Below are 72,089 nucleotides of genomic sequence, written 5' to 3'. Positions count from 1 at the left end.
ATCGTGGATCGTCATAATTCAAGTCATCAATTAAATGAAGTTCTATCATCTCTAGATCAATGGTGCTCTGAAGAAAGCAACCTAATACACTGATTTCCCCATCATGAAATTCAGTTATGTCTACATAAACCTGTATATACGGAGATAAGAGAGTGGGGATCTGAGACATCGAGGTATGGGATATTTTGAAAGTTCCTGCATTGCATTTCAAAACCAGAATAAGCCAACTCTGCACTCATTTACGAGGTAAAAGACATAAATATTCATTATGAACATCATGGAAAAAAACCATGGAAGAATTTTATGGTCTTTTCACATCTTATAACAGGTTAACTTTTTTAATTTAGGTAGTGTATATTTTCATTAAGGAATAGATATGAAACAAAGTCGTTACTTAGTTTTGTTTCATATCTATTGGATATACTGAATCTGCAAACATGACATAATAATGAACCAAAACATAATAGTCAACCTAAGCTACATCAATATATGCTTTGTATTATTATCTTTTTATGCTATAATTAACAACTAAGTAGCAAATGCAAACATTCTTAAACTAATTGAAACATGTTGTTCATTGAACATGTAAAAGAAAAGCAGAAATCCTATTTTTACCAAGATAAAGTTGTCATCCATTAACAAACATTGGAGATTAGGAAGCCTCTCGAACAACAAATTCAGAAGACACATATTTCTTTAAGAAAATGCACAACACATATGACCAACTCCTTTAATGATTTAAAGCTCCCCGTCATCTCAATCAATATGTCCACAAAGAAATTGTATGCATTATTTGGATATGAGTCCATTTCTAGTATGGTCAAATTACTTCTGTGTTGCATATTGAGTCTCAAGATAGAGCATGAAATCTCTTGAAATAGTATCCCATTCACTCTCAAATATTTTATCATGTATGCCCCTACATACACATACAAGACAACCTGTGTTTACAGTGGTTTATATTTTATCCACATACAACCTGCATTTACATTGGTTTCATTGTAAAGCGTTGAAAGTAATAGTAAAATCTAGACTTACATGGTTGTAGTTTGAAGCAATGTGATTGAAGAGGTTTTGTCCATATCTAGTGGTTGTTTGATGCAAATTCAGTGATTCCTCTACTGAGGACCACAAATGCAGGGAGTGCATAGAAGGTTGAATACTGCCGATCAAATATTCTTTATGGTTTGGCTAGTTGAGTGGGGCACCCAATCAAATTGGATGAGCATACAATGAAGCTTCAAAATGGTTCCTATGCAAGTTCTTTTAAATGATATCCCTTGGAAGCTTCAACATAGTACTCAGTATCATCATACAAAGGACCACCCAAAAATAGACCATCTGATCTTGTCAAAGTTTGAAGAACCAAGTCACCCTTTTTCAGAAGACCATTGTTGTTGTCATTTTGAGAAATTATTTTAATGTCAACACTTGGTATTGCTGGAAACACTGACCCTGAATGTACTTTCCTAGGCACCCCACAAAAGAAGGAATATTAGGTTGTCACCCATCAGTTTTAACAGCAACGTGTCAACTTCTTCGATAAAACAAGACCTTTTCAAAGCTATTTTTCTCACTAGCATTCCTTTTATCTCTCAAAACAAAGACCATTTCATCTTCAAGATTGGCCCAGTGAGTGTACTTATATACAACAATGTTGCTTGATTAATTAGCACTTTAAACAAGTTTGACATTATTGATCATATCTATAAATGCACCCTCCTTTGGCCATATGTCTACAATAATGCTTCGAGACAACTCATTTTCTTTGGGATAAGAACTTTAATCAACATGTATTTCACCACTCAATAGATATTTTTCACCATTCAAATATATAGGCTTATGTTTCAATACATTGAATTCTAATGAAGACATTCCAAAGAAAATGCACGAGTTCAAGAAATGAAGCATGTGCACACAAGAAGCTTCTAAGCAGATTTGGTACCATCCTTTCTCAATCAACAAATTCATTGGTTCTTTGTTTGGTTGTATGATGTAAGAAGCCACAGGATGAGTAGACATAATACGGAACCAATACCCTTTTTGGATAAACACTATCTCTGAATGATCAGAAATACCAATATTGACATCGATAACCTTTCTCTCCCAACACCATTCATCATCCCAATCTAACAAATTAGATGAAGGTCCATGTTTTACCTCAAGACGCAATGCACCAGGTAGGACTTTCTCAAATATGAAGTCACTGCTCTCATTGTTAAACTTAAAGAGTTAATATTCTCTGAATCTAAAGTTCAACAGCTAAAGAAGTAAGTGATATAGAAACCGAGGAGTCACATCCTTCCTTGCATATCACCGATCCATAGATATCAGCCTTTATAAATTCAATGCAAAACATTGCTCTAGTTACTATTACATCAATATGTGATGGTGAAAATTGAAGACTAGAATCACGTTCTGTTGTTGTGGTCAGTGGGGATATTCGATATTAACATGGTTCAACCTCAAAGCAGAAGTTTCCCATATCATCAATCCTCTTTAATTGAGGCTTAACATTGTCTGGCCCATGTGTCAAGCCAACTTGACACTTGCCATAATAGCCATTTGTCACTAATTTTAGGGAACCACAAATATTATAATGTGTTGCTTCTATCTTTGGGATTGAAGCCATGTTTGACACAACCATGAAATTCTCCAAATTGCTAAACTCGAAGTGATCCTTCTTAGCCTTGATTGTGTAGCATGTTGATGTTGCATGATCAAGTTTGTAATATCCCTGGACATCTATTGTAGCTATTTCTCGTCCATTAACTAATATATTAATACCTTCCAAACGGACTCCTTCATAAGTCACCACAAGTCCTCCAACTAAGAAACCTGTGACCTGAAATGGCTAAGATATACTAACATGACTGTGCTCAACAAGAACCTCTATAGATGGAAGTGAAACATCAAATATTGTATTCTCACCCTTGTAAAATGGCAACAACCTTTATTTTCGACATGGAATAAAATTAAAAGCAAATTTCCCATATATTTTAGATACTGAATGACAAAGCGCTTGATTTGGCCAAGGAGCTTCTTTGAGGGCACTTTACCTCATGGACATCATCTGAATAAAGGTATACATGAACACCTAAAATAGGGTTACCTTGAGAAACAAATAAGACATCCATATCATAACTTGGGACATAAAAGATGTCATCTACTACTAGATTTCCAAAGCCCAACTCCATCTCTTGAGAGCCTCTTTGGAAAATTGTTAAGATAACATGAGAATCACATATTTGAAAGAGAATAGTATAGAAAATATACTCTACAAACCTCAATCATTGTACCTCATGCGTAGCGCCATCCTAGCTAGGATCAACATTAGGTATGACCTTGTATCTTCCTCCTCTATTTAACAATTGGCTCACAAAGCCTGCTCTTTCCACTTCTTCACATTTGATTTTATGGAGGGATACTATGTCCTATGGACACTCATTCTTAAGGAATATATAAACTTATTCTGCGTATCAAACGAAGGTAAAGAGAGAAAAATATCATGACCTTTCCTTTTAGAAAAAAAATGTAGTGGGATTTGATATTGTTAGTGTCAGTATCTGCATACTTCCATCAGGGATCAAAATTCACTAATTGCATTTTCATTTTAGCAGTCCCATACTGAAAATTTTTGAGTCATTCTATTAGGTCATGATATACTGATCCACTAGTGGTTGTTTTCTCTTCAGCTCTTTCCTCATATACTATACTTTCCGATCTTTCTTCATATTGTCTTCAGTCATGTTTCATAATTAATCTGCAGTTCATTTCATTAGGTCTAGGGTTTCATGACCAAGGTCAAGAAATTGATTTCAAAGTGTAAATAAAGGTCAGCAAGGGTATGAGGATGATCAGTAAATCAAGCATGATGGCTCAAAAATCATATCTACTGAAATTATTATCTTTTAACCTAATGTAATTTTCACCTCAAAAGCATGTTTTTGAGGTGAAAACGGAGTATTTTAGTTCATTTGTATTTTATATGTAATTTTAATATTCCTATATGTAATAAGTGATCCCAGCTGCATCAAAGCATTTCTCCTTACTGCAAGACAAAAAACATTGTAAAATTCAAGTCAAGATTGAGCATTCATCCACCTGTCAAAAAAGCAAAGAGTCAGAAAATCAAGAACAGTGACAAAAAAGGGTGAAAAGGTGAAAGTGACAAAACATTAGCAAAGGGGGTCTTGAGGAGAAAAAATTAAATGCAAGCATTTATAAAGGTCTTCTTGCCTTCATATTTCCTTTATTTCCATTTGACCTCCCATTGAGCAAACCCCAACAGAAGTTTTTCCAATTTAAGGGTCGAAATCGGCAGATACAGCTTGGCGTTGCGCATTCCCTCTTGGTGCTGCGCGTTCCCTCTTGGCGTTATGCGTTCTCTCTTGGCACTGCGTGTTTCCTCTTGGTGCTACACACTCCCTCTGTGCGCTGCGTGTTTGACCAGTTTCATTCATATTTGCTCTTCGACATTCCTAACACATTCTCAGCTTTAAGCAAGTAAGTAAAACACCATTTTCCCTCTCCTCAAAGTTATTTCCTTGATGTTTGAAGAATAAAATCAAGATTGGTGTTAGTTTCATATACAAAACCCTAGTTTTTCTCCTAGCCCTGATTTTTGCAAGCAAGCTCCATAAGTTACCTGATCAATACCCTATATTCCTTTTCAGAGACCTCTATCCCTACATCCACCAGGATTCCACTCACCTTTCCCTTTCCTTTTTCCTTCCAAACACTTCCATTCCCCCTACCATTTACCTAGGGTTTCAATAACAAAGACACCATGGTTGATGAAGAATATAGGCCACATAGTGAAGAAGAGAGATCAGATAAAGAAAGAAACATAGAGCAAATAAGGCCTCATAAAGGAGGGAGAATTCTCAAGTTTGAGCCCACAGATCTCAAAGAGCTCCTAACATCTCCTATGATAATGACAGCCTTCAAATGGTTAGGTTGTTTTGAGTTTTGTGAGCAGGTTCAAGCAGTCCAGTATCACCCTAAGTTGACTATGATTTTCATATCTAAAATTCAAGATAACCAAGTCACTCTTGCAAGCATAACCTTTACATTGTCTGCTGCCATCATATCAGCTGCCACTGGGATTCTAGAAGTTGGGGGAAAATGGTTCAAGCAGGGTGAGATAGATGCATTTTTTTATGAACCATACCTCAAACCTAGGTACAAAAGTCAAAGAAAAGACTACTTCCCTTTCTCATATCTCCTAGACAGATATGCACCCATGATGAACATTATAATGAAATATTTTTCATGTGAGGGTAGGTTCTCCAGGGTCTATTCTTACCACATCCGTTTACTTATGCATTTCACGAGGGTTAAAATGCTCAATATACCCTACTATCTTTTTAGGAGTGTGGAGAATATGGCTTACATTACCCAGAGAAGAGAACACAAAGATCAAATGAAGAGTTTATTTCACCATTCCCTCATAAAGATCATAGTTCTTTATCACCTTAAAGATCTTAACATTGCATGGAGTAAATTTATAGCTAATCCTATTTTCACTCAAGACATTCCATCAATCATCTCATCCACCATCATGCATCCCTTCATCTCAGCCCATGCATTATTCATCCTCCTCAGACGAGTCAGTCATACCATCAGCTCCATTATCACCACTCCATGAACTTGTTCTTTCATCTGAGAGAAAAGCGAAAGGACAAAGTGATCAGGGTCAAAGCAGCAAGCCAGGAAGGGATAATTTAGGTATTTTGGTGCACACTTATCAGAGAGGAAACAAGCAAGTTTTTTCCCCATAGATTTTTGGAGGGGACTTGCTCTCTTCATCAGCAAAATAGGTACACAAAGGAAAGGAAAAAATGGTTGAAACAGAAATTCAAAAATAGGAAAAATACCCCCATGAAACTGAGCAGGATTTTGATTTAGTGGACTTAGATGAGGAAGATGAGAAGGCAAACACCAAAATTATTTTCAAGGAGCAAGAAACATTGATAGGTGGGTTACAGGTGAACATACAAAGAGAAAAATACATCATATCTTATTATGAACAAGAAAACAAGCAAATGGAGACCAAGCAGGAGCTCATGGAAGTTCAGCTCATCAAAGCTAAAAGGGAAGCTGAAAAGTTTAAATTCCAACTCGAGGAAGCCTATGGTGACTATGGTGAGCCCATAGAGGAAAACTTGCCTAGGAGGAGGCCTAGGACTAGAGGCCTAAAGCAAGCTTTGAAGCTTGAAAGAGAAAAGGAAGCTCAACTTGCCAACCAAATCACCTTAAATGAACAATTTGGCATAACGATGAATGAGAACAGGGAATATTGGCTTGAGAGGGCTAACAATCATCTTCAGGACCTGTTAGCTAAAGCCAATAGAAACACATAAATTCAAAGAAAAATGGCCAAATACTATGCCATGAGAAACAAAATTGCTAGAGCCAAGCTCAAAAGCGCTCATGAAAAAATTGAGGCCTTAACTCATCAAAAGGAGAAGGATAAGATTGACCTTTTGGTGGAGGCTTCTCTCCATGCTTAGCCAGCTTCAGCACCACCTATGTAAACCACTTTTGAAGACCCTAAACTCAGTTTTGGCTTTTGACATTTCCTATTTTTTCCAGGCAATTTTTATATCAGTTTTTTGGCCAAATGCGCAGTGCATTTTGGAGGAAATATTTGGAGGAATGGCCACCACCATTGGATTCAGAAGGCCCAAGACGGTTAGGAAAACCATGTTTCCAGCCTTGGAAGGCAAAACTGGTTGGTGAAAATGGCAAAAAACTAGCAAAACATCACATTTCTGCATCATTTTCGGACCATGCACTACGCGTTTGACCAGTCTTGGGAGAAATAATTTTGGAGGGTCAAATCAAGCTCATTTTGAAATCTGAAGGTAGATCCAGAAACTAGATAGGATAAGATTTCCAACGAGCTATCTTGGGCTCAGTTTGGACACCGGGAAGGTAGCCAAAACTCACCTTGAAGATGGTGTTGCACATTTCCTTCAGGCACTGCGCATTTGACACTGGCGCTGCGCACTTGATAGGCAGCCCAATTTTTCACTGTTTCTTTGGTTTTTTACTTTCGCCTTAGGGATTTTGGTTTCTCACTGTTGTAATTCATGTTCATGATGTAATTAAAGTATATCTTTTTTTACCTAGGTATATACATCAGATGAATGGCCTAAGTGGCATGTAATGAATCAGTTTGCTTCATATTAGAAATGAGTCAGTTTGACCACCCTAGTCTTTAGCTATCAGTTCAGTATTGTGTGCAACTGCTCCTCGTCTAATGGAATTCGACCCCTGAGGCTAGGATTAGTTGTTTGTAGGTCTATATCATGTATTTTCTCAGTCATTGTGTGGGTTGGACTCACTTGGATGCTCAAAGTTTGATTGTACATCATTGTAAGCAGTTTGGCAATGAGATTAATAAGATTTGCAGCTATATTTATGGGATCCTTGTGGTATGGAGTTTTAGTATAGTTTCTTCTTTTGTAATCATTTTTTTACATGTTTTATGTATGCCATCATTCACTTCATGCTTCTAGTTGAATGTTATCAAGTTTGATAGGTATAATCCATTGTATCAGTGCTCTGCCTTGGGAAATCATTCAATATTTCATGTTTTCTACTATTTGAGAATGATCCATCATTGTCACATGCCCTTCCTAGCTCCTCATCAGTCTTAAACACCTCACACCATTAATCCTAAAGTGCTAAAGCCTATGCCTACCTTGCCCCATAAAACACCCAGCATTTCTAACCTAAACTGCCCAGCTCCAACTGATCCAGTGAAACACCAACAAAATTCAATCAAAACCTTTGAGCTACTATACCTAGCCTAAAATCCTTTACCTGATCCAATCATCTTAACTGATATCCTTAAGGAGAGAGCCCTCTCTCGGCCTATTAGGGCTAGCTACTAAGCTAAGCTTGGTTTGTGGTTACCCTGGAATTGCCTCCCTTCAACCTGAGGTCAATCTAGGTGATAACATAGTGGCGACCATACTAGGAAACGAGAGACAAATCACCCTAGTAGTATCTTTCATTTAAATTCTTGAACTTTGGATGATGAGTTTTAGAATTTCTAGGCTAAAATTGGAAAGTTGTAAAGCAATATAGAAAAACTTCAAAATTTGAGCATACTGGCTTCGAGAAGGTACACCAGATCCAATCTAGATCCGAATCCACCAGTCATTGTCGATGATCCTCATAAAATTGGGAAGAAACATAGGAAAGCTACAGAGAAATTCAATGTTGTTGAAGAACAATTGACTGAACAATCAATTGAAGTTTCCATTCCTCGTGTCCACTCACTCCCGGAAAGGTTAGATACTCTGCAGGATATTGAATTTGATATCAATTTTGAGCAAAGTTTGTTTCATAGTAAGTCTTTGAGTTGGCTTGATCAAATAGTTTTTGACTCTTCAATATCTCTTGATAACCCTGCCAAAGATTTGTTTACCCAAAGTAAATCAGGATCACAGCTTATCCATGCTCTTGATCAGTTACAGAATCTTACCTCAAACGTAGACACTTGGGTGAAACACAGGCCATCTTTTGATTTTCGAAGTACCTATTTTACATCTACTACAACTCAAACAATTCCCTACCCACTGCTTTCATCTTTGCAGATTGTTAATCCACCTATTGTTGTTGTTCCATTGAATATATCAAGTACCACAAATCTTGCTTTAAACCCACCTTCCCCACCTCAAGTCATGGCTGCCCGGTATGCACCCCTTAATTTACCTTAGAATCTCGGTGCTATGCCTGCTCATTACCAAAGTAAGATACCTCTTTTTGATGCCACTCAAAACATCATCACAGCTCATCAACATGTTGATAGGATGAATGACTTTTTTGACCTTCACAAGTGATCTGAAAATCACTCATGAGTGATCACAGTTAATTAATTAATGAATGAAGGTATTACAGACTCATGTGCTGGTGTGTGTCTATGTTATCTTAGGCAACGGATCGATAAGATTGCAAAATACACAGACACTGGAAAACAGTAAGAGAAACACAACAAGCAAAACAGAACACAACAAAATTTAATAAGGAGTTCACCTAATCCTCCTGGGCTACGTCTCCGTTGCAGCTTTCAATGGTGGCCTTCTTTTATTGTGTCTTTGAGCATAGTTTTTACAATGAGGAGCTCGAATTGAGTCTCCTGGAACAGATGATGCTTAGTAGGGTGGTTCTTGGATTCCCCAAGCCACTAGAGTGCACAGACTCCCCCTTACCAAGTCTCGACCTCAACTGGTCTTAATGGGACGAGTCCAACTTGGTACTCCATTCTCGACAGATATCCTCACAGGGATTGCTTGAACCTCTCAAGCCTGGTTCTGTCTGCTCGATGCTGCCTTAACTCTGCAGGTCAGCTCGACTCTCTATTCTCTGCTTATGTTTCTCTCTCGACTGTCTTCTCTTTTTCGACCATCTTCACTTTTCGATTCCTCTTCTGTCTCTTCGGATCACCTACTACTCTTCGCTTAGAGTTCCCTGCCTCTGTGTCATTGCCACTATGTAACATCTTACAAGGAAGTGGCCACTTGTCCTCTTACGAACTGTGCCTGCTCTTTCCTCAAATGGTTCGGTATTTTGGTTACTCTGTGTAATGATTCATCCACTAACTCAGCGGTCAAATCGAGCTTCAATCTTTTATATGCTGCAGCTTAATTCTCCCTCCAAATCCGATCATACATTGGGTTCAATCTCCGCCGTTAGATCTGGAGCCCCCATATCCTACGGTGTTCGCTCCTATCATGCGGTTGACTTGCTCGGACGTTAGCCCGCGATGAGAGGCGGTTTTCTCTCTCATCCACTGGACACACGTCGTTCACTATATGGCATCGCTGTGTCTCCTGACAATTCTACTGACCACTCAAAACGCCTCCGATATTCCGCTGGTTTTGGAGCACGGGACCCACCTGTCATTTCAGCGATTTTCCCATGGTTTTCGGCTTTCCTTGTGACCGAGCGCTCGGGGCTATTTCCTTCTCAAGGGGTTTTTCCTCCGTTTTTTGATCTGGACTTCCTAACTACTAGTTTGCGTCCTGCGCAGTATCCATGGGCCTCGGTCAGTGCGCTTTGACCAAGGTCCTCGTCATTCCTTGCTGGCTACAAACTGCCACCATCCAGAGGTCTTCCTGATGGCTCATTATTCACAAGTTTCTTGAATTCTGTCATGATTTGAGACAGTCATAGAACTCTGATAATGTTTCTTAGATCCAATTTGGATCACGGCCTTCTCACTAAAAAATCTTTTGGACCAGCAAAAGTTGGTTTTCAAGCATCGACTAAGTGAGGGTACAATTGTCTCACTTGTCCAATCTCTATCCATTTTTCACTGCTTGGATTTGAACCCTTGAGCCCCACTCTGAGGTACTCAACATCTCCCCTGCACGTCATTCTCACCTTCCTGTCCAGAACTATGTCTTCCTGTAATTCATTAAGATATTCAGGTAACATGTCATCAATAGAAGGCAATTGACTCTGCTCTTTGGGATCCTCAATTAATGAAGGTTCAAATGGTCTCAAGCTGTCTGCATTTATGACTGAGTAGATGTGCATGTAAGCTAGTAAATCAAGGCGAAAATAATTCTCACCAATTTTCTCAAGTATCTTGAAAGGTCCATACTTGATAGGTTTTAGCTTTTTACATTCACCTTGCATTCTGTCCTTGCCGATATACAGCCAGAATTCATCACCAACTTGGAAACTATGCTCCATCCGATGCTTGTCATTCCTTGCCTTGTATTTGGCTTGGCTCTTTTCCAGTTGTTCTTGTACTGCCTAGTGGATCTCCTGGATTTGTTCAATGAACCTAGTTGCCTTGTCCACATCACTGTGTCCATGAACTGTTGTGTCCTTACCAAAGACAAAATCCAAAGGAGACCTTGGTGTGAAACCAAAACAGGTCTCAAAAGGAGATCTATGTGTAGAAGAATGTTTTTCTCGGTTGTAAGCATGTTGCACATAACACAAATGTTCATCCCAAAATTTAGGGTGCTTGCTGCAATATCCTCTGAGTAACTAGATTACTGTCTTGTTTACCACTTCTGTCTAGCCATCGGTTTGTGGATGGAAAGTTGTGCTTTTCTTCAGTTTGGTGTCCATCAGTTCCCACAGACTTGACCAAAAATTCCACACAAATCAGGTGTCTTGATCAGATACAATGGAAGTGGGTAATCCAAAATGAACCCATACATGTTGAAGGAACAGATTTGTAGTTTGTTCAGCTGTAATCTATTTACTACAAGGTATCAAAATACACATTTTTCTGAACCTATCCACAACAACATACAGATAATCATGACCTTTCCTAGATTTAGGCAGTCCTCCAACAAAATCCATGGAAACACTTTCCCAAGGATGAGAAGGTACTAGTAATGGAGTGTACAAGCCTAGTTTTCTGTTGCTAGGCTTGCTTTTAGCACACATAGTACACCCTCTTACATATCTAGAAAATGTCTCGTTCATTTTTGGCCAATAACAAAATCTTTGCAGCTGTGCAACTGTTTTACTTACCCCAAAGTGACCTGATATTAGAGAAGTGTGTGCTTATCTTTACTCTTTCAATTTGTGGAATGCATAGCTCCCCACAATGATATAGGAGTCAGTCCTTTACATGATAGTCCAATTCTTCTATTCGAATCGTTTGCCTTGACTTAAAGTTGCATATACATCTTTGAAATCTATATCTTGAGCATAGTGTTCAATGTAGCTCTCATGTAACACAGAATTATGCTTAAGTATAGTAGATGCATTTATAATGGGTCTAGATAACATATCTACAACTTTATTGTGTATGCCCTTTTTATATCTAATGACTAAATGAAACTGTTGTAGAAAGCCCATCCATCTATAGTGTCTTGATTGCTGCAACTTAGTTTGGGAGTATAAATATCGAAGTGTTTTATGTTCAGTATGTATCACCATTTCTTTGCCCATTAAGTGATGTTTCCACTGTTTCACACTCTATACTATTGCATACAGTTCTTTATCATATGTAGGATAGTTAACTACTGCAGAATCAAATGTCTCAGAATGATAACATATGGGTTTACCGTGCTATGTCAACACTGCTCCCATGGCATAGTCACTGGCATCCATTTGGATCTCAAATGGTCTTTGAAGATCAAGCAGTGCTAGTACTGGTGCTGTACTAATATTTTTTTTCAAGGTGTCGAAGGCTTTCTGTTGTTTGCCTTCCCACTGAAACACCTTGTTCAATCCTGTTAAAGCATGTAAGGGAGCTGCAATTAAGGACAAGTTAGAAATGAACTTTCTCCAATATTGTGATGCTCCTAAGAAGCTCCTAACTTCTATAGCATATTTGGGTTTAGGCCAGTTTACAATGACTGCCACCTTAGAGGGATCTATCTTCAATTCAGCACCCCCTACTATATGTCCCAAATAATTCAAAGATTTTTTGCCAAATTCACATTTTGAGAGTTTAACATAAAGTTTTTCTCTTTTCAAAACATCTAGTTTCTGCTTAACATGCTTTAAATGTTCTTCCCATGTTTTGCTAAATTTCATAATGTCATCCAGATACATAATAACAAAATCATCAAGAAAAGGTCTGAGTAAATCATTCATTATTCTCATGAAAGTAGCAGGAGCATTAGTTAAGCCAAAAGGCATAACCAGCCACTCATACAATCTTGCTTTGTTTTGAAAGTAGTATTCCATGCATCTTGTTCTACAACTCTAACTTGCTAATATCCACTATGCGTCTAACTTGGAAAAATAAACAACCTCTTTCAATTGATCCAATAGATCATCTATGCGAGGAAGGGGATAATGATTTTTTATTGTTATCTTATTCAGTTCTCGGCAATCAATGCACATTCTCCATGAGCCATCTTTCTTTCTCACCAAAACGATTGGAGATCCACATGGTGATGTGCTAGGTCTAATGAACCCCTTCTCGAGCAACTCCTGCACCTGCTTCTTGATTTCAGCATTCTCTAAAGTGGACAACCTGTACATTCCAATGTTAGGAAATGGAGCATCTTGCTGCAAAATAATATCATGCACTATTTCCTTTTTGGGTGGCAGACCTTTAGGTTCTTGAAACAAGATATCATACTCTGAAACAACTTTTTCTAAATCAGCTTGTTGTTTAGCATCACAACCCTCAAATACATTGGTTTTATCAGGTTTCTTTTCCTTTACAACCATCAGTAAGAATTGTTTGCATGAATTTATCATTCATTTCATCTGCCCTGAGTTTATGAGAGTATAATTATTCTTGAGCTTATGAGCTCTTACAAAGTATTCGATTCCATCTTTAACAAGTAGATACTTGTTCTCATCTCTATAGAAAATAGCTTTACTATCATACAAGTAAGGACTTCCTAAAACAATTCCACATATATCCAAAAGAATTATGTCTAACTCAACCTCATCTACAAATGCTAACCCAAAAGAAAACTTGAGTTTGCATTGTCTAGTCACTTGTAGTGCTTTATCTTTTAACCATCCTAATGGGTATGGTTTCTTGTGAGGTGTGGTCAGTAATCCTAACTTCTTTACAATTGCTTTAGAAATTAAATTTAATTGTGAGCCACTATCAAACAAAGTATCAATCATTTGATATTTGGACATAACTCGAATATGGAAAAGCTCATGTATTTTTCTCTCATTTTCTTCATCAATAGTAGATTGTGCAGAATTACTAGTAGATGCTTCAGAATTCTTACCTTTTATACCTGTGGCTACAATAGTTGTTTCATCTCCTGAGTCTAACCCCAAATCTTTCTAAATAGTTGCAATAGTCTTCTTCTTCTTGCCCTCGAACTTCTTAGGCCTCAGCTCCTGATGCAGAATCCAACAGTGCTCATCATCATGCCGATCCTTCTTACAGTGAGCGCATGAAGACTTGCTCTTCTATGCAGTGTTAGCCTTCCTTGCTTTCCATTTCTATTTTCTTTTCTCCTTATTTTTGCTTGCAATGGGTTGGGATGATCCCCCAACTTCTGGATTTCCATTATTTCCTCTAGCTTCTAGATGAGTAACTTGTACAGATACCTCATCTATACTAGTGGTATTAAACATGAGGATAGTATGCCTCATGTAGCTGTGTAGACCACGGATGTACTTCAACAGATTCTCAGGTGAGTCTAATGAGATTCCTAGAATCAATGCTCTCTTCCTAAATTATTGGGTGTATCCTTGTACACTTTTCCCGTTGAACTGTCGAAGAGTTTGCCAGCTCATCATGGCTTGCTGCATGTAGGCCAATGGATAGAACTGCTTTTTGATTGCAAAAACAAATTCACTCCAAACAGAAATAGTCTTACCATGTCTCTTCATGTCAGCTTGGGTCCTACCTTCCCACCAAACCAAGGCAGTGCCTCCAAGGCATAGGCTTTCCAGCTGAATCTTGCTCTTGTCTGAATCAATACTCTGCACTCTGCAATAAACATCAATCTGTCTGATCCAATTTTCCAGCTTTTCTGCATTCAACTCTCCATCATATATAGGTAAATCAAATTTAACATCTAGCTTAATCAAAGATGCCTTATTTTTATGTTCAGGGCTATTAGGAGGTGTGAGAAAGCTTTCTTCTTTCCCTTTGCCTTTTGAGTGGTCATGGAGGAAAGACTCGTCTTCTCCTTTGTCTTGTTTAGAGCCTGATGCATCTTCATCCTTGTGTTTTCTAAAATCCTTATACATTTCCTCTATCATGGACCTTATGGCTAGGAAACTATCTATGAATTAAGGGTCTGGCCCCACATAACCTTCTTTTGACATTGTCTTCTGAGGATAGACTCTCCCAATTTCAGGATTAGTTTCGACCAACTCTCCTTCTCCTAATTTGAGCTTTGACCTAGTTAGCATTCAACAGCTAAATCCATCACAAGCTTGTCTAACCTTAACAGCCAAGAGCTCTAATACCACTTGATCTGAAAATCAAACGTGAGTAATCACAGTTAATTAATTAATGAATGAAGGTATTACAGACTCATGTGCTGGTGTGTGTCTATGTTATCTTAGGCAGCGGATCGATAAGATTGAAAAATACACAAACACTAGAAAACAATAAGAGAAACACAGCAAGCAAAACAGAACAAAACAAAATTTAATAAGGAGTTCACCCAATCCTCCTAGGCTACGTCTCTGGTCCAGCTTTCAGTGGTGGCCTTCTTTTATTATGTCTTTGAGCAGAGTTTTCACAATGAGGAGCTCAAATTGAGTCTCCTAGAACAGCTGATGCTTAGTAGGGTAGTTCTTGGATTCCCCAAGCCACTAGAGTGCACAGACTCCCCCTTAGCAAGTCTCAACCTCAACTGGTATTAATGTAATGAGTCCAACTTGGTACTCTGTTCCCGACAAATATCTTCACAGGGATTGCTTGAACCTCTCAAGCATGGTTCTGTCTGCTCGATGCTACCTTAACTCTGCAGGTCAGCTCGGCTCTCTGTTCTCTGCTTCTGTTTCTCTCTCAACTGTCTTCTCTTTTTCCATCATATTTGCTTTTCACTTCCTCTTTTGTCTCTTCGGATCGCCTGCTGCTGTTCACTTGGAGTTCCATGCCTTTGCGTCATCGCCACTGTGTAATGTCTTACAAGGAAGTGGCTACTTGTCCTCTTACGAACTGCACTAGCTCTTTCCTCAAATGGTTCGGTATTTCAGTTAGTCTGTGTAATGATTCATCAGCCAACTCAGTGGTCAAATCTAACTTCAATATTTTATATGCCGCAGCTTAATTCTCCCTCCAGATCCGGTCATACATCGGGTGAAATCTCCGCTGTTAGATCTGGAGCCACCAAATCCTACAGTGTTCGCTCTTATTGCATGGTTGACTTGCTCGGACGTTAGCTCGCGATGAGAGGCGGTTTTCTCTCTCATCCGTCGGACACGCGTCATTCGTTGTATGGCATCGCTGTGTCTCCTAACAATTCTGCTTACCACTCAAAACGCCTCTGATATTCCACCCGTTTTGGAGCGCGGGACCCGCCTATCATTTCAACGCTTTTCCCACGGTTTTCGGCTTTCCTTTTGACCGAGTGCTCGGGGATATTTCCTTCTTGAGGTGTTTTTCCTAGGAATGCGCGATTAGCGCTAATTGCGCATCAGAAACGGCCTCCATTTTTTGATCCGGACTTCCTAACTGCTAGTTTGTGTCCTGCGCGATATCCATGGGCCTCGGTCAGCACGCTTTGACCGAGGTCCTCGTCGTTCCTTATTGGCTACAAACTGCCACCATCCAGAGGTCTTCCTGATGGCTCATTGTTCACAAGTTTCTTGAAGTCTGTCATGATTTGATACAGTCATAGAACTCTGATAATCTTTCTTGGATCCAATTCGGATCAATGAGGTAGAGCTAGAAGATGTGACTATTAGATTGTTTGTCCAAAGCTTTGGAGGTGAAGTTCGAAAGTGGTTCAGAGCTTTACCTGCAGCCTCTATCACCACTTTTCCAGTCCTTCATAGGAAATTCCTGGATTGGTGGGAGGTAAAGAATAATCCACTCCAAATTTTATCTGAATATGAAAATATCAAAAGGAATGCTGGTGAAAGTGTGCAAGATTATTGTGTGAGGTTTAATGCAATCTATAATGCTATTCCGGCCAACATTAAACCACCAGAGAGGTTAGCCTTACTCAAGTTTCCAGACGTTTTTGATGCTGAAATGGCATATCAGTTACGAGAGCGAGATCCCACCACACTTGAATATATGCAAAAGAACCCGGTAAGTGTAGAAGCAAATATGCTAGCCAAAAGAGCAAGAATGAGATCCGAAAAGAGAGTGACTATCAAAGAGGAAGCATCCGCCTCAGATGTCAAGATGGATACTTTGATCCAAACAGTGGAGAGGATGGTTGACCGCTTGACCATTGCAGATAGACCTGAACCACCAATCAGGAATCCAAACTTTAGAGGATAGCAGAAGCCCCAATTCCGGATCAAGCAAAGGGAACAAAAGGCACCAGACCAACTAGCACAACAACAACATATCAGAACTCCTTTGCAGTAGAATTATGTTCAGGGAATGGAAGAGGAAGATAATGATGATTCGGTAGTTGAAGCAAACCATTTCTTCACTGTTGATGGTATGCCCATTTCTCTGATGGAAGATGAAGAATATGCAGAGGTCCCAGACACCCAAAAGGATGAATATTACATACTGGCAAATGATGCAGTTTTCGAGGATGAGTATGATGATTATCAGCGAGGTTATATGAACGCTTTGACAGCACAACAGAAGCAGTATTCTTTGAGGAGAAGAGATGTGCCAATCAATCCCATTCAGAAAAGAAAAGAGTTGCAATCGAAGAATGACTCCTCAAACATTCAGAAGAAAGGGAAAGAGCCTACTGATCCGAGTTCCAGCAAAGTACCATCAACAAATAACATTGCAAACAAGAAGAATAATCAGCAAAATGCAGTGAAAGAGTAAGTATAGAAGAAGGACCTTACTGTCAAAGAGATAGAAAAAGTTTCATCCTTTAACCTAGAAAATGAAATTGCTAAATTAAAAGTGTCCATTCCCTTGACTGAGCTGGTTAAGAATAGCAATTATAAACATCAAGTGTCCATAATTTTGCAAATAGACCCTTTGTCAGATATGGTAAATGTAGAAGATGATCGTCCTGAGCTCATTTTGGTCCAGCCATAGAAGGTCAGTTTGAAGATAGTGAAGTTCCTCCCTTTTATCTAAGTCTCAAATTGCATGAGTACATTATCCATAATGCCATGTTTGATTCCGGAGCTTCTCATAACTTGATGCCTAAAGCCATTATGGAGAAGTTGGGCCTAGATATTACCCAGAAATACCATGATTTGTACTCCTTCAACCTCAATAGAGTTCGTTGCATTGGTCTTATCAAATATTTGGTAGTGTCTTTAGATCAAATCCCAGCCAAAAAAGTTTTGATGGATGTGGTTGTTGTTGATATTCCACCGTGATTTAGTATGCTCTTGTCTAGATCATGGAGTGCTAAACTTAAGGGTGCTTTACAACTTGACTTCTCATATGCTACCATTCCCATTTTCGGTCAATTGAGAAACTTATACAGGGAGAAGAAAAGGAAATACATGATCACTAGTAAAGAGAAGCCACTCAACCATCCAATAAATTTTGTACATATTGATTTAAAATCATTTGTTTTGTACTCTGATAGTGGATTAAATGATGTAAATATTCAGATTGTAGAAGTAGATAATGTGCCAGAAATTTCAGAGAATTTTAAGGAAGTCCTTAACAAGGAAAAAGAAAAAATAGCAAGTTCTTCTGAGCAGTCCACATACCAGCAGCAAAAGGTCAGTGAAGAGCAGAAAAATGAAGTGATCAGTCAAGGTAAGGTAGAGAAGGAAACAAAATTTCAGCATTTAGAAGACGAAGCGGGCCTTTGGAGCATGGATTTTGATGGTGCCGTGGGTAAGGATGGTGTTGGTATAGGCATTTGGATTTGTAGCTCTGCTTTTCAGCCCACCAAAGTCCCAAGTAATGTTAGAGTATGTTCTTACAAGTTGGCTTTTGATTTCTCTAACAATGAAGTGGAGTATGAGGCTTTGATCACAGGTCGTAACATTTTGAAGAAATTGAATGCAAAAAGGATTTCAGTCTATGGTGATTCAGAGCTGTTGATAAAACAGGTAAAGGGAGAGTATCAAGCAAAGCATCTGCGAATGAGAGCCTACAGAAATGCAGTCCTAGATATTTTGAGAACGTTTCCTAAATATACCTTGACATTAGTACCCCGAACTTAAAACATTATTGCAGATTCACTCGCCACTGCTGCAAGCAATTTGAAGATCCCAATGAACTCCAGTAACAAGTTTGAAATTCATGTCAAACACCGGCCTGCTGTTTCAGATAATTTAAGGTATTGGCAAGTGTTTTGGGATGATAATGAAATCAATACCTTTTTGCAGAATGAAGGAAAATTCAAGGATGCTTCCATTGATGATGATTGTGACACCGATGAACAAGAGATTGAGGTGAATCAGATGGAGGTATTGCAGCTGAAAGATAACATTATTCCTAGAGGTCTCATACCTTTAGAGGAGCTTTTCAATCAGGATGATGTGGCTAGAAAACCAAGCTTGGTTCCTACCAAAAAAGGAGTTGAAGATGTCAATCTCGGAACAGCTGACAAGCCCAAGCTTGTAAAGCTATCAAAAACATTGTCTCCCAAGGTAAAGGCCCAGTATGTTAGATTACTTTCTAAATTTTCTGATGTGTTTGCATGGGATTATTCAGATTTGAAGGTGTATGATAAGGATATAATTCAGCATACTATTCCTATCAAGCCGAATCAAAAGCCTTTCAGACAGAAGTTGAGAAGGATCAATCCAAAGCTGTTGCCATCTATCGAGAAGGAGGTGAACAGATTGTTCAAAGCTGGCATCATTATTCCAATCAGATTTTTTGATTGGATTTCGAATTTAGTCCCGGTACGAAAGAAGACTGGAGAAATAAGATTGTGCATAGATTTCTGGAACCTCAACAAAGTATCCTTAAAGGATAACTATCCACTTCCAAAGATGGACCATATTCTGCAAAGAGTAGTTGGAGCATCGCAGATGTCACTACTCGATGGTTACTTGGGCTATAATCAGATCTTGGTGCATGAAAAAGACCAAGACAAAACTGCTTTCACAACACCTTGGGGAACTTTTCAGTATGCTAAAATGTCATTCAGATTGAAGAATGTTGGAGCCACTTTTCAGCGAGAAATGGACATTTCTTTTGCTAATGAGAAGGATGTTTTCTTAGTTGTTTATTTAGATGATATGACAGTATTTTATGGTTCTGATGATGAACCTTGCACCACTTGAGGATTGTCTTTCATAGATGTAGAAGTTCGGGATTTCTCTCAACCCGAAGAAAAGTCTTTTTTCCATGGACGAGGGTAAGCTCCTTGGTCATATCATTTCTAAACATGATATTAGCATTGATCCTTCAAGAGTGGAGGCAATTCAGCGTATATATTTTCCGTGCAACAAAAAGGAGATTCAGGCATTCAATGGTAAGATGAACTTCTTACGCAAATTTATACCCAATTTGGCAGAACATTTACGAGAAATGACTAATATGTTGAAAAAGGACAACACTATGAAATGGACCAAGGATGCCATGAAGTCATTCAATTTGGTAAAGTGGCTTTCACCACAACCCCAGTCTTGATTAGTCCTAATTACACTCAATATTTCATTATATTTTCATTTGCATCCGAGCACACCATGGCTACAGTATTGATGCAAAAGAGGGATCAGATTGAGCAACCCATTACTTTTTTCAGTAGGACTATTCGAGATGCTGCCTTACGGTATAATATCATTGAAAAACAAGCGTTGGCTCTCATAAAAGCATTAAAGGATTTCAGAGTGTACATTCTGCATTCACATACCATAGCATATGTTCCTAATGCAGCAATAAAGGATGTTCTGATGCAAACTGATTCGGAGGGAAGAAGAGGTAAGTGGATAGAAGCAATGTTGGAATATGATCTAGAGATTAAACCCACAAAACTGATCAAGGGACAAGGCTTAGCAAAACTGATGGTAGAATCAAATCTGCATGCTCTAGACATAAATCTCATAGCAGCAATGTCAGAGGATGAGGATGATGGCTTGCTCATTCAAGTTTCAGAAATGTTTCTTCAATCACCGTGGTATTCTGATATAGTTTATGTTCTTCAACATCTTTCTCCACCTCCTGGAATTTCAAGGAGCAAAGGTAGATCACTAAAACTCAAATCAGCTAAATTCTACATTTTAAATAGTGCTCTTTATTGGAAAGATCCAAGAGGAGTTCTTCTTAATTGTTTGGTTGAAGACAAAGCTCAGCAGGTGATGCATGATTTTCATAAAGGTGATTATGGCAGTCACTTGTTTTGGAAAACAACAGCTAACAAAGTGTTGAGAGCATGATACTATTGGCCGACTTTATTTTCATATTTGTATAAAACAGTGATGAGCTGCCATGAATGCCAAGTGTTTCAAGGAAAAAGGAAGTTTCTTCCTTTTCCTTTGAAACCAGTTGAAGTAAATGCACCCTTCTAGCAGTGGGGACTTGATTTCATAGGGGAAATCCATCCTATATCATTAGCATAGCATCGATGGATCTTGACAGTGATCAATTGCTTCACCAAGTGGATTGAGGCCATTCCGACAAGGTAGGCCATGGATACGGTAATTATTCAATTTTTAGAATCTAATATCTTGTCTTGTTTTGGTTGCCCTCACAAGATCATAACAGATAATGCAGCGGCATTTAAGTCCAAGAAGATGGTGGAGTTCTGCAATAAGTACAATATTACATTGGGTCATTCCACAGCATACTACCCGCAGGGCAATGGATTGGTTGAGTCATCAAATAAGTCCTTGGTGAATATAATCAAGAAAATGTTGGAGGCAAATAAGAAGAATTGGCATCGGAAGCTTGTTAATTCCTTGTGGGCCGACAGAGTGAGCAGTAAGAAATCCATAGGTATGTCACCTTTTGAGTTGGTTTATGGTACTGATACAGTATTTCCTACGTCACTTGTGGTCCCGGTCATGAGATTACTACAAGAAGCTAGCAGTGAAGGGGATGATATTCAGTGAAGAATTAATCAAATGATCCACCTTCAACAAATAAGGGAAGAAGTTTCTCAAAACACTTTCCGGTTGCAAGAAAAGATAAAGAAGATCTATGACCACAAAACCAAAGAAGAAAAGTTTCAGCTAGAGGATGTAGTGTTGTGGTGGGATGCACGAAATGAGGACAAAGGAAAGCATGGTAAGTTCGACAATCTATGGAAAGGACCATATAATATTTCATCATATAGAGGACAAAATGCCTTTTTATTAAAAGAAATGGATGGTTAGGATTGTTTAGGAGGGCCAGTGAATGGTAGGCTCCTGAAGCACTACTACTTTTGAGGTGGTTCCCTGAAATTATGTCACTTTCATTGTATATACCATTTTGATTTTCCTTACAAGTTTTCAAGTACACTGTCATTTGAGCTTGGAGCCCGAAGTGAAAGCTATAAATTTTAAATGATTAGTGTCAAGTCTAAGTTGGTTTATAGTCAAGTTTTGAGTCAGTTAGGTTGAGAGTCAGTGTTCAGTTGTATTGAGTCATTCTCCACTTTTTTTGGTTTTGACCGTATTACCCAATGGATAAGGCACTTGGTCTACGATGTTCTTGACACCTCCAAGGAGCTACCATCCCCAATAAGGCCAATGTTAGTGTCAGTATCTGCATACTTCCATCAAGGATCAAAATTCACTCTTTGCATTTTCATTTTAGCAGTCCCATACTGAAAATTTTTGCATCATTCCATTAGGTCATGATATACTAATCCACTGGTGGTTGTTTTCTCTTCAGCTCTTCCCTCATAGACTATACTTGCTGATCTTTCTTTAGATTGTCTTCAGTCATGTTTCATAATTAATTTGCAGTTCATTTCATTAGGTCTAGGGTTTCATCACCAACATTAAGAAATTGATTTCAAAGTGTAAATAAAGGTCAGCAAGGGTATGAGGATGATCAATAAATCAAGCATGATGGCTTGAAAATCATAGCTACTGAAATTATTATCTTTTAACATAATGTAATTTTCACCTCAAAAACATGTTTTTGAGATGAAAACAAAGTATTTTAGTTCATTTGTATTTTATACGTAATTTTAAGATTCCTATATGTAATAAGTGATCCCAACTGCATCAGAGCATTTCTCCTTACTGCAAGACAAACAAGCATTGTAAAATTCAAGTCAAGATTCAGCATTCATCCACCTGTCAAAAAAGCAAAGAGTCAGAAAATCAAGAGCAGTGACAAAAAAGGGTGAAAAGGTGAAAGTGACAAAACATTAGCAAAGGGGGTTTTGAGGAGCAAAAATTAAATTCAAGCATGTATAAAGGTCTTCTTGCCTTCATATCTCCTTTATTTCCATTTGACCTCCCATTGAGCAAACCCCAACAGAAGTTTTTCCAATTTAAGGGTTGAAATCGGCAGAAACATCTTGGTGCTGCATGTTTCCTCTTAGCGTTGCACGTTACCTTTTGGTGTTGCGCGTTCTCTCTTGGCGCTGCACATTTCCTCTTGGTGTTGTGCACTCCCTCTGTGCACTGTGCGTTTGACCAGTTTCATTCATATTTTCTCTTTGACATTCCTAACACCTTCTCAGCTTTAAGCAAGTAAGTAAAACATCATTTTCCCTCTCCTCAAAGTTATTTCCTTGATGTTTGAAGAATAAAATCAAGATTGGTGTTAGTTCCATATACAAAACCCTAGTTTTTCTCCTATCCCTGATTTTTGCAAGCAAGTTCCATAAGTTACCTGATCAGTACCCTATATTCCTTTTCAGAGACCTCTATCCCTACATCCACCAGGCTTCCACTCACCTTTCCCTTTTCTTTTTCCTTCCAAACACTTCCAGTCCCCCTACCATTTACCTAGGGTTTCAATAACAAATACACCATGGCTGATGAAGAATATCGGCCACATAGTGAAGAAGAGAGATTAGACAGAGAAAGAAACATAGAGCAAAGAAGGCCTCATAAAGGAGGGAGAATTCTCAGGTTTGAGCCCACAGATCTCAAAGAGCTCCTAGCATCTCCTATGACAGTGACAGCCTTCAAATGGTTAGGGAGTTTTGAGTTTTGTGAGCAGGTTCAAGCAGTCCAGTATCACCCTGAGTTGACTACACTTTTCATAACTAAAATTCAAGATACCCAAGACCATATCAGCTGCCACTGGGATTCCAGAAGTTGGGGAAAAGTGGTTCAAGCAGGGTGAGATAGATGCATGTTCTTATGAAACATACCTCAAACCTAGGTACATAAGTCAAAGAAAAGGCTACTTCCCTTTCTCATATCTCCTTGACAGATATGAACCCATGATGAACATTATAATGAAATATTTTTCATGTGAGGGTAGGTTCTCTAGGGTCTATTCTTACCACATCCGGTTACTTATGCATTTCACTAGGGTTAAAATGCTCAATATACCCTACTATCTTTTCAAGAGTGTGGAGAAGATGGCTTACATTGCCCAGAGAAGAGCACGCAAAGATCAAATGAAGATTTTATTTCACCATTCCCTCATAAAGATCATAGTTCTTTATCGCCTTAAAGATCTTAACATTGCATGGAGTACATTTATAGCTAATCCTATTTTCACTCAAGCTTTCACTCAAGACATTCCATCAATCATCTCATCCACCATCCTCCATCCCTTCATCTCAGCCCATGCATTATTCATCCTCCTCAGATGAGTCAATCATACCATCACCTCCATTATCACCACTCCATGAAGCTGTTCTTTCATCTGATAGAAAAGGGGATAGTGGCAAAGGACAAAGTGATTAGGGTCAAAGCAGCAAGCCAGGAAGGGCTAATTTAGGTATTTTGGTGCACACTTATCAAAGTGGAAACAAGCAAGTGTTTGCCCCACAGATTGTGGGAGGGGCCTTGCTCTCTTCATCAGCAAAACAGGTACATAAAGGAAAGGAAAAAATGGTTGAAACAAAAATGCAAAAACAGGAAAAATACCCCCATGAAACTGAGTAGGATTTTGATTTAGTGGACTTAGATGAGGAAGATGAGAAGGAAAACACGAGAATCATTTTCAAGGAGCAATAAACATTGATAGGTGGGTTACAGGTGAATATACAAAGAGCAAAATACATCATATCTTATTATGAATAGGAAAACAAGCAAATGGAGACCAAGCAGGAGCTCATGGAATTTCAACTCATCAAAGCTAAAAGGGAAGCTGAAAAGTTTAAAGTCCAACTCGAGGAAGCCTATGGTGACTATGGTGAGCCCATAGAGGAAAACTTTCCCAGGAGGAGGCCTAGGACTAGAGGCCTAAAGTGAGCTTTGAAGCTTGAAAGAGAAAAGGAAGCTCAACTTGCCAACCAACTCACCTTAAATGAACAATTTGGCATAATGATGAATGAGAACAGGGAATATTGGCTTGAGAGGGCTAACAATCATCTTGAGGACCTGTTAGCTAAATCCAATAGAAACACAGAAATCCAAAGAAAAATGGCCAAATACTATGCCATGAGAAACAAAATTGCTAGAGCCAAGCTCAAAAGCGCTCATGAAAAAATCAAGGCCTTAACTCATCAATAGGAGAAGAATAAGCTTGACTTGTTAGTGGAGGCTTCTCTCCATGCTTAGTCAACTTCAACACCACCTATGTCAACCATTTTTGAAGACCCTGAACTCAGTTTTGGCTTTTGGCATTTCCTGTTTTTTCCAAGCAATTTTTATATCAGTTTTTTGGCCAAATGCGCAGTGCCTTTTGGAGGCATTATTTGGAGGAATGGCCACCACCATTGGATTCAAAAGGCCTAATATAGTTAGGAAAACCATGTTTCCAGCCTTGGAAGGCAAAATTGGTTGGTGAAAATGGCAAAAAACTAGCAAAAAATCACATTTCTGCCTCATTTTTGGTCCAGGTGCTGCGTGTTTGACCAGTCTTGGGAGAAATCATTTTTGGAGGGTCAAATCAAGCACATTTTGAAATCTGAAGGTAGATCCAGAAACTAGACAGGATAATATTTCCAATGAGATATCTTAGGCTCAGTTTGGGCACCGGGAAGGCAACCAAAACTCACCTTGAAGATGTCGCTGCGCGTTTCCTTTAGGCGCTACGCGTTTGACACTGGCGTTGCACACTTGTCAGGCAACCCAATTTTTCACTGTTTCTTTGGTTTTTCACTTTTCACTTCAGGGATTTTGGTTTTTCACTGATGTAATTCATGATCATGATGTAATTAAAGTATATATTTTGTTACCTAAGGTAGATACATCAAATGAATGGCCTAAGCAGCATGTAATGAATCAGTTTGCTTCATATTAGGAATGAGTCAGTTTGACCACCCTATTCTTTAGCTATCAGTTCAGTATTATGTGCAACTACTCCTCCTCTCATGGAATTCGACCCCTGAGGCTAGGATTAATTGTTTCGAGGTCTATATCATGTATTTTCTCAGTCAATGTGTGGGTTGGACTCACTTGGATGCTCAGAGTTTGATTGTACATCATTGTAAGCAGTTTGGCAAGGAGATTAATAAGATTTGCAGCTATTTTTATGGGATCCCTGTGGTATGGAGTTTTAGTACAGTTTCTTCTTTTGTAATCATTTGTTTACATGTTTTATGTATGCCATCATTCATTTCATGCTTCTAGTTGAATGTTATCAAGTTTGATAGGTAGAATCCATTGTATCAGTGCTCTGCCTTGGGAAATCATTCAATATTTCATGTTTTCTACTGTTTGAGAAGGATCCATGATTGTCACATGCCCTTCTTAGATCCTCATCAGTCTCAAACACCTAACACCATTAAGCCTAAAGTGCTAAATCCTATGCCTACGTTGCCCCATAGAACACCCTGCATTTCTGACCTAATTTTCCAGACCTCAACTGCCCAGCTCCATCTGATCCAGTGAAACACCAACAAAATTCAATCAAAACCTTCGACCTACTATACCTAGCCTAAAATCCTTTGCCTGATCCAGTCATCTTAACTGAGATCCTTAAGGAGAGAGCCCTCTCCTGGCCTAGTAGGGCTAGCTACTAGGCTAAGCTTGGTTTGTGGTTACCCTGGAATTGCTTCCCTTCAGCCTAAGGTCAATCTAGGTGATAACATATATGACCTGATATTTGTATACCGCTCGAGGATTGATGAAATTTATTGTATTCATGATGGGAAGAAACCAGCCTATATTTCCTTGGAGTAATATTTGTAAACGTGTAACTGCCTCCCTATGACGTAAACACATCATTAATGAGATCATTACTGGTGGAAAGGAGTTCAACGTTCACATTGGCACGACCTCCATTTATATCTGGACAACTTTCTGCTCCAAGAGCCCCCATCACTCTCCCAAAAATAGTGAACCCAATGAAGTGAAATTGATGTCTTCATGGCCATTGCAACTATTGCAATCCACTGATACATATTCACCCATTTACGATATATTCACCAAGTCAAGGAATATGAATATTTCCAATGTAATTTTTCCACTCGATAATCTTAACATCAAATCCAAAATTGTCTCATTCATATTCACATCAAATCCAAAGTTGTCTCGTTCATCTTCAGAGAGCTCTTAAAACAATTTTTCAAAATTGTATCAAATCTACACAAATATATTAAAAAAATTATTAATGTATGCTGCTTGATTACCAATCAAAATGTTTAAAACAATATGGCACCAATAACTTTGTATTTCATCTCCATTGCACATAATTCACCTTCCTTCGTAGAATGCATAGATCTTTTCCAGGTGCTCCAATTGTTATAACATATATTTTGTAGATGATCTTGATAACCTGCTATCTGCAATATAACGATCATTTTGCAATGATTCATTTTATGTATTTTTTTTTTTATAATTATGGTGAATCAATAAAGTTTTATATTAAATAACGAATCTACTCCTTGAACAAAGATTATATGCATAAATTATATGCAAAGTAAAAGTAAAATTTACATTAGTAAATTTTTAACTTTTCAAATTCCAGTTATATTCATCTAAATTTTGAGTAAGAAACACAGAGTATCGTTACAACTTACGTTGTTTGGTGAATTAACCGTTGTGTCTAGAGCCTACCCATAATTCTCCATAGTATTAACATAGGTCAATTGATTTTCTCCATAGTATTAACATAGGTCAATTGCTTCAACAATTTTACTAGGTTTCCTTTGCGACCAATGTAGGGATTACATTTAAAATGTTCAAATATTATTTTTTAAAATTATTGAATTGTTATAGGATTTACCACCGAAGAAGCAACCTGATAAACCTTTAATCCATGCTTTCTGTGTGTTTAGCCCAATGTAGGGATTACATTTAAAATGTTCAAATATTATTTTTTTAAATTCTTGAATTGTTATGGAATTTATCACCGAAGAAGCAACCTGATAAACCTTTAATCCATGCTTTCTGCGTGTTTGGCCATGGCGGCTAAAGTTGAATTCACAACCATGTCTACTGATATCTCCAATTTGAATTCAACCAAAAAAAATAGCACATTTAAGAGAAAAAAGATAATGATTTTTTTGGTAGAAGTTTTGAAGACATATATGGAAGATCTGATCTCCTAAGAGAAATAAATAATGTAGAGAAGCTCTAAAAAAAATCAAATAAATATGATTTAAATAATTAAAAAAAATGTCAAATCTAAGTTTGGAACCATCCACTGTCATCTTCCAGATATAGAGGAAAAACATAATCTAATTGAAATAAATAATGTAGAGAAGCTTTAAAAAAAATCAAATAAATATGATTTAAATAATTAAAAAAAATGTCAAATCTAAGTTTGGAACCATCCACAGTCATCTTCGAGATATAGATGAAAAACGTAATCTAATAATTAAAAAATTAATATGGAAATACTCCACAAAATCTAAAATTAATTACGAAATGATTTTTCACACTTTATTAAGAGTTACTCACCAGATCTAGCACAGTATCTGGATCGGCCAAGAAGCAAGATAGTTGACCTTTGCCATAGCGTGTACCAGTTGGATCAATCATTCTACAAGTTGAATATTTGATTTAGCTCAACAACAATGTGAGAGTAATCGAGCATTGGATCCGAAGGTTTCCTCAACTTTGTCAAAACCCGTCTTTCGAAGAAACCTCGACATCCTTTGATCCATCAGCAATGGTTTGCAGTGCCAGACATGTAACCAACATGTGAAGCACCCGCCATGTTTCCATTACAAGGAACTTTGAATCTAAAAACCTATTAGTTTTTTTCGAGGTTTCAACAGTGCATTGCATCTCTCACTGCATCTCTCTTTCTCTAGTTCCAAACTAGTTGTCACTAGTTCAATGCCCACAAAATCTGAAATCACTCTGATGGTTGAGATGTCCGTTTTCAGGGGTTACAATTACATGGATCCATTGAAGGCACCAAACACATGGATCCACTGAAAGTCCAGCCACAGGATTTTATCTTCCGAGAGATTTGGATAGGTGTTACCTTGGTAGAAACAATGCCAGATGTAAAACATTGCCTTTACATTGCCAACTATCAAGGCAAGATGATCTATAACCCCTACAGTTTAGGGAAAAATCACCCAAAACCCCAAATTTAAGGAAGTTTAAATTATTAAATTATTTGTAATTCAAAGTTTAAATAAAATAATTACAAATTTCTTTACTCTCTTTGAAAATACAAAGCAACTTTTCATTCAAATAATATTATTTTAACTTTCAATTAATTGAATTTTATTTAATTTTAATTAATATAAAATTGCTTTTGGTTATTTATATGTATTTTTCAAAGTTATTTGTAATTTCAGATTAAAAATAAAATAATTATTGTGCCCATGGGGTAGATCTCGCGTAAAAACGTAAACATGTAAACTTAAATGTAAATGTAATATTTAACATTTAACATTGTTAATCTATGGCCCTATTTAAAAATCAATCTAATTATTATTATGTATAAATACAACATAAATTTAAAATATAAAGAGGTTTACGAATAGTAAAAAAAAGAGCTATGTAAATAAATAAAAATGTAAATAAACCAGAAGTATGGTAAATAAATAAGACTTTTTTTTAATATTTACTCCAAAGGTATTGTAAATATATTCTTTTTTAATAAATTAGAGGTAGGGTAAATAAATAAAACCCTTTTATCTTTACTCCATTAACCTCTTTATATTTATGAAAACTCAAAAAATAGGTTTTATTTAGGTGGATCCTCGGGGACACATAATTATTGATACCATGGGCCAATTACCATATTTATAAAAGAGGTACGATAAATAAATAAATATAAAAGAGGTATAAAGATGTATGGTAAATAAATAAAAACATATCAAATAAGATTACAAATCAACATCTAATTATATACCAAGACTATGTGCCAAATATCATTGTAAATAAAAGAAATATGATATATAAATAAAAATATAAATAAACAAGAGGTATGGTAAAGAAATAAAACCTATTTTTATATTTGCTCCATAAACATGTTTACACTTATTAACACTCAAAAAATAGGTTTTATTTAGGTGAAGCCTATGGGCAAAATACCATGGGCCAAATTATTATTAATACCATGCAAAACATTCTATTAACCATAATATTAATATTAAAAATTTATTATTATTATTATTATTAAATCTAATATTCATATTAATATATCATAATATTGATATTATTAAATATAATAACTTTGTTTTAATCCAGTATTAAATTTTTTATATTATAATATATATTAATATATCATAATATATATTAACTCTATATATATGGGAGATAAGAACAAAGACATAAAGTTATAGAGGTGGAGAGATGGGGGGAGTGACAAGGGAGAGATGGAGATCAACTGAAGGAGAGGGGAGAGGAGGAATAAAAAGAGAGAGAGGTAGATAAGGGTAAAAGAGGGAGAGGGAGATACAAAGATAGAGGGGGGAGAGAGAGGAGAGTGGGAGGGAGATAGTGAGAGGATTGGAGGGCAGAGAGAGAGAGAGAGAGAGAGAGAGAGAGAGAGAGAGGAGAAGAGAGATAAATGTAAGAGATAAAGGGTGAGAGAGGAAGGATGAGAGAGAGGAGGAGAGGGAGGGATAGAGATATGGAGTTGGAGGGGGAGAGAGGGAGGGAAGAAGAAATACATAGAGAGTGAGAAGTGGAGAGAGAGAGGGACTGACAAGGGAGAGAAGGAGAAAAAGAGTGTATGTTTAGGGGTGAGATAAAGAGATAAATAAGGAGATATAGAGAGAAGGAGAGAGGGAGGGATATAGTAACGTAGGTAGAGAGATAGACTGAGAGAGATATGGGGGAAGAGATAGGATTGGAGGGAAAAGGGGGAGAGAGAGTGAGAGAAATGGTAGAGAGAGATAGAGAGAGGGAGAGTGAGGAAGAATGAGAGATAATGCTTGAGAGAGAGAAGGAGAGTGATGGGGTAAGAGAGAGGATTAGAGGGAAAAAAGAGAGAGAGGGAGAGAGAGAGTGATGGGGGAAGAGAGAGGGAGGTAGGAGAGAAAGGGAGAAAGAGGAAGTACGAGAGAGAAGATCTGAGAGAGAGGAGGAGAGAGGGAAGGAGAGAGGAGGAGAGAGGGAAGGAGAGAGGAGGAGAGCGGGATGGATAGGGGGATGAAGTTGGATAGGGAGAGAGGGAGGGAAGAAGAATTTCATATAGAGTGAGAAGTGGAGAGAGAGAGGGAGTAACAATGGAGAGATGGAGAGAGAATGTGTATGTTTGGGGTTGAGATAAAGACAAAGAAGTAGAGATGGAGAGAATGGGGGAGAGAAGGAGGGAGGGAGGGATATAGTAACAGAGTTGGAGGTTGGAGAGAGAGTGAGAGAGAGAGAGAGAGGATGTGAGAGAGTGGAGTGAGGGAGGGAAAGAGAGATAAGGTTGGAGGGGGGGAGAGAGAGATGTAAGAAGAAAGAAATATAGAGAGAAAGGTGGAGAGAGAGAGAGAGGGAGTGATAAAGAGGATGGAGAGAGAGGGAGAGAGGAAATAAGTAGGGAAGAGAGATAGAAGCGGGGGAGAGGAAAAGAGAGAGAGAGAGAGAGAGATAGGGAGAGGAGGAGGGAGGGATAGGTAGATAGATTAAGAAATAGAGTGTATGTTTTGGAGGTGATATAGAGAGGCAAATGGAGATCGAGATATAGATGGAAAGTGAAGAGAGGAAAGAAGAGAGAGACAGAGAGAGGGAGGCAGGGACAAAGAGATTGATAGATATGAAGTGAAATAGCATGTGTGTTTGGGGGGTTGAGATAGAGTGGAAAATAAGGAGAGATGGAGGGAGCTATAGATATATATGGGGGGGGGGGAGAGAGAAGAATAATTCTTAGACTAGATACATTGATTTCAGTGTAGATGGTGATTTCTAATCCAATTTGATTTCTTGCACTAGATGCATTGATTTTAGTGTAGATGTTGATTTCTAATGATATTTGATTGTTTTCATTAGATGCATTAATTTCAATGTAGATGATTTCTAATCCTATTTGATTGCTTGCACTAAATGCATTCATTTCAATGTAAATGGTGATTTCTATTACTATTTGATTGCTTGCACTAAATGCATTGATTTCAATGTAGATGGTGATTTCTAATATAATTTGATTGCTTGCACTAAAAGCGTTGATTTCAATGTAGATGGTGATTTCTAATCCTATTTGATTGCTTGCACTAGATGCATTGATTTCGGTGTAGGTGTTGCTTTATAATCCTATTTGCTTACTTGCACTAGGTGCATTAATTTCAGTGTAGATGTTGGTTTATAATCCAATTTTATTACGTGCACTAGACGAATTGATTTGAGTGTAAATGTTGATTTCTAATCTTATTTGATTTATTTCATTAGATGCAGTGATTTTAGTGTAAATTTTGTTTTCTAGTATTATTTAATTGCTTGCATTATATTCATTAATTTCAGTGTAAATGTTGATTTATGTTTTGATGTAATTGGATGTATGATGGTACATTAATTTTAAAGTGATTGGATTAACATTGTGCATTGATTTCAGTGTAAACACAAAAAATTATTGACAATGTACATTGATTTTTGTGTTATAGTAATTCAACCTATTAATATTGGAGAGAAGGAGAGACAAGGAATGATGTTTACTACAATAGATTTAGCTAAACATTTAAATGGTTTATGGTTTAACCTGTCCTTTTCATATAATCGATATGGAAATATGACAATCAATATGAAAAGATGACAAAAGTAAAAAGGGTGGCAATAAGAATAATAGAAGAAAATAGTTTTAGATTAACCACAATGAAGACTATTTATAATTGAGTATATTCTTATTATTCACATTTTCTATCATTCAACATTGTTACATTGTCCCTTTACATTCAAAATTTATATTTCATCATTTTTCATCACTAAAGTTATTATCATCGCAACAATCTCGGGAAACTAAGCAAATTTAAAATTAAAATATACAGATTAATCTGAGACATATTAATATATTTAAAATGATTATATTAATATTAGATGAATTTACGTATTATTGATAAAACTAATCATATGTTCGTTAGATTTTCTTTGGCCACACATGACTGAAACCAACCTAGATACATCTTAACTCTGGACCTATCAAGCACCTAGAGGGATCAAATCTCTTGAGGTACAAACCTTTCCTCAAGTTTTGCACTCAAAAAAGAGGTTCGCACCTCAAGAGATGTGATCCCTCTCATTGCTTGATAGATCCGGAGTTAAGATGGAACTAGGCTGGCTTTATTTTAAAATTGAAGAAATTACAAATATTTTTTAATGTAACTTTTCATTAAAATAATATTCTTTACTTTCAATTACATAAATTGATATAAAACTATCTTGGATCTATCTTAATTTTGGATTTACCAAGGGCAGAGGGGATCAAATCTCTTTTCACTTTAAAAAAGGTTTGTATATGAAGAGATTTTATGCCTCTGACACTTGGTAAATTAGGAGTAATATGATTGAATTATTAATTATAATTATAATTATTAATTTTATATTTCACTTTACTTATTTTTATTTTTATAATTTACCCCAACTTTATTTTGCTTAACATTTTTCACATTAAATTTTATTTTACGGAGTTTCCTCAAATTAGACGTTAAAATTGATTTTCAAATCAAATAAATTGTCTATATTTTTTTAATATTAAAAGTTATTTTTAATTTGCCCCATGGTGTAGATTAGTTGATGATAGAATGGGTTGTTAAGGCATTTCTTATGATGTTATTGGTTTAAACTTCGATTAGCTCAGTGTGCCACGTGTGAGGCAATGTGGGTACACTTGGAGGTGATTGTGGTAGTTGATATAATCAATCCTCAAGTACAAGCATGCTATAGTTGTCTATTCTCTCATATACAAAAAAATAACAATAATAATAATAATCTTATTTTTTAAATTTTATTGAATTAATTATTTATCAAAATTAGATTTTATTAAAAGCACATGATTTTATTGGAAGTAGTTTAGGTGATGGAAATAAAGGAAACTAATTTTCTTGTAAGCATTTTCTAAATTGTATCTCCACTCAAACAATCTCATAGAAAAAAAAGTCTTGACCCCACCCATCAAGCAAGCCACCCAATGTCACCTTGGTGGCCTTCTCTCACTCTTTAGACTACAAGAAGGATATCCTTATCTAGGGGGGAATCCTTAAATATCGAGCTAAGCTAGGTCATTGAGTAATGAAAGGAAGTTCCTTAACGAAGACTAGTGATTTGACACTACTCACTCTCAAAGTAAAAGGTCAGGGATAAGTGTGCGAATAGTCAAACAAACCATGAATTATTAACAAATTTTGAATGATTTTAATTACACAACTATGCTTATTCATGCAACCAAATTATACTTGAAAAATGAAAGATAAATCTTGCTCAATTAACCATATAACATGAGATGCTAGTGAAGCATATATACAATGGCACAATAAAAATAGAAAATGAATCATAAATTGTCTATACAAGTAAGGCATTAGATCATTCATTCATTGTATTCATGAGCATTGGAGATTGAGAGTTCGTTATGATCATCAAGAGATGATTCCATAATTAAGAAATCATACACCAACAATATTAACTATGTTTGGGACAACAAAGAGTTATGTGTTTGCGATGATAAATAAAGGAAATATTCAAACTTGTCATTGTTACTAAGGACAATGAAGACAACAAAGTTGAATGTGGACTACTTACACGTTTGTAACATTCAAATGTCATCCATTTATCATCATGCAAGTTGCATGAAGGAAATTTGGTAGTGGTACTAAGTGAACATTCTTTGATCAAAGTTCATACACTCTCCTTAGCAGTACCACGAAGAAATGTGAAATATATGTGCAACCAACTAAATAAGTTGGAAAGGTTGTTGCAACATATATAGGTGGTCATGTCGTGTTGCAAAAGGAGGTGTTGGCCCACTCCCCTTTTCGATAATTTGTCAACCTTTGAATTTGATTCCCTGTGAATGTGATCAAATGATATGACCCTAAAGATTCTAATAAGCTCCATAATTTTAATCATCCTTTGATCCAATAAATAAGTGTACAAGGAAGTATAACCTTTCACCCAATCTAAAACAACCTTTGAATCCCTTATGACTTGTAATTTTAGATTGTTGAAGTGACGCAATTAAAATGACTAACATAAATGACTAATTCATATTATTGTAGTTTTTGTTAGGTAGTCATATTTTTTTTCCTAGACTAAATTAGTCATTTATGTTAGTCATTTTTAGTAGTATTACTTATTAGTGAGTCGTATATTTTAATCGGTGACTAAAATAGTCATTTATGTTAGTCGTCTTTAGTTGAGTCTCTTAATATTGTTAATTTTTGGTAGTATTTCACTTTGAAAAGTTGTTGTGACTAACATTTTTAGTCACCTAGTCACTAATTTCACCATTTTCTACTAGTGTAGGACCAATAAGGAAAGCCTACTCCTGGGCCCTCCATCGATAGATTAGATGCACCAATAAGACAGGGTGCACCTTCAAGGATGTAGACTACTCATAGTACTTGAGGAGGCCTACATTCCTCAAGAGTGCTTGGTTGCTACAATAGTAGGGTGAGGTTATTAAATCCCTCTCCCTCTCTCTAGCTTGCCATGTTCAGACCATACTGTATGGGTCTGCCTGCTGCTCCTGCTCGTGTTGTTGCTCCCTCTATTGATGTCTCTACTACATTATTGACATATAAAATACATAAGCCTCATAAATAAAATACATTTTTTTTATTAAATGAAACATTTGTTTATAAATATGGAAACACAACTTTTAATTAAAAAAAAAAAATCACGAGTGTGCTCAAAACACAGTCATGCATCGGAGCTAGTGCACTTTCAACTATAATTACATCGATATCAATATGCACATAAGTATGATGCACCATTGTTGGTTCACAAATTTAACTTTTGATAGTTGTGTGACACACTTGTGCACCGGTGTGAACGAATAACCTTTTCCACTGGCACCGAATGTTCAGGTTATCGAATGCACCGAGCTATAGCTATATTTTTAAATATTATTTTTTATGGTGTGTTTGGTAAATATAAATGCAATGAGTGTGACAAACTGACGTACAATATGTCACATCTTTCCCAGTGCATTTTCATTTACAAAATGCACCACAACAATGGTGGTGTGTTTTGTTCACGCACTGAAATGCGGTGCACCCTGTAAATTTACAGGGCACACCGCTATCAGTGCAAGTTGAACATATCAAGCGCATCGCGCAGTGAATTTTTTTTTCAAAAACAATGGAAAATTTAACCTAATTTAAAATTATAATCCGCAAAAAAATAAATTGGAAATAAATATATACATTACTTGGACATTTTGCCTTCGGGGAGGCATTGTGGACATGTAATGGAGAAAAACAAATTTTAAAAACGGTTTGAAAAATTTGGAAACTTAGAAAGTGAGCATGGTACAGAAAGGATGGTGAACAGAGAAGCACCGATCTCAGGGTGGTTGCATGTGGCAAGAGTGGCACCAGTGCTTGAGAGCTCTCCCACACTATAGATGGTAAAGATGAAAATTACGGTTGGGAGGGTTTTTTTATTTAACCCTCCTCCATTGTGTTTCTCTAACCACACTTGTGCATGATATATTGAAAAGAACTGTGTTTTTTTTAATTAATAAATATCGTAGTGTTTTTCTCAAGACGCCTAGGGGCATTTCTATACAGGTACTACACCGATGTGTTTTTAATATACCACCACTATTTTTTTAGAAATTAAAATCCGCCTAGCGATGTGCTTTAGAAGATGCCTCGGGGTGTTTTGATGATCTTACCGCACCAGAGCATTGTTGGAAAATAGCACCACATTTTTTCTGAAATGTAAAACTACAGTGGTGCTCCTTACTGGTATGCATCGATATGTTTTACTATATGAAGGACACCGGTTCTATCAACTATTCAAACACCAGTGCATTGTGTTATTTAGTGCACCATGTTTTTTTATTTTTATTTTATAAAAATAAATTTTCGACAGTGAACCATGTTATATGTAGCATCGATGCCTGTATGGATAGTAAAGCATCAGTGCGCTTGTATATTATAGACGCATCATCTAAATAACATCAGACAAAACATATGCCTGCCACCTTCACTACAAACATATTTTTGGGCTATTTTTATAGGGGCCTCCACAAAAACCTTTGTTAGAAGGTATTTTCCTTGTAGTGAAAGAAATTAAAAGATGTTTGTTCCTCATAGGGAAGTTTGTTGAGGACTATACTTCCCAAGATATTTTTGAACACATATATGAATTAGGTTTTCATGAAGTTGTTGCTTGCAGAAAGGTGAATCATGACCTTGATGATGATGATTTAGAAGATTTGAGGCACTTAACTTTCAAAGAGTCTGAAGGGGAGTGAAATATAAAGGATGATCCTATTAAAGATGCTCCACACCTAAAGCCATTGAAGTTGAAAAGCATAATATTGGCACTAAAGAGAAACCTAAGCTGGCTTCCATTAGTGATTACTGGGATGAGCATACTACAAAAGAAATTTTTGACCTGCTAAAAGAATATAAATATATTTTTCCTACCTCAGTTTCATAACCCAAAGAAATTAATGGAGACTTAGGAGAAATGAAAATTCTTCTAAATCTGGATGCAAGACCTATTAAACACCGACCTTATAAATTGAATCCCAAAGTAAAGGAGAAATTAAAGAAGGAAATAGAAAAGATGTTAGAAATTGGTCTCATTTTTCTTGTTAATGAAGTTGAGTGGATCTATCCCATTGTAATTCAGGATAAGAAAGATTCAAATGACATTCAGGTTTGTGTGGATTATTGAAGCCTTAATATTTCCTATGTTCTTGATCCATTTCGTACTCCCTTTAGTGATGAATTATTGGACAATGTTTCTAGAAATGAAGCATATTCCTTTACAGATGTTTTTTCAGGATATCACCAAGTGGACATTGTAGAAGATGATAAACATAAGGATACATTCACGACTGAGTGGGGTTCTGATACCTATCATGTCATGTCGTTCGGTCTCAAGAATGCCCAAGTTGTTTTTTCAATGATTGTTATTGCAGCCTTCCAAGAGTATAATCATAAATTTTTGGAACTTTATATGGATTAATGGACTGTATATAGTCTTTTGAGAAATCATTCCAGTATCATGTGAGTGATGTTTGATCATTGTGGGTAATTGAAAATCTATTTAAATTTGAAAAAAGTGTATTTTTGTTTAACAGAAGATCTTCAGCGAAAATCACAAGATAAATCATTTGTCGACGAGTTTCGAACCAACCAGTGTGGTTCATCGTCAGGACCAGTATTTTTGTTGTTCCCTTTGGTACCCTTCTTGGCCACATTGTTTGCAGGGATGGAGTTTACGTAGATCCAACGAAAGTTGCAGTCATTTTGAATATATCACCTCTCACCAGTATCAAGCAGTTACGATCCACTTTAGGGCATACAAGATATTTTCGTCGATTTATTCACAACTATGCTTTGATCATTGCTCCTTTGGAAAATTTGTTGAAGAAAATAGAACATTTTGTGTGGACTAATGAATGTGATTTTGCATTTGATACTTTGAAGGAAAGAAATTCTAGTGCTTCGATCTTGGTCTATCCAAATTGGAACAAGGAATTCCATGTACACATAGATGCTTCTAGAATTTCTCTGGGTGCCATTCTAGCTTAGCCAAGTGAAGGTAATCTAGATCATCCTATCTATTTTATCAGCCGAAAGCTCTCTATAGCTGAAAAGAATTATACAACTACAAAAAAAGAGGCCCTTTCTATGGTGTATTGGCTTCAAAAGTTTAGACACTATCTACTTGGAGGCCATTTAAAATTCTTTACTGATCATTCTGCATTAAAACATTTGGTGAGTAAACATTTCTTCGAAGGAAGAATATGTAGGTGGGTTTTGTTATTTCAAGAATTCACATTTGAATTTATTGTAAAACCGGGGAATACTAATGTGGGACCTGACCATCTTTCTCGGTTAGAGTCTATTGAAGGAGGAGGATTAGTGGATGACCAACTAGCTGATGCAGACTTATTTCAAGTTGATGTTGTTTCTGACTTTCTGGAAGGTATCGCCATATTCCTTGCCACTGGAAAATTCCATGATGATTACATAACAAATCAGAAAAGACATATGTTGGTTTGGGCTGTCGATTATCATCTTATTACAGAGAAACTATATAAAATGGGGCTAGATCATATCCTTCAATGATGTGTTTTAGATTATGAGAAAGAAAATGTTCTATGGGACTGCCATTTTGGTGTTGCAGGAGGTCATATAGGAGGATAAGAAATCATCAAGAAAGTACAACAATTTGGGCTTTGGTGGCCCACTCTGTCCAAGGATGCAAAAGAGTGTGTTAGGAAATGTGATGTTTTCCAATAGGTTGGCCGACCATCGCAGCAAGATGATCTTCCATTACATCATGTCTGAGCACTTGAAGCTTTTGAAAAGTGGGTTGTCAATTTTTTGGGTCCCATCAATCCTCCTGTGCAACATTCTCATGCCCGATATATTATTACTGGTATAGACTGCTTAATGCATTGGGATGAAGTTGCGGCTATCAAAGATTCTATTTCTAATATTGTTGCACAATTTATCTTTGAGAATATTATTACTCGCTTTACATACCTCAGAAGTCTTACAAGTGACCAAGGATCACATTTAATTAAGGATATTGTTGACACATTACTATGAAACTTTATGATTCAGCACCATACAAGTAGTTCATATCATCTGTAAGAAAACGACACGGTTGAAGATTTTAATAAAATATTGGAGAGAGATTTACTAAGATTTTTTCTGCAAATAGGGATGATTGGGATGAACGTGTTCCAACTACATTATGGGCCTATCTTTCTACTATGAAGTGGTTGCATAAGTATACTCTATTCCAGCTTGTTTATGCTCAGGAAGTCGTAGTACTAGTTAATTTTATTGTCCCTAATCTATTTATTGCACATGATACTAAATGATAGATGATGAATCTATTAGAGAGAAGTTACAAGAGTTATAAGAACTAGATGAGGATATATTTTTGGTAGATTTTCACCAAATTGTCGAAAAGGAATGACAAAAGTCTTGGCATCACTCACACATAAAGAAGAATTCCTTCTTTGTTGGCGACCAGGTCTTGCTTTATGACAACAAATATTTGAAGCATTCGGGAAAGATACAAATTCACTGGTTAGGGCCTTTCCTGGTTACAGAGGTACGAGATTCAGAAGTTGTCAAGCTTGTGTAGTTGGATCAAATTCTTTTTCTGGGATGGGTGAATGGTGCATGCCTGAAGCCCTACTATGGATAATAAAATTTTTAGGTACTTGTGGATCTTTGAAAGGAGGACATAGTTAGGTGTAGGATTGAGTTAGTCATGCTAGTTGCGATAATAAGTGTAGTTTCATTAGTTTTTCCAGTTTCGTTTAGTTGCGACCCACCACAATTGATTGTGGTTAGCGGGGGAGTATGTGTTAGGTGTCCTGTCTGTAAAATTCCATCATAATTAGTTGATTTTTTTTTAGCATTATTAATCATTCCCATAATACCTTCTGGTATATTCTGATTTTCCATTTTCTGGATATGTCATCATTCCTCGTTAATTGGACATAAATATAATCTAATTTTTTAGTTGTTTATGTCATTTACCTCAGATCCACATCCTAGTCATCATTATTATGCTGATTTTGATTTGGGAAGTTACCATAGTTATTATTTAACACTTTAATCATTTCAAGTCTTGTCAATGTTTTCTATATAGTGTGCATATTGTTGCTAGGATTCTTCATTGTGAGTGTATGTTTGGTCGAAGTATTCACCCTAGCTCCTGTGTCAAGTCCTTCTATACCTCAACCTCATTCCTAGCCTCCTATTTACATTTTCTACATTCATCAAACTTCAGCCATGACTCATCTCTTTAAAACTGTTGCCCCTATAGGTCTCTAAGATTCCTGCATTATGGCTATGGAGGACACTCTCAGGAAGTGTGAGAAAGTCACATTGGTTGATAATGATTTTGTTGATTCCTTCCTCTTTCCAGCATTGAAGCCTGAAGTTTTAATGGAACCTTTAGGAAAGCAGGGTGGTAGTGGTTCTTCTCATGTTAAGTTATATTTCCAACTTTTTCAGTTGTCTATGTTGATCACTCTGCGAAACCTACCCATGTTTGGTAACAATGGGGCAATTATGAAGTGTACAAAATCCATTATCAATCAATTGCATGGTGGGTCCTTATGGCTTGACCAGGAATAACCTATACATGTTAATGATATTTATAGGTTGAAAGGATTGTTAGCTGGTGGTACAAATGTTTATTTCGCTTTCCATACTACCTCGAAGTAGGCTAAGCAAAAGGGTGATGATAAATTTTACACCAAGTATGGAATGAAATGAGGTGGGAAAGGTGTTGTTATATACATGATTAATAATTCTCAAATAAAATTTTCATGTCACATTATAGGAGGAAAGCTAATGCGGAACTACACTAAAGGCGAGTGTACACTAGATTTCATTTTTGTCATCAAAGATTGTGATCATGGTAAGCAGCCCAATTGGTGTAGTTATTTGTTGAATGAGCTATTTGAGGCCTATGAGGATGTTTACAAGTAGCCTACATATCAGGGAAAATTTTAGGGGCTAATATTCGCAGATGGGCTAATTTTCCATGCTTTTTCCAAAAAAAAGATTCGCCAATTCCCATTTTTTCCTAAAAATGATTTGCCCAAATTTTATAAGAAAAAAATATTTCACCTTAAAAATTGCCAAAATTTTATAGAGACTATATAAAATCATTAGAAGTTTGAATATTTTTACTAAAATATCACCAAGCATTTTATAATTTGCATATTATGCATTAGTAAGATTTGCCAAAGTTTCTAATCTTTAAGATAAATTTCCATCCTTAAATTTTTCCCTGCTACATACTTTATTCACATTTATTTGGTTGTTACTATCACCATGATGAAATGGTGTACATAGGAGGGTTGACGTACAATTGTTAGGTGTCATGTTTGTCAAAGTTCGTCAGAATTAGTAGTCTTTTCTAGTCATTATTACAATATTTCTTGTAATACCTTATGACATATTTTTATTGTCGGTTTTCCAACTATGTCATCATTCCCTATTAATTGGCCATAATTATAATCTATTTTTTGAGTCATTACATCATCTACTTGAAGTCAACGTCTTAGTCATCATTATTATCCTCATTTAAATTGATTTTGGGAAGTTACTTTATTTATTAGTTAACGGTCTAATCATTTTGCGCCTTGTCAAGGTTTTCTATATAGCATGGATGTTGTTGCCATGATTCTTCATTGTGAGTGTTTGTTTGGTTGAATTATTCACCTTGACTCCTATGTCAAGTCCTTCTGCCTCTCAACCTCATTTCCGGCCTCTCATTTATATTGTCTATTGTCATCAAACTTCATCCATGACTCGTCTCTCTAAACGTGTTGTCTCTCTAGGACTCTCAAATTCTCACATTATGGCTATGGAGGACACTCTCTGGAAGTGTAAGAAAACCACATTGGTTGATAATCATTTGGCTGATTCCTTCCTCTTTCCAGTGTTGAAGCCCAATTTTTTTATGGAACCTTTAGCAAATCAAGGTGGTAGTGGTTCTTCCCATGTTGAGTTAGATTTACGGCTTTTGCAGCGGTTTGTGTTGATCACTCTGCAAAACCTTCGCGTCTTTGGTACCACTGGAGCAGTTATGAAGTGTACAAAATTTCTTATCAGTTGATTAAATAGCGGGGCCTTATGGCTTGACTGCGAATACCCTATACATGTTAATGATATTTACAGGTTGATAGGGTTGTCAGCTAGTGGCGCAAATGTTTCTTCCACTTTCCAAACTATCTCAAAGTGGGGTAAGAAAAAAGGTGATGATAAATTTTACAAAAAATATGGAACACAGTGAGGTGGTCGAGGTGCTATTATTGACATGATCAACAATTATTGAATAAAATTTGCATGTCACATTATACCAGGAAAGTTGATGCACCATTACACTAAAGGCGAGTGTACACTAGATGCCATTTCTATCACTGAAGCCCGCAATCATGAGGAGCAGCTCAATTGGTGTAGTTATTTGTTGAATGAGCTATTTGAAGCCTATGAGGATGTTTACAAGTGGGATACATACTTTATTTATGGTTATTTGGTCATTGTTATCGCCACGATGACACTAGTACAAAATGAGACATTAGTGACTACATGACTAAAAAAGTTAGTCACCACAATTATTTCAAGTGAATTACTACTAAATTTGAGCAATTTTAACTAACCTGACTAAAAAAGACCAACTTAAATGACTAGTTTAGTCTAGGGATTAAATATACGACTAGATAATAACTCACCCAACTAAAAGTGACTAACTTAAATGACTAATTTAGTCCACGACTAAAATATATGGCTAGATAATAAGTAACAAAATTAAAAATGATTAACGTAAAAAACCACTCTAGTTCAAGAATAAAAATATGACCAACTAACAAGTATATGAGTTAGTTGTTTATGCTAGTCATTGTTAATTATGTCACTTGAGAAATGGAAAATTGCAATTTTGATACTGAAGTGTTACATTTCACTAAATTTTAACACTGCAAGTGGATTCAGAGATCCCTTTAAGGGGGTCTCTAAATCCATCTACATTATTAAAATTTAGATACAAAGTGGTCTTTGAATGCATTTATAGTGTAAAATTTAGAGAGGGGGTCTCTAAATTTGTCTGCAATGTTAAAATTTAGGTAGATAGATTAAAGGGGTCTATGAATCCATCTATAATGCTAAAATTACAAAACTTTTATACACTAGAGTATAAATTTACAATATATAATAGTCTTATACTCCCTTTGGAGGGAGGTACAAGAAAGAGAGTTTGAAATTGATATAGAAGGGTTTTAAGGGTTAATAGGAATTTTTTCCTCACGTCTTAGAGAGATGACACACTATTTGTTGTGGGTTTTTTGTGGTGTTGTTACATACCATGGTTGATTATTGCAATAGATTCATAGAGACAATGATTTTATTAATTTGAATTCAAAGTATGTTGATTTAAAGTTGGTCAATTAATATAAATCTAGATTAATCTAAAGCCATATTATTCTACAAATAATTTTATAGATACGTGCATTATAAAAATGTGCACAAATTATAATAGCGCATTCACATTCTTAGAATGTGCATGCACTATTATTATAAAACCATACGTACTAACAATTCTTGTTGCTCTTTATGTAGAATAACATGCCATGGCTTCCACATCTAGGTTGAAATCCGAATATCCCTCAGAGAGTATCTATGTGGTTGTTTGAGGGTTACTCCATGTTCCTTGAACTCTAGAGGTAATATTTAGGTCATGAGGCCCTCTTTTCTCCTCCCCTCGAGATAGTACATTCACCAAGACCCATTCTTATCATGTAAACCATACCAATGGCCAAATATCCCCCAGAGGCCAAATATCCCCTAGATATGTCATGTGTGGTAATTCAAATACTTGTTCAATAAGATTGAACATGGGAAGATTCAAATATGACCCAAGCACCTATGATCCTTTCTTGACCATGGTCAAGGACCCAAGTGCCATACATGGTGCAAAATACCTCCTAATAATATTAAGGCCAAACTTCGAGGCCCCAAGACCCAACTATTTAGTCAATTTAGTGTCCTAAATTGCTCTACATAAATTATCAATCTGAGTATCGTAAACTGATGAAGTGTAGTGCACTGTTTGTGCTAGATAACCCTTCTTACTTCATTGTTTTTGTGTTTTATGTTGTTTTGGGGGTTCTTGGTCTTTAGTTCCTAATGATTTACAATGTAATTATCAAAAACTTAAATCTAACTTTCGTAAAGACTGCTCAAAATCTAAAAATGAAAACAGAGCTTAAGAAAGACTTGGAAGTAGAGCTTAAGCAAGAAATGAAAACAAAGTTTCTATTCCTGTTTCACTATTATTTCCAAATCATGAATTAAAACTGAAAGTGAAATTTGCAATTGATGTCTAACTAATTACAGAAATAAAACTAAATGAAATACTTAGTTACTCTGCCTCTCAATTTTGGGAGAAAGTCTCCTTGGGATGACATTTGAGGAATTATGTACTTCATTATTCTAAGAGAAAACAAATATAGAGATGCAACAAAGACTCATTGCATAAATGAAATGTTCAACCACTTAGTTTAGGATGAATTATCAACTTGAAGAGTTTTTTAGAAACATTCATTAACACCATGAGTCAGTGAACTAAAAATAAAATGGAAAAGACAGTAAATGGCACTGATTAGTCTAATTGAGAATTTAAAGACTAGTAAAACAGTGAATGAAGTAAACTAGATTACATTACTGAGTTTCAACTTCTAACTACTGATAAAAACTAGAAAGAGATCAAGCAAAAAGAAGCTACTCTAAATTATGAATACTATTAATAAGAAAATGATGAAAATTGCATTATAAACATTGTTAGTAAGAAAATGATTATAAACACTGTGAAAGAAAATGATGAATTTACAGTTAACAAGAAGAAGAAAAATAAAATGAAATGAAACCTTCTTCAGTGCAGGGGCCCTCTGCAACTGATTAGGCTATGCTTGCTCAATCAACTCCAAGAAAACTCCTTCAGATTTCCATAAAACATGTGGTCTTCATATTAAAAACAGGGACACAAAATGCCTAGGAATTACAGAGTTTAAAACTTCGATTTCACAATAAAACTATCACTATTACTACTAACTTATTTGATCCTTTACACAAGTATTTATAAGAAAAACCATACAACTGTTTGTGGAGAAAAACATGCTATAGCCAAACACGTAGAAGACAGATATGCAGAATTTCTTCCTCAGCTATTGGAGACATAAATCCAAGACATGGTGGTTGTTGGATTCAGTTGTACAGGTGGCTGTTGGAGTTCGTAGGTATAAGTAGTTGTTCCGGATAACGCTTCCCATCACTGTGAAACGTGTTAATTAACCACGAAACAGAGTCATGTTATCTTCGGTCTCTCTGCGTTTGACTTATCCATTGACCATAGTTTTATGCCATCTTCTTTGTCAACCTGGGCTAAATGAATAGGAAAGGGTCCATGTCACAATGATTTCCAGGCTACCCATGTGGCTAGTTTCTCCTTCTGACACCTGGAACCTGTTAGAGCATGGAGGTAGCTGCGGAACAGCTGATCAGCTGCAGAATAGGCTGCCTTCCGTAGCTAATATACAAAAATTTATTCAAAAAGTAGAACATAAAATCATAACATGTAAATCACTAAATGTCCTCCTCAAGACAGTATATACCAGTCATTGGTGATGAGAATGCATCTTTCTCATGGAAAATCAAAGAAAAGGAATGAGAAGAGTTGCTAGGGAAAGAGTAATTTTGAGGCTCAACACCAACCATGGCACACAAAACCTTCAAATAGCACCCATAATGCACCTAAAGGCTAGATATATCTTAGATATGATATGTGTTGCGGTTTGGGGCCTTATTCACGTCCATTGAACTAGAGAAGTTTTGTTTAGGGATTAAGGATCTTGTTTTCCTTCCCTATCGATCATAGAGGCCATAAAGCCCATTCTTATTATGAAAAACATACTAATTGTGCCCATATTCCCATTCTAATATCTTGTTCATGAACATTAAACATAAGAAAGACTTGTTTAGGTCTAAGGCCATTTTTCATTCCTTGGCTAATATATAAGCCCTAGATCCCATATGATGTGGATAACCTCATAATGGAACCCTTATCCTAAATGGAGTCCTAAAATCCCTCAAAGAGGATTTATATTGTTCTTTATGGTCTTTTTCATGCAATGTAAGCCAAAGAAGTTTCATTTTGGGCTTGAGGCCATTGTTTACATCCCTTTACCATCGTACAAGCATAAGACCCATTTCTATGACATAAAACATACTAATGACACTAAAGATCCCCCATATAGGTCCAAGATCCATTACCAGAGGTCATGATGTGTGGTTCTTTCAAAAATACTTCATGTAGATGCCACCACACTAACTCTCTACAACAGGCCACCCTTAAGGTAAGGCTATTAGTCGACAAGGATGAATATGCTCCTATGGTTGGCTACAATCCACACATATAACCCAATACCTAGTAAATTCACGTTGCCTCAAATGCTACAACAATTCTAGTTCACCAAACCTCTTTTCTATCAGTGTGCACAACTCAAGCGATGGGATTTCCTTCTCTACACTACAATTTCTCATATAATGTCCATCCCTTGAAAAGCTCCAATGCAAACTAGTCAAAAATATCTTAGGTAGGGGCTCTAGGAAATCTAGCTACAAATGGAGTCCTTCTCATGACCCTTACATGGGCTCTTAAGCAAGTTCTCAATGGAAATATCATTTCAAATATAACAACCTAATTCTCAGCATAAAACCTAGCTCTAGAAATTGGTTTTCACTTACAATATGGCTCCCACTCTCTTTTCCAACATCCAACTCTATTTGTTTTCTTTGCTTCCCTTCCCGCAAAATCAACTCTCTTCTTCCACTTGGGTTTCCCTTTCCCTATTCTTCCATGGATATTGGACTCACACAATTCCCCCAAGTGATTATACTCAACTTATGTTGTCATAATTAAGAGAGATGACTCTCTCACCCACCTCTTACATGCATTCATTGATATAATGCTTAATTGGTTACATTTAGATAAACTTTGCAATCATATTAACTTATTAGTTAACTTAATATTTATTTCATTATTATTTGATCCTATAATATTCCCTATAGTAATATAAGTTTATATGAAGTTTAATCAAGAGAATAATAGATTATTTTTATCTTTAATGTTCTTAATTCGTATAATTTTAATTAACTAAAAATAGATTTATTTAGTTAAGTATAGATTTAAATAATAAATCTAACAAATTAACTATTTTATTAATTAAATATCTAATTCTTCCCTAAATCTTGATCTCGTCAAATATAGTTGTTGCCAAGTCAATTATTGTCGTTTCCTATGGTCAAATTAGTTGTTTCTCTCTAGCCTCTGGAATTCTCGATCTCTCTATTTAATTCGTTGCCAAGGTCTCGTTCTTCATCTTGTCCTAATGATGAACCACACTTGCTTGTTCGAAACAGGTCGATGAATGAATTTCGATGTGATTATCGCCGAAAACATGTCTCAAACACTTGATAATGATCACAGAAGCCTTATTTCTATGATATAATTTCTATCACAAGAGACCTATCCCATCTCCTTAGTGACTATGTGAGATGACTTTTCTATCAACCTCTTACATACATTCAATCATTAGCTTTAGTAAATGTAATGTGGACAATAGTTAATAATAATATAATTTATGAAAGTAACATGGGATTCTAAACATGTATAATTTCCCTTGGACCCCCCTAGCCCCCTCACGTATGGAATCATAACCTCCCATGAGTCTCTCCTTATTTTCCTATAATTAATTATTTTTATTTCTTTCCATGTATAATGGTTATATATTAAATTGTTTAGCCCTTCCATTCATTGTATATACACATAAACATTTCTAATTCATGTACCAAATTCGGGTGTTACACTGTCCATACTATGAAACGAGATAGACCTAATATTAATCAACGAGATAAACCTAACCAACTTTAATAGGACAAGATTGATAACAAGTGATGGCACATAAATTTATTATATTTTTAAACCTTTGTGATCAACCATCTCTAGTCTCTTTTTTAATGATTAATTGGCTTTAATGTAAACTATACTTGAGGGGAATTTATCATGAATTTGAGTTTCATCTCTACCCATGTGATTTGGAGTTGCTACAATTTGTAATTCCTCGCGGAGTTGTTTATAATGCGACTTTTTGGAGATTCCGGTGACGGAATCCGGCGGAAGAAATTGAGGTTAAATCTTGATTTGTTGCAGGTAAAATGGTTTTTTAACTGCATATTTGGATTCACCACCCTCGAAAACCCCTAGGACGCTTTCATTGTGCAGAAACTAGCTATCAAACTTGCAATTCCAATAAATTCCTGCCGGATTTCGACCGAAAAACCCGCCGGAAAGCCTTTCAAAAAGTCGCATTATAGACTATTTCATTCTATATATCCCCGTACTTAATCCGCACTAACTTCGCTGTGGATTTTGTCATGGATTCATTATGGATTCTACAACGACAATGATTAATAACATATATAGTACAAAATTACAAAGTTTTACACGATCCATGACTTGGGCATTCAAAGGAACTAAAAGATTTCACTTTTCGCAAGGGATCTCTCAATTTAAACTAGAGTTTTCGCACAATCAAACACGAGGAATGAAATAGTCTATAAAGCGACTTTTTGAAAGGCTTTCCGGCGGGTTTTTCCGGTCTAAATCCGGCAGGAAAAAAAGTCGCATTATAAACAACTCCATATATAGAATACGTAGACACAGGTCTCTGCAATAAACTCAAATTCAGTATCGGTTGCATTATTGGATTCACATTACACTGAAATTGCAGAGCTGGTGGAGAAGGCCCTACTGCTGCAACCATTGGAAGAGGTGGTGGGAAGCAACAACATTACATTTTTTGCTCCCAACTATGGATTTTTGGAGAAGAATTTGGATCTAGAATTCAAGCGGTTCCTATATGAGCCCGAAAACCTAAGGTCTCTATAGTGTTTGCTTCAGTACCAAGAGGTGTCGAGGAGGATTTTGGTGGAGGAATGAGACCCATCAAAATTTGAACAGAGATGGGCTCAAGTTTGAGGTGAATGGGGATGGCCAGAGAGTAGATTTTGGGGCTGTGATTCATCCCATTAATGTTGTGGTGAAGCCAAATGGGGTCATTCATGGAATTGATAGAGTCTTGGTTGCCAAGTCAGTGCAGGATGATTTCAATGCATGGAGGAGTGGGGTGGTGTTGGCTGTGAAGCTTGAGGGGTCACCTATGGTTGATGGACCATATATGAAAAAGTCAGTTTCAGGCTCGGGATTCAAGCTTTATTCTATTCCTCCTCCTCTAGTGCATTCAATATACTATGCCTTGGACCCTGGGCCTTGGTTGGCACCTGCATCTGCACTGGGTCCTACTTCTTGGCACCATTGGTTTAATTGGGAGAGGTAGGTCAAGGACTTCATTCACACAGTGATGCTTTATGGTGGCTACAATGAGATGGCTGATATCTTGGTGAACTTGACCTCCTTGGTGTTTGAGATGGCCAAGCTCATTTTAGAGGGTTACCGCATCACTGTCTCGGTGCCCAATGATGAGGCAATGAGCGAACTCACAACAGATCAGTTGAGCGAACCGGTTGCTCTAGATAGGATCATGTATTATCACATTATCCTAGAGTATCAGAGTCTCAGACTGAGGAGAGCTTGTAAATTGATGTGAGGAGGTTCGATAAGGTCAAGTATGATACTCTTAGGGTCCCTCATAAGGTGGTCACTCAGGAAGCAGATGGGATTGTTATGTTTGGGCATGGACAGACAACTCCGCACCTGTATGATCATGATATTTACGTTGATGGTAGAATCTTTGTGCAGGAAATCGATAAAGCACTGTTCCCACAAGAAGAAGTGGCAAAGCCGCCATTTTAAGGGCAAAAAGCTAGAAGAAGAGCAGAAGGAGGTTGAGGAAATGAATAAGCCAAGTAAAGGGCGGTTACTTGGAACATTGTATAACCTGGTAGATAGGTTTGCTCAAAATTCCCTTTTCTCAAGCTGCCAGTAATGACATCTGTGTGTGAAGAGCTTAGTTGAGGGTGGAAAAGGAACCTTGTGTGCTGAAATGCCTGGGTAGAAACACCAATGTTGTAATCAAGGGTTATATGCATCATTCTTATGTCTTTTGTCTACCATACTCTAGATAAGATATGTTGTAGGATTTGATGTAATAGTAGGGTGTATTACTAGTAAATTAATTGAAGGTTCAACTAGGATCATAGCCTAGACACTTCATGCCAAATCCAAGTCGCCCTCAAAATATTGTAAAATCCTCTTTTGCAATTCCCATAAAACTAACAAAAAATAAATCATAGATGTTTTCTTTGGCGAGGCCCTTAGATCATCTCCAGCTGCATTATCCAATCTGCGTTGGTGCTCTTTCGTGCTCTGGTACTTAGGGTTTGGGGAAATCCCCCACATGTTTCTAATAGCCCAACAATTATCCATAACATTGGTGGGTTTGTGGTGTTTTGAGTTCTGCGAGGTTTGATCATCATGGTGACCTTTTCCAAGCCGGAAAATAGTCTCAAGCAAGCCAAAGGTACGTATCATTTACATAGATTTATCGTTACATGGACTTTTTTTTTTGTTGTTGTTGTTTAATTTCAAACATTTGTTAAATTTGTATTATCTTATAAGCTTCAACAACTTGGTATGATAAAATCGTTTATAGGAGGAATTTTCTTTTAGCGTTGAAATTATAAGAACTGTGTATCTAGATGGGGTCCTGAGATTCAAAAGGGTTTGTGCTTCTTTGTAATAGTTGGGTTCATCATGTTCTAGGGTTGGGTTTTGATATTGCCAATATGTATTTGAAATTCTGATTTTTTCTCCAAAAACCGCACATCTAAGCAATGTTTAAGATGTGATGTAATAGATATGCTAATGGACGCTAAAGATTCAGAGTATCTTCTGCAAACGTTCGTCGTTGCATTGTCTTAATTTTTGTCTTTATAATGGATATTTACTTTTTGGTATTTTAAACTTTTCACCCTAGAAATTGCTTTTAACCCTTCATATTCGTAGCACACCCTTGTTGCCAATTTTTTTGGACCTTGAAGTTTTGTAAGGACCATTACAGGGTAGTATGTATAGGGATTCATTTTCAGTAGCCTTGTCTATATATATGAGGTCACTTTTTTTTAGTTCATGCCAATTTTGGCATACTAAAAATCTTATGTATTTAGGATCTGAAGGACGTATCTAGTTTAATTTTCTTTTTTATACTAAAAAACTAAGCTTTTGAATCAAATTCAGTGTTGTTGGCCTAAAACTTAACCGTTTTACTTGTTTCTACCGATAATGTGCATTCGTTGATTTGTTTGTCGAATGTTCCCATTGTTTAAAATGTTTTTCTCTTTTTATGCTGGATTTCAGAAAAAAGAAATATTAATTTATGTTGTTTGTAATGGTTGATATGACTGTGTTGATACATGGTATTTTTAATTACAAAAATAAGACAGAGATATGCCATCACTGTTTGGTTATAGCTTTTTTTATTACAATAAAATTATAACAAGTCTAGTATATTTTCTCTTTATTGTTTTACAATTGTTTTCAATTTTCACTTCAAACCTACTTAAGCAAGGACTATGTTACAAGGTTCTTTGAACTTCAATTTTGAGGTTTGAAATTTGGTGAACCTAAAAAAAAATTGAGGTTTGGAAAACCTTATGTTCATTCACCAAGTCCACAGCTCAAGCTCATAAATAACATCATGTCACAGCTCAAGCATGTAGTATATCCTTGTAGTTTCCAAGTCTATAGTAACATATATATAGAAAATGTATATACTATAGATAAACCTAATGGAAAACCTCATCTGAACCCATCGGAAAAATTGAACTCAAATTGAACCCAATCATTGTTGAACTGAACTCGAACAGGAAGTGTGTGACTTAGGGCAAGGATACACTTCCCAGCAGAGTTGTACTCTTCTGATTCATCTCACAGTCACTGATGAGAGGGTCTTTGAACTTTTTTATTTTACATAGAAAATTAAGAATTCTTGGGCGATTTTCCATGATTATTTATGTCATGAGAGTTCCTGATTTTTTATTATTATCTCACATTACTTCGATGATTACGGAGAATAATAATAAATTATCAATGTTGACTCTTTTGTGCACTGACATAAGGAAGAATACATAATTAGTGCTTGTCTCATTATTTCAGGGCTAAGTTGAAATATTTTAGAAAAATAATTATTAAAAATAAATGGCATGTTCTCAGTGCCTAAATGTTAACACATGAAACCACAGTAATATATTCGCAGATGTAGAAATATGTGCCTAACTCTTTAAGTAATGATATAGAAAATTAATGAGCTTTATTTTAAATTGTATGCAGAGTTGATGAATGTTGGCCAGAAGCACACAACATTACAGGCACTTCAGGACTTGATAACATCAAAGTGGTACAGAGCATGGCAAAAGACACTATAAAAGGTAATGTTCAAATATGTGGAACTTTGTGTGGATATGAGCCATTTCAGGTTTACAAAGGATGGACTTATTCAGTATCACATTGTATGCCAGCGAGTGAATTTCAGTTCTTTGGAGGAGCTTATCAAATATTTTTGCCAGCTCTCTAGTGAGAAGGCTAAAGCTCAAGCATAGGCATCTGAGTTCACTCTTGATGCTGAGGACTAAGAGGTAGAGAAGAGGACAAAGGACTTGATGCTCAATTATGTCAGTGGAGAGAAAGGGAAATACAGGTTTGATCAGGAATTGGTTACCCCATGGTTTAAGTTTCTTTGGGAAACCTATAGGAACGTACATGAAATACTTTGTAACAATTCAAAGATGGAAACACTATATGCGGTGAGTGCATATTAAATAATGTTGGAATAGATGGAACAATTCCTTAATTTGGAAATTTGTATAGTAATGGTTGTTGTCGTGTATTCCACTTAATTATTTCAGTAACAACTCGAAATAGACTGCCCCAATCACAACCATGGATGCACTAACATTGATTAATCCTGAGTCGTATTGTTTTAGGAGCTTTAAATGTTTTTATAGTTTGTTCTGTATATTCTATTTCAATGACAAAGACACATATTGCACTCCTTCTAGCATGTGCAGTGGATATAACAACTAATGTTTATAGAAATGAAAAAATATTTTGTTGTCTTTTAGTTGCCTATTAAAAAGTGTTTTGAATAAGGTCTTTATTCTAGTATGGTTGACTACAATCCTAATTGGATTGGCAGATGATTGCACATCGAGACTTTCAGTTTTGTTTACAATATAAATAGACAACAGAGTTTTGTCGGTTTTCTGAAATAAGAAACAATCATCTTATGAATTTGAATAATTACAGGGATCAAAGAAACAGGCCTGACCTGAATCTCCCTGCGAGCTTGCAGATTTACCTTGATACAAGATTTGAGCAACTAAAGGCTGCAACTGAGCTTGAGCTCTGGCAGGTTGGTGAGCAAAATTTTTATTTGTAATATATTTATTCCTTAAACTATTTCTTATGACAAATGGAATATGATGTGTAGGAAACTTTTCTCCATATAAGATATTCATGGCCTTATGTGTATGGTCAAGAAGACTCCTAAACCTCAAATGATGGCAATCTACTATTCAAGTAAAAAAAATATTTTGGATATAAGAAAGTCATTTATATCATGTTTATGCATGGTGCAAGCTCTATATCCTCGAGAAAACCTACAATAAAAACTTAGCACATAAATGTTTGCAGTTGATGGCATCGTATGTATTGTTAGCTTCCATTTTTATTATGCCCTGTGATCACAAACATGCGGTTCACCATTTTGAACTGGAGAATAAGAAGGAAAGAAGTTCAAGAATGGCCATCTTTTGGGATTTAGTTTGAATGCTAAAAAGGACACCAGAGAAGTGGTAGGGTATTTAAATGAAAGGGATTAAGTGCATCTGTCACTGTTTGAGATGTTTGCATTTGTATAGTTTTTTCTGATATAAGTATTATACTTTATCATTGGTTCAAGGAGTTTTCTCCCAATATGTCCATTAATAATATGTTTTTTTGGCAGCCGTCATGCTCAACACTTCTATCTAAATTGGAAAGTAATAGGTATAGAGCTTGTTAAAGCATTTATTAATTAAATTAAAATTCCTTCCTTGATGTTGCTGAGAAGTCAGAGCGCACATATATTCTGCTAAGCACTTTCTGTGCTTGTACATTTGTTTTTTAGAAAGCTACCTGGTTTCAATTATAACTAGATTGAATGTGGTGTCATATTAGGATTTTTTTACAATATCTACTTATATTAATAGCTTATAATAATGTTTCTACCATATAATAATAATGCGCTTCATTTTTTAATAATTCAAAAGCGTCTTCACCTCAAACTATTTGGTTCTACATATCTCCATTATTGCTTATAAACAACTGGTTTAGGTTAACTATTGCTTTGAAATATAAGTTAACATTTGAGGATATGTGAATATAATTTAGTCGTACTGGATTTAAAGGATATTTGGGTTCAGGAAAAGAAACTGGAAACATGTACTTATGTGGGTAGCTTGTGTCTTTATTATATTTTAGGTTTCCAAAGGTGTCATGACATGTTTTCTGCGAGAAGTGAAATATTTGTATCATCTGTTAGAAAATGATTTTCACCCTTTAGATCTTGCTGATAAATTTGAACCACTGCTACGCAAGCTCTCTAAGCTTAGTGACAAACTGCCTCCAACTTCTCTGATCCAAGAAGTGCAATTGGAGCAATACATTCTTGCTGTAGAATGGAGCAATAAATTCTTGCTGTAGAAAGGCTAACTACTTTGAGAGTGTTACAGCAGTGGATGGGATTTAAATTTTTAAACTACTTTGAGAGTGTTACAGCAGTTGATGGGATTTAAATTTTTAATTCCCACTTTCATTTCATGCTTTCTATTATTTTGTGGTGTGACTACTTGTGATTTGTAAATGTGGCCTACTTTTAGAGTTACACAACTTACAACATGTGATGGGGAATTTAATTATTACTTTGTTCAGTTCATTCATCTCTACTATTTTATGCCATATGGTGTGAAAATATTGGATTTGGTATATATTTCTTACACTTTGGTGTTAAAGTATAAACACTCTCTTTTGTCTTCTAAAAATAGAATTCTTGAGGTTTTCTAAAGCTAACCTTTGCGTGTTTCGAGTATCAGAAGTGTATCAAACAATGAAAATCACGGTCCTATCAAATATGACACCATTTTCTGATTTTTCTGTTATAGAGAGGTTTAGTGTGGATGTTGTGAAGTACAATTTCGTACAATTGAAGATTGACCATTTAAGAGGCATTGTACCATTTGGCAGTCAGGTGAAGTAATAAAATTTTGCTTATTTTCAATATTTTGTATAAAAATATAGAATTTCGAGGATTCAACTTTTTAGCATGGATTATTTTTTAGAGAGCATAATATAATCTCTTCACTCAATTTATTTATGCAAGAGCTTAAATCAGAAAATATTCACGATCATTTTGTTATTCTTGTGAAACGGTTAAACAAGGCTAGAAGTCTCGTGCAACTGCCTTCTGTTGAGAAAGTCCCAAAAGCAAGTCAACACTTCCTAGTATTGCTTGAGGTCATAGAGAAAGAGCATAGAAAGATTTGTGCTTATAGAGTCTTGATTGAGAGGCCCAAGGAGGAGCAAGAGTGACAAATGCTTGAAATGGTCTATCATTTTTGTTTGATTTGGTGGTGCAAGCCTTTTATATCACGATTTATAGGAGATTCTCTATGATAATGTTGTGTGTTGAATTTTTTTACTTTTACTGGTCTTATAAAGGAACGAGAGGAAGAGTCAAAGAGATTGAAGTAGCAAAGAATAACAGAAGAAGAATAAAAAATACTTGACTCTACGTATACTAAAGAGAAGGGCAGTGAATCAAAGGGAGATTGAAGAGAAGCAACTGGAGGAAGCCTAACTTTTTCTTCAAGAAGCTGAGAGAAGCAAAGGGAAAAGGGGAAAAAAGATTTCTGTTGAAGGGTATGCAACATATACTTATGTGCCTTGTACCTTGTATGCTGTAGTTCTGTTAAATAAATTTTGAAAATGCTAGTTGTTTTTGGTTATAGAGGAATTCTTATACTTTGATATTCTTTTTCTATGATTATTATCTCCTTGCAGGAAAAGGTCACAAAGTAGACCCTCATTGAGCAGGCTTTGAATGAGGAGCTTAAGAAAAGGCAGGAAATGGAACATAAACTTCAGAAACTAGCAAAAACTATGGATTATTTGGAAATGGCCAAAAGAGAAGAGGAAACCCATCTTATTGAAGCAGCTTATCGAAAACATTTGGTAGATGATCAAATATTCTTTGAACAACAAGAAGAAGTTAGCTTGATTTTGACTTTCTGGATCTAATAATGATATACCAGTTGGAAGAGAAGAAATTTCACGAGTCTATGAGATTTGTTTAATAGTTAATTAATTTAGGACTAAATAGCTTGCTTTAGTGTATACAAGTTCTTGAAATTAAGCAGTTGATGTATTTTGGTTTTATGTTCTAAATGGTCTCTCTAATATGATACTCGTGCAATGGTAGCAAGCAATTGGACAAAGAAGACAAAAATATGCTACAAATAATGTGGAGAAGAATAGACCTATCCAAATGCTAATTGATAAGGTAAGGTTTGGCATATTATGTTATGTTGAGGTTTTGGTTTGATGTTTGGCTATCATGCCAGGATCTATTTTTCTTCCTGGAACTGCAACTAAGTTAGTTTTAGATATCATTTTTTGGGATTCAACTGCGTTAAGTAGGTCATTCATCTATGACCATTTCCATGAGAGATAGTCGTAATTGATTAATTTCTCATGATTTTTGAATAGTCCACTTAGCACTCATTGCATCGGGTGATGCTCACAGGGGTGAAGAAGTGGGATTGAAACTAGTGAAATAAATCACATAGCGTCAATCATCACTTCTGGGGCTTGCACCTGGTAACCAGGACTTCCTGGGAGGTCACCCATCCCAGATCGCCTCTGGCTCAAGCCCGCTTAACTGTGGAGTTTTTATGATTAATGCATAATATCTTTCAGAATCAAGTAGCTAGGCGTCGCTAAGGAAAGTTTGAGAGACTGAAGCAAGAAAGAGAAGAGAGACTTGCATAGCTCCGAGAACTTTGAAAACAAGAAAGAGAGTTGTGTAGAAAGATGGAATTTTATAGAAGGCAAGAGGAGGCAAGGTTGATCAAGCTCAAGGAAGAGAAAGAAGCTCGCAAGCTTGAGGGTAAGGGGTTCAAACTATATATTGTACAATCTATTGATTGTATGAATTATGTTTTTATTTCTTTTCTTTTGAGGACCATAAGATAATTAGAGTTTCTTGTGGGATGAATGTGTTACAGAGGAAGAGACATTGCACACTGTTGACACCTAATCCGAAACGGATGGGTGAACTGGACAGTCATCTAGAAGATGAACTGATCCGTTTTATGTATGTATATAAATAATAGTTGGCTAATGAATAAAATCATCAGTTCTTTCTTGCGCTCATTAATTTTTGGAGTTAAGCTGGCCTGACATGGTATCAGAGCTCAGGTCCCAGGCCTTAAAATAACTGTAACTCCTGCCTCTGCCAGGTTTCTGCGCCCTCATGAAACCTCTGTCCTGAGAGACTGCGCATCCGTTTTCTCTGCGCATCCGTGCCTCTGTCCTGGAGACTGCGCATTTTTTTTGTATAAATGTTTGTCTGAATTCGCTGCCCCTCTCTGCGCTGCCTCTGACCTGACATATCTGTCCATATTCCAACGCATCTGTCTGAATCGATTTGCCTACTCTGTCTCTGTCGCTGCCCAGAGATGCATGTAACATGGTATGTAACGTTCTCCCACCGTCTTCCACCGTCCAACGCCTCTATCCAGCTGCGTAGATACCATAACATCCGCATGCTCACTCATTTGCCCGTTTGGCTCACTGGTTTCCGTCTGCCATGTGCTTGAGCAGATTTCCTTTGTACGACCGAGCATCTGGAATTCCTTCTGTAAAATCACGAATTGTATTGCTGATGCGTTGTGATTCTGAATATAAACCAGCCTTTTCTCTCACAGTCTTCATGACCTGTGCATAGTGAGACACTGCTTTTGGATCATCAGGACTTCCGACGGATTCCCATGCGGTAGGGAGATAGCCAGCCCACTGCGGCACCCCCGCCGGCCACTCTTCAGCTCTTCAATAAGAGATCTCTCTAGAAATCAATTTCTGAAGGTGAATCTTGTGTTTGATGATATGGTGACTGCGTTTTTTCTTGAAGAATGACTGCGTTGTATTGAAGACTGCGTTGGAGCAGCATTTCTGATGTCTTATGGAGCAGCATTTGCCGAAGAAATCATTTTTAAGAAAGCTGTCCCTTTGTATTTTATATTGATAGTTATCTAAAACGTATAGGTCAGAGGCTTTTTGTTGTGGAAGCTATTTCTTTGGGCTGTGTACTGTAATTATTTGAGCAGCATTTGAAGCGCTGTTTAAGGGCCCCTCTCTTTGCATTGAATGCCGGTGAAAGAATGACTGCGTTCTATTAATGACTGCGTTTTTAAGTGCACTCCCGCAGCTGCTTTAGATATATTTTTGAAGATAGCTGGTTTCCGTCTCTATCAAGCATATCCTAGACCTTTCACAAAACTGTTAAATGCTATATCAAGAGAGTTTATAGAGAGGCTGAAATCACAAAATGATCCAGACTCAAATCCAGTGATTTGCAGCTTGGAGACATACCTGACATGTTATTATTTTCCCAATCGAGTGTTGGATGAAGTTTTTCGGTATTTATAGTTTTCCATTGTATTCAAAATACTGGCAAGCTTCAGTTATTGAAATTGTATTGTAAGCAGTTTTCAAAGGGGTTATATAAGCAGTTTTCGAAAGCATTCAAAGTCATATCAGTCAGAACATTTGCACAGTTTTTTTTTTTATGCTGTATTGAAGCATAAAGTGTTATAATATTTCAATGAAATTCTGATGCCTTCTGTCACACATTAGAGGGATTTAAAAGGCTGTAAAGTGAGGATTTTTTTGGCAGAAGTAATTTTTATCAGCAAAATTATTTTTCTATCAGCAAAAATAATTTTTGTTACAGTATGCATTCAAGAGAAAGAGAAAGATATTTCAGAGGCAGGGGGGGCAGACATTCTCAAGCAGAAAAGGCAGACTTACATTGCATTCGCTGCAAACGAAATGGATCTCATGATGCTTCTACATGCAAGCTACCATGGGAAAAGATTGAGCAGAGAAGAAATCAGCAGAAAGGTAAAACTGATGACACAGACAAAGGTAAAGCACCTGAATCCGCTCACTATATTGAGGCACAATGTAACATTGGAGTAAGTGAAGATTTGTTTAATGCTTCACTTGCTTCTTCGAAAAATGACTGGTTGCTTGATTCAGGAGCAACCTGTCATATGACTCGTAGGAAAGAATTTTTTGAAGATTTCACTGACAATGTTGATGGAGCAGTATACTTTGCAGATCAATCAAAAATCAAGCCATCAGGGCTTGGCACAATCAGGCTTAAACTGCCTGGTCTTCCAGACTTTCTTCTGGATCATGTTCTATATCTCCCACAGCTCAAGAGAAACTTGCTGTCCCTGGTCCACATCCGCCAGCAAGGTCACTCCATTCATATGTTTGATGGAAAGCTTGAGGTAAGAAAGGCATCTGACCATTCACTTGTCATGAGGGGTATAGAAGAAGAAAGACTTCTTAAACTGCAAGGAACCTCTGCTCATGCACAACATTTTTCATATATTTCTCATCATGATGAAGGTACACTTCCATCAAGTTTATTATGACATGCTAGATTTGGACATTTAAACTATAATAGTCTCCGCTTGTTGAAGAAAAATGGTGTTGCTGGTTTGCCTACAATTCCTAGAAAACATAAACAATGTGATGTTTGCATTCTAGGAAAGCATAGCAAACAGTCTTTTCATGATTCACATTCAAGAGCACATAAGAAGCTTGAACTTATTCATTCAGATTTATGTGGTCCAATGCCTGTTCCTTCTGCAAATGGAAATAAATATATCATGACATTTATTGATGATTACACCAGAATGTGTTGGGTTTACTTATTGAAGAACAAATCTGATGCTTTTCAAACATTCAAGAATTTTCATAAGTGGATTGAAAATGATGCACAATCTCATATTGGGTCTATTCGCACTGATAATGGAAAAGAATATACATCAAATGAATTTGAACACTATCTTCGCCAACATGGGATTAAACATCAAACAATTGTACCTTATAATCCTCAACAGAATGGTGTAGCTGAAAGAATGAACAGAACAATTTTGAATATGGTACGATCCATGCTTTTCTTCAAAAATGTAAAGACAATGTTTTGGGCTGATGCTGTTCTATGTGCTGCTTATATAAAGAATAGATGTCCATCTAGTGCTATAAGAAACAAGACTCCTTATGAATTGTGGTATGGACATGTTCCTTCGGTAAAACATCTCAGGATATTTGGTTCCACCTGTTATGCTTTAATACCAAAGGTACATAGAAACAAACTTGGTGCTAGAAGTCGTAAGTGTATCTTCCTGGGGTATTCAAACACATCTAAAGCATACCGCCTTTATGATGAAGTAAATAAAAAGTTTGTTTTATCTAGAGATGTCATTTTTTTTGAATCATCCAAATCTGACAGTGTTGTTGAGCGGCAACTTGATCGCTTGGATAGATTCACAAAACCGAAATCATTTCAAGAGCTTGATAATAAGATTCCACATCTTGAAGGGGGGATTCCTATACTAGATCAACATGTGGAATCTTCTTCTGAAGAACAATCTCCCCTGCATGACACTCCAACAACGGATGATGCTTTAAGTGATGTAATTGATAGATTGGGAGACTCAATCTTGATTCAGACCCAACTCAATTAACAGAGCAGCCTGGACCATCTCAGAAAGGTCCCCCAAAGTGGCTGACAAAGACACTTGAAAGTGTTCATCCCGATGAAATTGGAAAAACAGGAACCAGAAATACAAACCGACAAGATGGAGGTGATGTAGATAACTCTAATTCACCTGTTGATATGGATGTTACTTATGATTGTGAATTGAACTTGTCTACAGATTTTGAACCAACTTCCTTCAAAGAAGCTGCTTCTCATGATGAATGGAAAGAAGCGATGCAGAAGGAGTATGATGCCCTCATAAAGAATGGCACTTGGAAGCTGGTTGATCCTCCATTTGGAACCAAACCAATTCGCTGCAAGTGGGTCTACAAGAACAAGTACAAAGCTGATGGCTCACTTGACAAGCACAAATCTAGGCTTGTGGCAAAAGGTTTTGCACAGAAGGAAGGGGTCGATTATGAGGAAACTTTTGCTCCCACAACAAAATGGGCCACCATCCGGACACTCTTTGCACTAGCTGCTCAGAACGGTTGGAAAGTCCATCAAATGGATGTAAAAACTGCATTCTTGAATGGAGATCTAAAAGAGAATGTTTTTATGTCCCAGCCTGAAGGATTTGATGTGAAAGGACATGAACACAAAGTATGCAAACTTGTGAAGTCCTTGTATGGCCTCAAACAAGCACCACGAGCCTGGTATGAAAAACTAACTGAGCATCTTCTGAAACTCAACTTCAAACATTTTGATCTTGATGATGCAACTTTATTTGTCAAGAAAGTTGGCAAAACAGTTGTATATCTTGTGGTATATGTAGATGATCTTTTAATGACAGGGAACAATGAAAGCTATATTGCATCCATAAAGAAAGAATTAGGAAATTTTTTTGAAATGACTGATTTGGGCTATGTTCATTACTATCTTGGCATTGAAGTAACCCAACATCCAAAGTCCATATTTCTTTCTCAAAAGAAATACATTGGAGATTTGTTGAACAGATTTGGCATGACAGAGTGCAATCCCCTTTCTACTCCAATGGAACAAAACTTGAAGCTCACATCTATTGAAGGAAAGGAATTTGAGGATGCAACAAAGTATAGACAGCTTGTAGGAAGTCTCATCTACCTCACTACTACCAGACCATACATTTCATTTGCTGTTGGAATCCTCTCCAGGTTTATACAAAAGCCTTGTGAGGGACATTGGTCTGCTGCAAAAAGAGTTTTAAGGTACTTGAAGGGAACTCAAGACCTTGGAATCAAGTATACACAGGTGGACGACTTCAACTTGATTGGATACTCTGATTCAGACTTCGATGGAGACAAAGAAACTGGGGTATCTACTTCAGGATATGCTATGAGTCTTGGATCAGGAGCTGTCTCCTGGAGATCACGCAAACAATCAGTACCAGCAGATTCCACAACAGAAGCAGAATATGTGGCAGCAGCTGAAGCAACGAAAGAAATTGTGTGGCTCAGGAAAATTCTTGAAGATTTGCAGGTAAAACAAATACAATCAACTCCACTCATGATTGATAACACCTCTGCAATAAAGTTGGCCAAGGACCCAAAGTTCCATGATCGTACTAAGCACATCAATACTAAATATCATCTGATCCGACATCATGTTGAGGCCAAAACAATCCATCTCCGTCATTGTTCCACAAACGAGCAAATTGCAGACATCTTCACCAAAGCGCTTGGAAGAGAAAAGCTTGAAAGATTCAGAACGATGCTTGGACTCACCAACATCCCTTCAGATTAAGGGGGGGAATGTTGACACCTAATCCGAAACGGATGGGTGAACTGGACAGTCATCTAGAAGATGAACTGATCCGTTTTATGTATGTATATATATAATAGTTGGCTAATGAATAAAATCATCAGTTCTTTCTTGCGCTCATTAATTTCTAGAGTTAACCTGGCCTGACACAAACAAGATGCAAAAAAGAAACCCAAGCTAGGTGAGATTGTTGAAAAAAAAAACAAAGTGAAAGGGAGCTAGAGGAGAAGGAGAGGATATGAAAAGAAGCTTTAATAAGGGGGATAACCAAGAGTTATAAAACCCTTAGAGCTAAATTTAACCAAATTTGTGCCTTGAGTTGTACACAAGGTGGCCGAATCAATGGACACTGAAGTAGATAATGATATGTAAGTATTAGGGTGTTTACATAGTGCATTATATTAGATATCATTTTGGGATTCAACTGCGTTAAGTAAGTCATTCACGTATGACCATTTCCATAAGAGGTAGTCGTAACTGACTAATTTCTCATGATTTTTGAATAGTTCACTTAGCACTCATTGCATCGGGTGATGCTCATAGGGGTGAAGAAGTGGGATTGAAACTAGTGAAATGAATCATATATCGTCAATCATCACTTTCGGGGCTTGCGCCCGGTAACCAAGACTTCCTGGGAGGTCACCCATCCCAGGTCGCCTCTGGCTCAAGTGCGCTTAACTTTGGAGTTTTCCCCACAATCAAGCCCACTTAGCTTGCTACCCTATTTGCAAAACCTTAGCAAGTATTGTGCCTCATGAACCATTCAAGTAGATATCCCTTCACTCTTTTTGAATTCAAGTAGAGATCTCTACTTGAATGGTTCATGAGGCACAATACTTTGCTAAGGTTTTGCAAATGGGGTAGCACGTTAAGTGGGCTTGATTGTGGAGAAAACTCCACAGTTAAGTGCGCCTGAGCCAGAGGCGACCTGGGATGGGTGACCTCCCAGGAAGTCCTGGTTACCGGGTGCAAGCCCTGAAAGTGATGATTGGCGCTATGTGATTCATTTCACTAGTTTCAATCCCACTTCTTCACCCCTATGAGCATCACCCGATGCAATGAGTGCTAAGCGAACTATTAAAAAATCATGAGAAATTAGTCAGTTACGACTACCTCTCATGGAAATGGTCATACGTGAATGAATTACTTAACGCAGTTGAATCCCAAATGATATCTAATATAATGCACTGCGTAAACCCCCTAATACTTAAATTCAAAAAGAGTGAAAGGATCTATACTTGAATGGTTCATGAGGCACAATACTCACTAAGGTTTTGCAAATGGGGTAGCAAGCTAAGTGGGCTTGATTGTGGGGAAAACTCCACAATTAAGTGCGTTTGAGCCAGTGGCGACCTGGGATGGGTGACTTCCCGGGAAGTTCTAGTTACCAGGTGCAAGCCCCGGAAGTGATGATTGTCGCTATGTGATTCATTTCACTAGTTTCAATCCCACTTCTTCACCCTTGTGAGCATCACCCGATGCACTGAGTGCTAAGTGAACTATTCAAAAATCATGAGAAATTAGTCAGTTATGGCTACCTCTCATGGAAATGGTCATACGTGAATTACTTACTTAATGCAGTTGAATCCCAAAATGATATGTAATATAATGCACTGCGTAAAACCCCTAATACTTAAATTCAAAAAGTGTGAAGGGATCTCTACTTGAATGGCTCATGAGGCACAATACTTGCCAAGGTTTTGAAAATCGGGTAGCAAGCTAAGTGGGCTTGATTGTGGGGAAAACTCCACAGTTAAGCGCGCTTGAGCCAGAGGCGACCTGGGATGGGTGACCTCTTGGGAAGTCCTAGTTACCGGGAACAAACTTCGGATGTGATGATTAATGCTATGTGATTCATTTCACTAGTTTCAATCCCACTTCTTCACCCTTGTGAGCATCACCCGATGCAATGAGTGCTAAGTGAACTATTAAAAAATCATGAGAAATTACTCAGTTACAACTACCTCTCATGGAAATGGTCATACGTGAATGACTTACGTAACGCAGTTGAATCCCAAAATGATATCTAATATAATGCACTACGTAAACCCCCTAATACTTAAATTCAAAAAGAGTGAAGGGATTTCTATTTGAATGGTTCATGAGGCACAATACTTGCTAAGGTTTTGCAAATGGGGTAGCAAGCTAAGTGGGCTTGATTGTGGGGAAAACTTCACAGTTAAGCGCGCTTGAGCCAGAGGTGACCTGGGATGGTTGACCTCTCGTGAAGTCTTGGTTACCAAGTGGAAGCCCCAGAAGTGTTGATTGACGCTATGTGATTCATTTCATTAGTTTCAATCCCACTTCTTCACCCCTGTGAGCATCACCCGATGCAATGAGTGTTAAGTGAAATATTCAAAAATCATAAGAAATTAGTTAGTTACGACTACCTCTCATGGAAATGGTCATAAGTGAATGACTTACTTAATGCAATTGAATCCCAAAATGATATTTAATATAATGCACTGCGTAAACCCCCTAATACTTAAATTCAAAAAGAGTGAAGGGATCTCTACTTGAATGGTTCATGAAGCACAATACTTGCTAAGGTTTTGCAAATGGGGTAGCAAGCTAAATGGGCTTGATTGTGGGGAAAACTCCACAGTTAAGCGTGCTTGAGCGAGAGGCGACCTAGAATGGGTGACCTCTTAGGAAGTCCTGGTTATTGGGTGCAAGCCCCGGAAGTGATGATTGACGCTATGTGATTCATTTCACTAGTTTCAATCCCACTTCTTCACCCCTGTGAGCATCACTCGATGCAATGAGTGCTAAGTGAACTATTCAAAAATCATGAGAAATTAGTCAGTTACGACTACCTCTCATGGAAATGGTCATACGTGAATGACTTAATTAACGCAGTTGAATCCCAAAATGATATCTAATATAATGCACTGCATAAACCCCCTAATACTTAAATTCAAAAAGAGTGAAGCGATCTCTACTTGAATGGTTCATGAAGCACAATACTTGCTAAGGTTTTGCAAATGGGGTAGCAAGCTAAGTGGGTTTGATTGTGGGGAAAACTCCACAGTTAAGCGTGCTTGAGCCAGAGCTGACCTGGGATGGGTGACCTCCCGGGAAGTTCTGGTTATTGGGTGCAAGCCCTGGAAGTGATGATTGACGCTATGTGATTCATTTCACTAGTTTCAATCCCACTTCTTCACCCCTGTGAGCATCACCCGATGCAATGAGTGCTAAGTGAACTATTCAAAAATCACGAGAAATTAGTCAGTTACGACTACCTCTCATGGAAATGGTCATACGTGAATGACTTACTTAATGCAGTTGAATCCCAAAATGATATCTAATAGATAATGATAGTTGGCGTCACCTAGATCGTCCAAAATTAGTTGGTACTCGTCCAACATTAGTTGGTACTGAAGCGATAATGATAAACAAGGTAGACTTTGAAACTTGAATTTATACGAATATCTATTTTTTTGAGGTAGCAAAAAAATCAATATTTTGAAAAGTGCTTATTCAGAATACACACACATATATATTCTAATGTATTAAGTGTGGATAACGTTTTTTAAATGTTGGTGATTTTCATTTAGATTTAGAAAAGCATCAATAATTTTTTTAAGGCATATTTTTTTTTAAATGTTGATTATTTAACTATTTTTCAAGTTCTCTTTTTCCTTTTCATGTTTTTCATCCTTAAATATTTGGTTATTTTTGTTTTTTTATTTTCTTTTGCACTGTCTTTTTATAATGAAAATTTAAATATTTTTTGCAAAGTTAAAAAAAAATAATAAAAATAATATTTTGAGATTTTATTTATTTATTTATTTTTTCAATACACAAAAAATGATTATCACTAAAAAATAATATTTTAAAAGCTCAACGGAAAATACACATTTTGCATATATATATATAATTAAAAAAATATGTATTTTAGTGCATTTTTGTTAAAAAAACCACATTAAATAATTTTTTTTATGAAATATGAATAAAAGATAGTAGAAATAACCAATTTTATGAATTTTATATAAAAAACGTTGAAATTTACAAAAAGGAAAAAAAAAAAAAAATAATTGATTTAAAAAAAAAATAATTAACATAGAATTTAAAAAAAACAATAAAAATCCTACACATAAAAATTAACATTGAAAAAAATAAATTTTAAAAATAAAAAACAATAAAAAAAGTTATATAAATATAAAATATTTGAAAAAATAAAAACAATTTAAAATTAAAAAACATATATAATAAAAAGAAACAATATAAATGTGAACAAATTTAAATTAATTATTAAAAATTTAAAAATATAAACAATATAAAAAAATATAAAAACAATTATATATATATATATATATATATATATATATATATATATATATATATTTAAATAGGCTTCCTTTAGGCTTTTTGACGTGCTTGACCTGAATTTGAGAATCGCGTGAGGGGCTCATTTGATTTTCAGAATCGGATTGAGCCCACCCAGCGGCTCGAGGGGCCGCTGCCTTGGGTAGGCAGTACGTAGCTCCGCCTGCCCAGGGTCGCGACCCCTCGGGCCCTTTGGCGGGCTTATTCTGATTTTGAGTATTTCTAGTGGAATGTAAATGAATAAGTTCTAAATTCTCTCTTGATTCTATTTTATATTCTCTACATGTTTTTTAGTAAGCAATGATTTATAACAAAATATCTTAGATATTGATTTTTTTCATAACATGCTTTTTTCTACTGCTAATATGGTGATATAATACAATACCTATAATCCCTCAACGAGGATTACACAACTAATGGACTAATTTTTTTCTTTGTTATTTTAATATAACCATCAAATTGGTTAGACATTAATTGAGATTATGAAAGCACTAATATACCTACTTTATCTAAGAAGTCCAAAATGGTACAAATTACCGAATTATGCCGCCTTTTCTTTTTTTAGAAGGAATAATAATGCAAAGAGAATAGTAGCATAGATGTTGTATGCTAACTCCTTTGTGGGTGGGGAAAAACATTTCTAGAAGATATAGGTATAGATTTATATGGTTGTTTATTTATTCTTCCTCATGGAGATTCATTACAAAGTCTTTCAAGTAGGTGGTTTTTTTTCATGTTTTTCCACCTTGACTTCAAATGAAATTTTCCTAAAATCCTTGATTCACTAAGTTTTAAATTGATGAAATATATACACAACAGGTCGATATGGGAGAGTTACTAAATATGTCAAGCCCTATAATACTCGAGTAGTTACATATACTATTATACATGTGAAAGTCTCCTATGGTGTATAGAGAGTTTTAGGCATCAATTATAGAGAAATATGACAATCCAAAGAGAATAAATGCATCATTATATATCTTTGAAAACACAAATTAACCCTTTTTAATCTATATCTTCGACTTAATCCTATAATTCTAACACTCCAAATATTTTTAGAATATTAAAATTCTTAATATCTATATAAATTTAATATATTAAAGATAATTTTTAATCTTTATATATTTTTATTTTTAAAAGATTTAAACTCTTAGTGTAATAGTTACATAATTAATAAAAATCCATATATTACTTAAGTATACATTTTGAGTCGTTGATAAATCAAAGGAAATAAACCAGGAAGCAAATTATATATATATATATATATATATATATATATATATATATATATACATATTCTCAAACAATAATATTAATATATATGTATATAAAAGGAAGCATGCTTAAAGAGAGCATTTTAAAATTGTTGATGTTAATGATATCATGATGTGAGTTGTTTAAAAATTAAATGGAATAAACACATAAGCTAATTTGGGAAAAAAATTAAAGTTATTTATAGTTTGGAATTAAAGAAATATTTTTAAGTTGCAGATGTGGTATTTTGTTAATTTTTTTTGTTAAAGAAATAAAATTTTGTTTATATGTATTTAAAAGAAAACTAATAAAAGAGATATTTTAAATTAATACATTGGTATATAAGATTTTTTTTTTTTTTTTTGGGCCTTTGCTCTTGAGCGGGCTCAATCTGATTCAGCTCTACTCGTCCAAGGCCACGACCCCTTGGGCCCTTGGGCGGGTTCTGTTTGATTCCGAGAATCGGATTGAGGCCATTCAAGAGAAAGGGCTCGAAGAGCACATTTTTTTAAATTTGTTTTTATAATAATTATCCTTTTTTTAATTTTTTTTTTAAATTTTGTTTCTTTCATTATTTTTTTTCTTTCATCATGTTTTTTGAAAATATGTTTTTGTTATTATTTATTTTTTTATATATGTGTGTGTGTGTGTGTTAATTTTGTTTTTCTTTTTTAACATTTTTATTATTGATTTTTTTTTGTCTTTTTTGGTTAAGTTTGTTTTTGTTTTTTTACATTTTTTTTTTTGTCTTTTTTATATATTTGATTTTTTTGTTATTTTTTAATTTTATGTTTTTTTAATATATATTTTTATTTACTTTTTTTTTTTTTTCATTGTTTTAATTTTTGTTTTTATTTTTAAATTTATGTTTTCATTATTCTTTTGAAATTTTAATGTTTTTCGGAGCCATAATAAAATCTTTTACGCCATTATTTCAAAATGTTGAAAATTTATCCTGAAATAAAAAACAAACGTTATTTCAACATCAACACATACACTTTTCGTTTTCATGGTGCTTTTTGCATTAAAAAAAATGGTCTTCATTGCCATTTTCAAAACATTTTGAAAATTTACCTTCGAAAAAAAACGTTATTCCAACATCAACATTTTTCATTTTTGAGTTCATTTTCATGTTTTTTTGGTTTTTTTTTTTGTTATAGTTTTTATTTTGAGTTTATAATTCCCATTTCAAAATTTACGTTGTTGATAGTTGGTGTCACCTAGACTACCCATATTAATGATAGGAGATCATTTTTTTCAGATGATGTTAAAAAATATTTTCATCTAGCTCATAGTTTATCTAATAGAGATGGGGACCCCGTGCTTCGACAACATGAAGCAGATACTGTGCCTCCTAGGGAGAAGTATGCTCCACTTGGTAGATATGATCCCTCCTACAAGATACACAGGTTAAATATGAACCTCCATTCTCTAGAAGGCATGCAAATCAATATGAGCCACCTCGTGGGCGGGATGCCCAGCCCCCTAGTGGGCAATGTCTTAAGTATGGTGGATTTGATAATAGGGATGATCATGATCATTGGGGATGTGGTCCTGACCATGAAAGGAAACGTGATGAAGGTCAATCCGTAGGCGCTTATAAGTGGAGGAAGCCTCAAGTTGCCAGTTAGGCTCGTGGAGGATCAAATTTAGTTACCTAGGCATGTAGAGGAATAAGTTGTTTTAAAGTTATATTTCATGTGTAAATTGTAGTCCAACCAATATTAAGTTGGAAACTCATATTGTAATACTTGAAATTTTATATAATACAATTTGCGATTGAAATTATTTATAGTTGTACTTGATATTCTTTAGTATTGTAATTAACATATGTAACATTGCATTTTCATATTAGGTGAAGATGCATATTGTATGGTAATTTTTAAGTTAGTCGCAAAATCATACTAATTAATTTATGTTGATTAATAATTAACACATATAAACAATCTAAAAATACTAAATTAGTAGTTCATATTGATTAATGCTGAACACAACTAAAATGAATATATAATGACTAAATTAGTCATTTATAATGATTATTATTGAAAGTAAATGAAATGAATATGAATTACTAAATCAATTGTTTATATAATGAATATGAAACTACAAAAAAAAAGAAGATAAATGATTATTATAAATGATAAACTTGTGAGTGCAAATGATGACTAAATTTTGCATACATATGACTATTAATAGCTAATTTATAGTGTCTTATAACATGATGGAAATTTAGTTATATTTCTTTGGTCATTAATTGGTTTCAAATGATGACTAAATTTTGCATATATATGACTATTAGTAGCTAATTTACATTATCTTATAACGCAACTAAAATTTTGATCATATTTATTTGGTCATTAATTGATTTTCTCGGGTAATCACGTAGTAGTATATTTTGTTGTGTATTTGGTCTTTATTTTTGCAATTAATGATTAAATCAATGACTAAATTAATGACTAAATATACTACTAGAAAATAAAATTGAGACAACTAAATAATGATTAAGCTAAATACGACTAAAAGTTGGTCGCATTATAAGATATTGTAAATTAGCCACTATAATTAGTCACCAATTGACAAATGGTCATTTATACAAAAATTTTAGTTGGTTTTTAGTAACTAATTAGCCATTTTGTACTAGTGGTAAATGGTGTACATCGGAGGGTAGAAAGCCAGATGTTAGGTGTCTTCTCTGCCAAAGTTCCTCATAATTAGCTAAACCTTTTCGAGTCAATATTATAATATTTCCCATAATACCTTCTCATAGATTTTGATTGTCTGTTTTCTGGCTATGTCATCATTCCCCATTAATTGGCCATAATTATAGTCTACTTTTTGAGTCGTTACGTCATTTACCCAAGGTGCGCATCCTAGTCATAATTATTATCCTGATTAAAATTGATTTTGGAAAGTTACCATATCTATTAGTTAACGGTCTAATCATTTTGTGTCTTGTCGAGGTTTTCTATGTAGTGTGCACGTTGTTGCGAGGATTCTCCATTGTGAGTGTCTGTTTGGTCTAATTATTCACCCTATCTCCTGTGTCAATTCCTTCTGCCTCTCAACCTCATTCCTAACCTCCCATTTATATTGTCTACATCCGTCAAACCTCAGCCATGACTCGTCTCACTAAACCTTCTATCTCTCTAGGTCTCTCAGATTTCTGCATTGTGGCTATGGAGGACACTCTCTGGAAGTATGAGAAAGCCACATTGGTTGATAATGATTTGGCCGATTCCTTCTTCTTTCCAGTGTTGAAGCCCAA

The 72,089-nt window shown here is 36.0% G+C and overlaps 1 pseudogene across 1 annotated transcript; it reads left to right on the top strand.

Annotated features, from left to right (window-relative positions):
* Positions 1-16,990: 16,990 nt before the first annotated feature.
* Positions 16,991-56,984, top strand: LOC149181201 (fasciclin-like arabinogalactan protein 15; annotated as a pseudogene). Its single transcript, XR_016256721.1, has 10 exons — positions 16,991-17,394; positions 18,123-18,261; positions 18,472-18,597; positions 18,952-19,140; positions 49,330-51,151; positions 52,960-53,432; positions 53,935-54,040; positions 55,830-55,915; positions 56,386-56,586; positions 56,728-56,984. The product of XR_016256721.1 is annotated as a fasciclin-like arabinogalactan protein 15 (transcript).
* The last annotated feature ends 15,105 nt before the right edge of the window (positions 56,985-72,089 follow it).

This window comes from Pinus tabuliformis, chromosome 3_2 (genome assembly GCF_031772625.1).
Source record: "Pinus tabuliformis cultivar Carrire ecotype Pingquan chromosome 3_2, CPIR1, whole genome shotgun sequence".
NCBI lineage: Eukaryota > Viridiplantae > Streptophyta > Pinopsida > Pinales > Pinaceae > Pinus > Pinus tabuliformis.
The sequence above is the reverse complement of the archived record's forward strand: the minus strand, read 5'-3'. Positions and strand labels throughout refer to the sequence as shown.